Genomic DNA, 61,715 nt, shown 5'->3' with positions numbered 1-61,715 from the left:
TGAGACAAGAGCTTACTAATTATATAATTACATGGTGTAATGTAGTTGCTAACAGGACCAACAAACAAATTGAAAATCTGGTAACGAATTTAAAAGAAACAACCTTTGTATTGATTGACCCACATAAATAGGTGAATAGACATTGTGGACGTAGGAGCTGTCCGGTGTCTCGGGCTGAATTACGCCCTACTCCATCTCTCTCCCATCCTCAGCATCAGACTCGCCTTTCCCTACTCCGGCCCGGGAAAAACCTGCCACCTGTTGCACGAAAGTTTCCCATCTAAAGCAGATTTGATTTTTTATGATATTCGACGTAAATGAAGATAAACTACGTAAATAGGCCACTGAAAGTTAACGGTTGCACAAAACATTTAGGATTTGTTCTTGTTTTTTTTTAAACCAGCAACGGGTGAGGTAATATTTTTCTCGAGGGTCGAGCTATATGGCGGCAGACGGGCGAGAGAATTACGTTACATTTCAGAATCGCTCCTGTAAAGATGGAGTCTACTCTTAATTTGTCAATGACAGGAAACAATTTACTGTATTCTCACACTGACCGTTTTCTTCTTTGGGACACGTCCTGTATCGTTCAACCATAATTGTGTAAACATCAAAATATATCTTTACAATGACCACGTCGACGAAATGTTCTTAACAACCCGTTTAAAATATATTTATCTGCCTAACATGTGAAATAGAGAAAGTCTGACTTACCATCATGTAGCGTAGCCTATACAGATCAACAGGGTCTCCTTACCGTTTCTATTGGGCTGTGCGCGCGTCTTGTTGTCCATGTCTCTCTCCGGCTGCCATTGAAACACACGTCAATCTCAGCTGTAAACCCTCCCCATTTGAGGTCCACGTATTGGTTATTATGATGTTACTAGGTAGCTCAGAGAGAGAGATGAAATTCTGTCCGTTTATATGCTGTCCAAACACCAGAAAGGAGGTTGGATCATTGCAGATGACGACTACAGGAAGAGACCAATTGAGATTCGATTATTTTTTTCCAGCGCTGTAGTAGAAAATCAAGGGTGCGGCCCTAACCAATTGTGACATGAAATTGCAAATAAAAACCAATGGAGTTAAACATTAATGATGTAAAATGCAAATAGACCTACAAGCACATGCTATAATGTATAACATTTATTCATGATGATCATATAAGGCTGTTTGCAATTGGATTAAATCCCCTATCTTGAGAAAAGGTGAAATGCATGGGCCAATTATTCTGCACAGAGTATGGTCACTTTACAGACAGGTAACAAGCCTGGAAACCCCAAGATGAATGATCATATACATGTGTGCATACTGTCTTTTTCTACCTCATTGCAATTACCTGAACAAATAAATGAAATAGCATATAATATGCAAAGGATTTGAAAATGTATGCACTCACTAACTGTAAGTCGCTCTGGATAAGAGCGTCTGCTAAATTACTCAAATGTAAATGTAGAATGATTTCAAGGGTGCACTCTTCAAATAAATTGTCAAACCTTCAATAACCACCCAAGGCTACTTATGTGTGCCTTAATATTGGTGATAGTGCTAATCTCACTCCTCTCTCACATAAACATATTTGTAAAAGCAAAACCTATTTGGAAAATCCAAGTGGTTCTACTTTCCAATTCAATCCTAATTTTGACATAGTCCACACCTCAGTCCTGATACCGCACAATACCTATTCACTAAACATTTTTAAAGACGTTTTATAGCCAATGGATAAATGAATGAATGCAATTACGCAGGAGCATTGTCTGTAAAGGTCGCTTATAATTGTGAAGTCCCACTCGCGCCTCAAGAGGGCCCTGAGCAATGCAAACTCAAATAGATGTAAAAATGTGTGTTCTTCCACTGTATCACTTGGACTCCCTGTTTATCATAATGGCGCGTCTTGGGCGCAAGTCTGCGACGACTGAGGATGCTGTGTGCGAGGCTACAATCCAAGGACACAACCAATTAGTAGGGACGTCAAACGTTCAGCCTGCTGCACAGACCATATGGACGCTCTAGTCTAGGTGGTGGTTTTTCTGTGTTAGTTTTAACATGACGAGTAACCTCATCTCCCCCCTCTTGCGCAATTGATTTCAACTTGTTTATCGATAGGAGTGATTGACAAAACAGTGTTGCGTTTCTCTTTCAGTTGGTAGAGCATGGCGCTTACAACGCCAGGGTTGTGGGTTCGATTCCCACAGGGGGGGGCAGTATGAAAAAAGTATGAAAAATGTATGCACTCACTAACTGTAAGTCGCTCTTGATAAGAGCGTCTACTAAAATGTCAAATGTAGTGACCCCAGTGGCGACCTGTCATTGAGGGCATGTTTTGCATGTTATTTTGGGATTAATACATATCAGTTTGCAAACTCATTGAGTTAATAAAGCTGCATACAAACATGGTCTCTTTTTTGCTTTCTTGAGTAAGGCAGCTCCAAAATGCAGGTGTTTCAGCATAGCTCAGTGCTTTCTGTGGTGGTGGGTCAGCCAGCGGAAAATACGGAGGTAGGGGTTGGTAATGTTCTCTAGTTGAGCCGTGAATGGCTCAGTGTTCTGTCACTCATGGGGACACTACATCACTGCAAAATCTACGGGTAGAGTTACATTAGAAGTGCCCATCCAAGAAGGCTCAAGGTCATTGCCCACAGATAAAATGACATCAAATCAAGTTATATCTACAGTAGCTTTGATTGGACTGATCATGTCAACATCATACTTTCAAAATCAGTGGCTAACTGCAAGTATTGCAAAGCAATCACTAGCCTGCTATTCAGTGGAGTGGGTGTGTCGTCCAAGTCTGGGTTTAAGGGTCTATTTTCCAAGCTTAAAAGGATAAACAGTCAACACCATGGGCCATAAAAGGTTGAATACATTGGCCATGCTGTCAATCCAGCATGACTTCTGTCGTGTTCAAAACAACTGGAAACTCAGAACTGGGAAATCTCAGACATCAGGGAGTTCAAGTCAACTGGGAACTCAAAACGAGCTCAGACTGGGAAAAAAAGTTTTGAACGGTCATCCAACTCGGAAATCGGGCATCTTTCTAGAGCTCCGTCCTGAAGATCACTGACGTCATGATTCAACCTTGTTTTTTTTACGAGTTCCCAGTTGTCTTGAAAGCGCAATAAATTCAGAGAATGCAAGACTTTGATGACATAGTTAGATGACAAAATGTGACGACAAGAAGGACTGCCGCGCCACCTTCCTGTTCAAGTGAGCACAGCACAACAAGGTGAGTCCAAAAATGTCTTGTATGCTGGTGCATAAATTATGTAATATGCCAGGGAGATATGTACAGTGCCTAATTGGTGAAGTGAAATGAAAAAAAGAACTTGTTTCAAAAAATTCTAAAAAATAAATAACGGAAAAGTGGTGCGTGCATATGTATTCAACCCCTTTGCTATGAAGCCCCTAAATAAGATCTGGTGCAACCAATTACCTTCAGAAGTAACATAATTAGTTAAATAAAGTCCACCTGTGTTCAATCTAAGTGTCACATGATCTCAGTATACAGTATTTACACCTGTTCTGAAAGGCCCCAGAGTCTGCAACACCACTAAGCAAATGGCACCACCAAGAAAGCGGCACCATGAAGACCAAGGAGCTCTCCAAACAGGTCAGGGACAAAGTTGTGGAGAAGTACAGATCAGGGTTGGGTTATAAAAAAATATCAGAAACTTAGAACATCCCACGGAGCACCATTAAATCCATTATTAAAAAACTTGAAAGAATATGGCACCACAACAAACCTGCCAAGAGCCGCCCACCAAAACTCACGGACCAGGCAAGGATGGCATTAATCAGAGGCAACAAAGAGACCAAAGATAACCCTGAAGGAGCTGCAAAGCTCCACAGCAGAGATTGGAGTATCTGTCCATAGGACCACTTTAAGCAGTACACTCCACAGAGCTGGGATTTACGGAAGAGTGGCCAGAAAAAAGCCATTGCTTAAAGAAAAAAATAAGCAAACACGTTTGGTGTTCGCCAAAAGGCATGTGGGAGACTCCCCAAACATATGGAAGAAGGTACTCTGGTCAGATAAGACTCAAATTGAGCTTTTTGGCCATCAAGGAAAACGCTATGTCTGGCACAAACCCAACACCTCTCATCACCCCGAGAACACCATCCCCACAGTGAAGCATGGTGGTGGCAGTATCATGCTGTGGGGATGTTTTTCATCGGCAGGGACTGGGAAACTGGTCAGAATTGAAGGAATGATGGATGGTGCTAAATACAGGGAAATTCTTGAGGGAAACCTGTTTCAGTCTTCCAGAGATTTGAGACTGGGAAGGAGGTTCACCTTCCAGCAGGACAATGACCCTAAGCATACTGCTAAAGCAACACTCGAGTGGTTTAAAGGGAAACATTTAAATGTCTTGGAATGGCCTAGTCAAAGCCCAGACCTCAATTCAATTAAGAATCTGTGGTATGACTTAAAGATTGCTGTACACAAGCGGAACCCATCCAACTTGAAGGAGCTGGAGCAGTTTTGCCTTGAAGAATGGCCAAAAACTGCAGTGGCTAGATGTGCCAAGCTTATAGAGACATACCCCAAGAGACTTGTAGCTGTAATTGCTGCAAAAGGTGGCTCTACAAAGTGTTGACTTTGGGGGGGGTGAATAGTTATGCACGCTCAAGTTTTCTGTTTCTTTGTCTTATTTCTTGTTTGTTTCACCCAAAAATATATTTTGCATCTTCAAAGTGGTAGGCATGTTGTGTAAATCCAATGATACAACCCCCCCCCAAAATCAATTTTAATTCTAGGTTGTAAGGCAACAAAATAGGAAAAATGCCAAGGGGGTGAATACTTTCGCAAGCCACTGTATACTGTAGCTAAGAAAGTAATAATAAGTGTATGTTGTGTAGTAAGCTGTTAGTAGCCCATATGCCTTACCCTAATAATTTAGCCTACTGTTCTGACTTGGTGGTGCACATGTAGCCTATAACCTGTTTTAGAGAAATCTAATCATCGAATATTGTAAGAGCTTTCATTGTCTGCTTATATGCCCCCTTTATTTATCCTACGTTTCTGACTTGGTGTACAGGGAGACTACTGTAAGAACGGCCCATGTTCTGAATTCTGTTGCTGTACATTTCAAAAGTGCTGAACAAATAGTTATGTTGACTACATCCGTCCTAGCTCTCTCATTAATGTCATAATTGGAATTATGGATTGCCTCTTATCCGCTCGTCGTCCCCTTATGCCATAGTTTGTACATATCAATTGTCAGTAGAAACCACTTTTGTTTAAGCAAGTCAGCCATATCAGCTATTTTTTTTAAAGGCAGTAAATGAGGCTGAATGAACTGTTTCGCTGCCAGACAAGGCTCCGCTGATAGCCAGGTGTAGCAGTGTTAAGGATTCACTCCATGGTGCTGAAAAGAAAGCTCTGCTGTTGGGACAGCTTTATGTAGGCCCTAACAGTTTGTGGGCACCGTTTGTCACCATTATAGGGCAATTAATGTATTGTTTAGTGTTGTGTTGTGTTGTGTAGTGGCTTTGCTGGCATGCATTAAAAAAAAAACATTTGAGTATGCCCCACCAAGATTTACATGCTAAAATCGCCACTCGGTGACCCCCATATCGAAATGCAACATTCCAAAATGTAGCTGACTGTGTTTTGCAGGTTGTCCTCTGACCAGTGATGTAAAAACATATCCAGTTTCCATGTGGTTTTTGGTGCCTGTGCAGTTTACAAGGTGCTAAAAAAAAAGTTCCATGATTACTATTGTTGCACATGTACAGTGCCTTCAGAAAGTATTCACTCACACCCCTTGACTTTTTCCACATTTTGTTGTGTTACAGCCTGAATTTAAAATCGATAAAATGTAGATTTGTTTTGGCACTGGCCTACACACAATACCCCATAATGTCAAAGTGGAATTATGTTTGCAGAAATTTTTAGTTACAAATAAAAATATGAAATGTCTTGAGTCAATAAGTATTCCACCCCTTTGTCATGGCAAGCCTAAATACAGTTAAAGTCGGAAGGTTACATACACCTTAGCCAAATACATTTAAACTCAGTTTTTCACAATTCCTGACATTTAATCCTAGTAAAAAGTCCCTGTCTTAGGTCAGTTAGGATCACCACTTTATTTTAAGAATGTGAAATGTCAGAATAATAGTAGAGAGAATTATTTTATTTCTTTCATCACATTCCCAGTGGGTCAGAAGTTTACATACACTCAATTAGTATTTGGTAGCATTGCCTTTAAATTGTTTAACGTTTCGGGTAGCCTTCCACAAGCTTCCCACAATATGTTGGGTGAATTTTGGCCCATTCCTCCTGACAGAGCTGGTGTAACTGAGTCAGGTTTGTAGGCCTCCTTGCTCGCACACACTTTTTCAGTTCTGCCCACAAATATTCTACAGGATTGAGGTCAGGGCTTTGTGATGGCCACTCCAATACCTTGACTTTGTTGTCCTTAAGCCATTTTGCCACAACTTTGGACGTATGCTTGGGGTCATTGTCCATTTGGAAGACCCATTTGCGACCAAGCTTTAACTTCCTGACTGATGTCTTGAGATGTTGCTTCAATATATCCACATAATCTTCCTTCCTCATGATGCCATCTATTTTGTGAAGTGCACCAGTCCCTCCTGCAGCAAAGCACCCCCACAGCATGATTCTGCCACCCCCGTGCTTTACGGTTGGGATGGTGTTCTTCGGCTTGCAAGCATCCCCCTTTTTCCTCCAAACATAATGATGGTCATTATGGCCAAACAGTTCTATTTTTGTTTCATCAGACCAGAGGACATTTCTCCAAAAAGTACGATCTTTGTCCCCATGTGCAGTTGCAAACCGTAGTCTGGCTTTTTTATGGCGGTTTTGGAGCAGTAGCTCTGTGCGGCCTTTCAGGTTACGTCGATATAGGACTCATTTTACTTTGGATATAGATACTTTTGAACCTGTTTCCTCCGGCATCTTCACAAGGTCCTTTGCTGTTGTTCTGGGATTGATTTGCACTTTTCGCACCAAAGTACAGAACGTGTCTCCTTTCTGAGCGGTATGACGGCTGCGTGGTCCCATGGTGTTTATACTTGCGTACTATTGTTTGTACAGATGGACGTGGTACCTTCAGGCGTTTGGAAATTGCTCCCAAGGATGAACCAGACTTGTGGAGGTCTACAATTTTTCTTCTGAGGTCTTGGCTGATTTCTTTTGATTTTTCCATGATGTCAAGCAAAGAGGCACTGAGTTTGAAGGTAGGCCTTGAAATACATCCACAGGTACACCTCCAATTGACTCAAATTATGTCAATTAGCCTATCAGAAGCTTCTAAAGCCATGACATCATTTTCTGGAATTTTCCAAGCTGTTTAAACGCTCGGTCAACTTAGTGTATGTAAACTTCTGACCCACTGGAATTGTGATACAGTGAATTATAAGTGAAATAATCTGTCTGTAAACAATTGTTGGAAAAATGACTTGTGTCATGGACAAAGTAGACTTGCCAAAACTATAGTTTGTTAACAAGAAATGTGTGGAGTGGTCGAAAAACGAGTTTTAATGACTCCAACCTAAGTGTATGTAAACTTCCGACTTCAACTGTAAGTTCATGAGTAAAATGTTACTTAACAAGTCACAAAATAAGTTGCATGGACTCAGTCTGTGTGCAATAATAGTGTTTAACCTGACTACCTCAACTCTTTACCCAACACATCCAATTATCTGTAAGGTCCCTCAGTCGAGCAGTGAAATTATTATAATGTTATTATGATTTTTTTTACCCCCTTTTTTCTCCCCAATTTTATGTGATATCCAATTGCGATCCAATTACGATCTTGTCTCATCGCTGTAACTCCCCAATGGGCTGGGAGAGGCGAAGGTCGAGTCATGCGTCCTCCGAAACATGACCCGCCAAACCAAGCTTCTTAACACCTGTCCGCATAACCCGGAAGCCAGCTGCACCAATGTGTCGGAAGAAACACCGTTCAACTGACAACCGAAGTCAGCCTGCAGGCACCTGGCCCGCCACAAGGAGTCACTAGAGCGCGATGAGCCAAGTAAAGCCCCCCCGGCCAAACCCTCCCCTAACCCGGACATCGTAGGGCGCCATCATAGGGCGGCGCACAATTGACCCAGCATCGTCCTCTTGCTGCTCCGTAGGCAAGCACCATGGTCTTGTAGTGGATGCGAGCTTCGACTGAAAGCCAGTGGAGTGTGCAGAGGAGCAGGGTTACATGGGAGAACTTGGGAAGGTTGAAAATCAGGCGGGCTGCAGCGTTCTGGATAAGTTGCAGGGGTTTGATGGTACAAGCGGGTATCCCAGCCAACAGTGAGTTGCAATGGTGCAGACGGGAGATGACAAGTGCCTGGATTAGGACCTGCGCCGCTTCCTGTGTGAGGAGGGTCGTACTGTATGGATGTTGTAGAGCATGAACCTGCAGGAGCGATTCACTGCTTTGATGTTTGCAGAAAATGACAGGGTGTTGTCCAGAGTCATGCCAAGATTCTTTGCACTCTGGGAGGGCGACACTGTGGATTTGTCAACCGTGATGGAGAGGTCTTTGAGCGGGCAGGCCTTCCCCGGGAGGGAGAGCAGCTCCATCTTGTCGAGGTTGAGCTTGAGGTGGTGGGCTGACATCCAAACAGAGATATCTGCCAGGCATGCAGAGATGCGTGTCGCCACCTGGGTTCAGAAGAGGGGAAGGAGAAAAGTTGTTGAGTGTCATCCGCATAGCAATGATAGAAGAGACCATGTGAGGGTATGACAGAGCCGAGTGACTTGGTGTATAGAGATAAGAGGAGAGGGCCTAGAAGCGAGCCCTGGGGGACACCAATAGTGAGAGTATGTGGTGCAGACACAGATTCTCTCCACGTCACCTGGTAGGAGCGGCCTGCCAGGTAGAATGCAATCCAAGAGTGTGCAGAGCCTGAGACGCCCAGCCCTGAGAGGGTGGAGAGGAGGATCTGATGGTTCACAGTGTCGAAGGCTGCGGATAGATCTAGAAGGATGAGAACAGAGGAGTGAGTCAGCTTTGGCAGTGTGGAGAGCCTCCGTGACACAGAGAAGAGCAGTTTCGGTTGAGTGACCGGTCTTGAAGCCTGACTGGTTAGGGTCAAGAAGATCGTTCTGAAAGAGATAACGAGAGAGTTGATCAGAGACAGCATGCTCAAGTGTTTTGGAAAGAAAATGAAAAAGGGATACAAGTCTATAGTTTTTGACGTCAGATGAGTCAAGTGTTGGTTTCTTGAGGAGGGGAGCGACTCGGGACATTTTGAAGTAAGAGGGGACGTAGCCAGTTGTCAGGGATGAGTTGATGAGGGAAGTGAGAGATGGTCTGAAGAACGGAGGAGGGGATGGGGTCAAACGGGCAGGTTGTCAGGCGGCCAGACCTCACTAGTCGCATGATTTCATCTGGAGAGAGGGGAGAAAGAGGTCAAGGTGTAATGTAGTTCTGTGTGAGTGGGACCAGTGGATTCAATAGGCTGAGTAAATAAGGAGCGGATGTCGTCAACCTTCTTTTCAAAGTGGTTGACAAAGTCGTCCGCAGAGATGGAGGAGGGAGGGGGTGAAGGATTAAGGAGGGAGGAGAAGGTGGAAAAGAGTGTCCTAGAGTTAGAGGCAGAAGCTTGAAATTTAGAGTGATAGAAAGTGGATTTCGCAGCAGATACAGAGGAAGAGAAGGTAGAGCGGAGGGAGTGAAAGGATGATAAGTCCTCCGGAAGTTTAGTTTTACAAAATTTTTGTTCAGCTGCCCGCAGCCCTGTTCTTTAAGCTCGCAATGAGTCACTCAGCCACGGAGCAGGAGGGGAGGGCCGAGCCGGCCAGGAGGATAGGGGACAGTGCGAGTCATAGGATGCGGAAAGGGAGGAGAGTAGAGTCAAAGAGGCAGAATCAGGGGACAGGAGGGAGAAGGATTTAGCAGAAGGGAGAGATGATAGGATAGAAGAGGAGAGAGTAGTGGGAGAGAGAGAGCGAAGATTATGACGGCGCATGACCATCTGGGTAGGGGCTGAGTGGCTAGGGTTGGAGGAAAGGGAGACAGAAAAGGAAACAGTAGTGATCACCATGAAAAAAAGCACCATTCCCCAAGAGAGGATGCCTTTTACTTTAACAGTGATGAATTCATGAACTTCTTTGACGAAAAGATCATGATCATTAGAAAGCAAATTACGGACTCCTCTTTGAATCTGCGTATTTCTCCAAAGCTCAGCTGTCCTGAGTCTGCACAAAACTGCCAGGACCTAGGATCAATGGAGACACTCAAGTTTTTTAATCCTATATCTCTTGACACATTCATGAAAATAGTCATGGCCTCTAAACCTTCAAGCTGCATACTGGACCGTATTCCAACTAAACTACTGAAAGAGCTACTTCCTGTGCTTGGCCCTCCTATGTTGAACATAATAAATGGCTCCCTATCCACTGGATGTGTACCAAACTCACTAAAAGTGGCAGTAATAAAGCCTCTCTAGAAAAAGCCAAACCTTGACCCACAAAATGTAAAAAACTATCGGCCTATATCGAATCTCCCATTCCTCTCAAACATTTTAGAAAAAGCTGTTGTGCAGCAACTCACTGCCTTCCTGAAGACAAAACATTTATACGAAACGCTTCAGTCTGGTTTTAGACCCAATCATAGCACTGAGACCGCACTCGTGAAGGTGGTAAATTACCTTTTAATGGCGTCAGACCAAGGCTCTGCAACTGTCCTCATGCTCCTAGACATTTGTGCTGCTTTTGACACCATCGATCACCACATTCTTTTGGAGAGATTGGAAACCTTAATTGGTCTACACGGACAAGTTCTTGCCTGGTTTAGATCTTATCTGCCGGAAAGATATATTCGTCTCTGTGAATGGTTTGTTCTCTGACAAATCAATTGTACGTCGGTGTTCCTCAAGGTTCCGTTTTAGGACCACTATTGTTTTCACTATATATTTGACCTCTTGGTGATGTCATTCGGAAACACAATGTTAACTTTCATTGCTATGCGGACGACAAACAGCTCTACATTTCGATGAAACATAGTGAAGCCCCAAAATGATCTACCCTAGAAGCATGTGTTTCAGACATAAGGAAGTGGATGGCAGCAATTTTTTTTATTTTAAACTCGGACAAAACAGAGATGCTAGTTCTAGGTCCCAAGAAACAAAGATATCTTCTGTTAGAATCTGATAATTAATCTTGATGGTTGTACTGTCGTCTAAAAATAAACTGTGAAGGACCTCGGCGTTACTCTGGACCCTGATCTCTCTTTTGACGAACCTATCAAGAATATTTCAAGGACAGCTTTTTTCCATCTTCGTAACATTGCAAAAATCAGCAACTTTTTGTCCAAAAATTATGCAGAAAAGCTAAACCATGCTTTTGTCACTTATAGATTAGACTACTACAGTGCTCTACTCTCCGGCTACCCGGATAAAGCACTAAATAAACTTCAGTTAGTGCTAAACACGGCTGCTAGAATCTTGTCTAGAACCAAAACATTTTAACATATTACTCCAGTGCTAGCCTCTCTACACTGGCTTCCTGTTAAGGCTAGGGCTGATTTCAAGGTTTTACTGCTAACCTACAAAGCATTACATGGGCTTGCTCCTACCTATCTCTCCGATTTGGTCCTGCCGTACATACCTACACGTACGCTACGGTCACAAGACGCAGGCCTCCTTATTTTCCCTAGAATGTCTAAGCAAACAGCTGGAGGCAGGGCTTTCACCTATAGAGCTTCATTTTTATGGAATGGTCTGCCTATCCATGTGAGAGACGCAGACACGTTCTCAACCTTTAAGTCTTTACTGAAGACTCATCTCTTCAGTAGGTCCTATGATTTGAGTGTAGTCTGGCACAGGGGTGCGAAGGTGAACGGAAAGGCACTGGAGCGACAAACCGCCCTTGCTGTCTCTGCCTGGCCGGTTCCGTCTCTCCATTGGGATTCTCTGCCTCTGACTCTATTACGGGGGCTGAGTCACTGGCTTACAGGTGCTTTCCATGCCGTCCCTAGGAGGGGTGCATCACTTGAGTGGGTTGAGTCACTGACGTGATCTTCCTGTCCGGTTTGTCGCTCCCTCAGGCTCGTGCAGTGGAGGAGATCTTTGTAGGCTATACTCAGCCTTGTCTCAGGGTAGTAGGTTGGTGGTCTGTTGATATCCCTCTGGTGGTGTGGGGGCTGTGCTTTGGCAAAGTGGGTGGGGTTATATCCTGCCTGGTTGGCCCTGTCCGGGGGTATCGTCGGACGGGGCCACCTGTCTTAGCCTCCAGTATCTATGCTGCAATAGTTTATGTGCTGGGGGGCTAGGGTCTGTCTGTTATATCTGGTGTTATTCTCCTGTCTTATCCGGTGTCCTGTGTGAATTTAAGTATGCTCCCTCTAATTCTCCCTCTCTCCCTCTCTCCTTCCCATCCCGGAGGACCTGAGCCCTAGGACCATGCCTCAGGACTACCTGGCCTGATGACTCCTTGCTGTCCCCAGTCCACCTGTTCACCGGATGTGCTACCTTGTCCCAGATCTGCTGTTTTCAACTCTCTCTCTCTACTGCACCTGCTATTTCAAACTCAAAATGCCCGGCCATGAAAAGCCAAGTGACATTTACTCCTGATGTACTGACCTGTTGCAACCTCTACAAACACTGTGATTATTATTTGACCCTGCTGGTCATCTATGAACATTTGAACATCTTGGAGAAAAATCTGGCCTTAATGGCCATGTACTGTTTTAATCTACACTCGGCACAGCCAGAAGGGGACCCCTCAGAGCCTGGTTCCTCTCTAGGTTTCTTCCTAAGTTTCTGCCTTTCTAGGGAGTTTTTCCTAGCCACCCTGCTTCTACATCTGCATTGCTTGCTGTTTGGGGTTTTAGGCTGGGGTTCTGTATAGCACTTTGTGACATCTGCTGATGTAAAAAGGGCTTTATAAATACATTTGATTGATTGATAGATCAGACACCTGGAGGGGGGTTGCAGTGAGATTAGCTGGCGAACAGTCTCTAGTAAAGATGAGGTCAAGAGTATTGCCTGCATTGTGAGTTGGAGGGGATTGGGAAAGAGTGAGGTCAAAAGAGGCAAGGAGGGGAAAGAGAGAGTTGGAATGAAATGAATGGAAGGCAGACGTCGGGAGGTTGAACTCGCCAAGTACGAAGATCGGTGAGCCATCTTCAGGAAATGAGCTTATCAAGGTGTCAAGCTCATTGAGGAAGTCTCCAAGGGCACCTGGTGGGCATTAGATGACAACAATATTATGCTTGAGTGGACAAGTGACAGTGACAGCATGGAATTCAAATGAGTAGATGGACAGGTGAGAGAGGGAGAAAATATAAACTCTCCAGTTAGGAGTAGCTCTGTGCCACCACCGCGACGACCAGATGCTTTTGGACTATGAGAGAAAACGGAGTCAAATGACGAGACAGCAGCTGGAGTAGCAGTGTTCTCTGGGGTGATCCATGTCTCCGTTTCAGCATAGGCTTAAATGGGTAAAAATAAAATGAAATGGGTAGATGGGTTGGAAAAAAAGCAGACGTTGAATATCCCTTTGAGCATGCTGAGGTTATTAGTTACACTTTGGATGGTGTATCAATACACCCAGTCACTACAAAGATACAGGCGTCCTTCCTAACTCAGTTGACAGAGAGGAAGGGATTTCACCATGAGGCCATTGGTGACTTAAAACAGTTTCAGAGTTTAATGGCTGTGATAGGAGAAAACTGAGGATGGATCAACAACATTGCAGTTTCTCCACAACACTAACCTAATTGACAGAGTGAAAAGAAGGAAGCCTGTACAGAATAAAAAATATTCCAAAACATGCATCCGGTTTGCAACAAGGCACTAAAGTAATACTGCAAAAAATGTGACAAAGCAATTCATTTTTTGTCCTGAATTCAAAGTGTTATGTTTAGGGCAAATCCAATACAACACATCACTGAGTACCACTCAATATTTTAAAGCATAGTGGTGGCTGCATCATTTTATGGGTATGCTTGTAATCATAAAGGACTTGGGAGTTTTTCAGGATAAGAAAGAAAGAATGAAGCTAAGCACAGGCAAAATCCTAGAGGAAAACCTGCTTCAGTTTGCTTATCACCAGACACTGGGAGATTAATTCACCTTTCAGCAGGACAATAACCTAAAACACAAGGCCAAATCTACACTGGAGTTGCTTACCAAGAAGAAAGTGAATCTTCCTGAGTGGCAGGGTTACAGTTTTGACTTAAATCTACTTGAAAATGTATGGCAAGACCTGAAAATGGTTGTCTCGCAATGATCAACAACCAATTTGACAGAGCTTGATGAACACAGCCATGAATAAAGAATGGTACCAACACATCCTCTGAGAGCAACTTCTCCCAACCATCCAAGAACAGTTTGGTGACGACCAATGCCTTTTCCAGCATGATGGAGCACCTTGCCATAAGGCAAAAGTGATAACTAAGTGGCTCAGGGAACAAAACATCGAAATTTTGGGTCCATGGCCAGGAAACTCCCCAGACCTTAATCCCATTGAGAACTTGTGGTCGATCCTCAAGAGGCGGGAGGACAAACAAAAACACACAAATTCTGACAAACTCCAAGCATTGATTATGCAAGAATGGGCTGCCATCAGTCAGGATGTGGCCCAGAAGTTAATTGACAGCATGCCAGGGCGGATTGCAGAGGTCTTGAAAAAGAAGGAGCAACACTGCAAATATTGACTCTTTGCATAAACTTAATGTAATTGTCAATAAAAGCCTTTGACACTTATGGAATGCTTGTAATTATACTTCAGTATACCATAGTAACATCTGACAAAAATATATCATAATACTGAAGCAGCGAACTTTGTGAAGACCAATACTTGTGTCATTCTCAAAACTTTTGACCACGACTGTATATAATACATTTTAGGTTTAGGTTTTCAATAGCCTATATTACGAACTCTTTCTGCATATTGGCAGTGGTGGTAAAAGTACCAAATTATCACACTTGAGTTAAAGTAAAGATACCTTTATAGAAAATGACTCAAGTAAAAGTGAAAGTCACGCAGTAAAACGCTACTTGAGTAAGTCTAAAAGTATTTGGTTTAAAATATACTTAAGTATCAAAAGCAATTGTAATTGCTAAAATATACTTAAGTATCAAATGTAAAAGTAAAGCTATAAATCATTTCAAATTCCTTATATTAAGCAAACCAAACAACACCATTTTCTTGTTTTTTATATTTATGGATAGCCAGGGGCAAACTCCAACAATCAGACATAATTTACAAACTAAGCATGTGTGTTCAGTGAGTCCGCCAGATCAGAGGCAGTAGGGACATAAATAGTAAAGATACCCTAAAAAACTACTTAAGTAGTACTTGAAAGTATTTTTACTCAAGTACTTTACACCCCTGCATATTGGTTATTGATTTGGACACTTCAAACCAAAAATGGGACATGGGGCTATTTAGCAATAGGTACTGTATGTCTTGTCAACAGGAAACAGCGACAGCATCATTTTCAACTTAAGTTTTAGCAATGTAAATGTAACTTTCAACATTAATTTCCAATGTATTGTACTTAATCAGGTAAAAACTGCTGAATGAGTCCAAACATTTGCTGTTATTGATATATTTTGATGATATACCAGAAATCACCAAAATGGGTTTGGTTTTTTGATAACATTGAGTTTTATTGCATATTTCTGGTGGTTTTGACCAACAGATTTGCAGATAGACTGGCAGGTCAACTCTTTTTTGGCTTGGCTAGCTAGCTAATTGTTTTTATTATAATCTTTTCGAATGATGCATCTGGACACTGTACCAGCTTTCTTTTTTACCTGGCTGCTGGTTCCTGATCTTTTGAAAACATACATTGAAGAGTCACCTGAAGCTTGAGAGGAATTTGAGATGCAGTAGAGGAATGCAGTGCTGAGGTAGAGGGCTCATAGCAAGGAAGACTGGCTACTACTGTGAACTGTGTGTGGTGAGCTTTCTGGCACCCAGAGCTGCTGAGGCATCACCCAAGTGGGTGCCATACATTGTGAAGGAGGAGAAGTGCAGTGGCTACATGACTTACGATGGTCCCAGAGTAGCCCTCTACATGATCGTCACCAGACTCTTCATCAACCATCTCCCTGACCACCTTCCTCTGATCAAGCCATGAACTGTCTCTCTCCATCTTTGGAGGACGCATCATGCACTCAAAGACTTACTATTGGTTGACCTAGCTAACTTTATGGGCTACTCGTGATGATGTATTGCTTGTTTTGTTTATTTGCTTTTGAAGCGCTTTGAAATTATGAAAAGAGGTACAGAAATTGTATAATTTATTATTATTATTGAGTGCCCAACCTAATATTTACCAGTAAATAGGCTATGCGTAGTATTATATCCTGGCAATAGGATATGGCATCAAATCATGTATCCTTACAATGTTGTATTGCAAACCAACCTAAGATATAGGCCTATCCTGTCTTTCGGTCTGAAGAAATCCTTCCATTATGAGCCTACAGGTGGTTGGGGGGAGGGGCGGGATGAGAATCCATTTGCAAATGAGCCCTATGACCCACTCCTGCTCCATTCTGTTTAGGAAATGTCAGCAGGACAGGCCTGGGTAGCCAACACTAAGCCCCACTCCTTTGATAGTCCAGCAGTCTGGTGGTGACTAGCACTACAACTGGGTTTAATATGGATCCTACAGACCTCTCTCTGGGCTGTCTCCTGATAAGACTCATCGGGAGGCAGGATTATGCAGATGAAGACATCTACCTCTATTCTCCACCCAGCTCTCAAGGCTTAATGGTACAGGTTCTAAGCTGGAGCTGGGGCAGAGATGTAACGCTGTGCATGTCCTGGTGTATCCCTACATCTCAATACAATATCGGTGTAATTTGCATGGGATTATGATAGGTCTGGAGGAAAGGCTTCTACAAGTAGATAGAAGACATAATCCATTATCTGTCTGATGAACACACCGCTTTGATCCTTCATTGTTCTGTGGTCCAATAGTCTTCAGTAGTTTCCATTTGTCTATCTGGTTGAAAAACAAACTACTATCTGCTAACCTCTGTGTTTGCAGAACTGAAGGGACTGGATAGGTCAAAACAACAGATTTGTAAACAAACAACCAGGTTAGATGGGGGGACGGGCTTGGTAAGAGTTGTTTTTAGAATGGGCCTCCACCCCCTCTCCCTCACCATGACCAGTGAAGGGTAAAGAGACACCTTACTGGCCTCTCCTTTCACTTCAGTGGTCATGAAGAAAAGGAGACAAGAAAAGGAAGCAATTCAATACCATTAGGATGCAGCTATGATATGGGCCAAAATGGAACATTACCAGTTCCTGATCCTTTGGTTTTGGCAGGTCAAAACAATATTGTGGAAAATCTTAGCCTTTTGAAGGACTAGTTTGTAAGTCGCTCTGGATAAGAGCGTCTGCTAAATGACGTAAATGTAAATGTTTAAGCAGAAGCTCCATATTTCTCACAACTCCACAGTCCTTTCACACCTGTGAACACTGAAGGGGTGGGAGCTAGGGCACTAGCTCTAGAGGGCTCTGGAAGGCCACAGTGTGTGTGCAAGCACACTCACCCGATTCAAATAATCCACTTGTTCATTTTTTTATGCAACCATTAGTTGAATCAAATAGCACTGGGCTGGAATAAAAGTTTGCACATAATGCAGCCTTCCAGAACTGGAGTTGTCCACCGCTGGCCTGATCTTGGTGCAGAAATGGAACAGGGTGTGGAAGAGCTGCTGCTGGAGAAGAGGAGACTGGCGCCCTCTGGTGCTTCCTTTATATTAGGAAAGCTTTACAAGAGCCATCTCACACATGACTTCAGTTTATCGTACAATAATATCAGTTAACCCAGTGGTAAAATGTCACGTTATTTGGTCAGTTGCATGATTAACTTCTGTGTTCATACATTTTAGAAATTGAGAATTCTGACAAAAACAAAGTCTCCACCCTCGCAAAAGGAAACGCTCAGCCAAAGCCCACCCCCCCCCTTCCGATCTGTGTGGGCACACACTGGAAGCACTTGAGGCAAAGCAGTTTAAGCACCACCTTTGCCCAATTCCGATACTTCCAAATAACCAGTGATGAAAACCAAAAAAACTGAACCCCTGTTGCTCCATTTCACACATCCCTTTCAGTCCTGGCAGATTCTCTTGGTCTACATGCAGAATCTGCCCACGTGAGATTAATGGTATGATAGTCAACACATACTGCAAATAAAGCTCTTTAGCAATAATGCTGTGTGTATCGGGGGACTATTAACACTACACCAATCATACGTGCTGTGCATTTCCTCGTACACACACACACTTTATAATACAAACAGATAACATACACTTGAAAAAAGTGATGTGATCTCTTTTCTCAGAACATAAATATTTATTTATCTTCATAACATTCTTTAGGCATTTCAAGATGGCAGCATTCTTTGTTTTGATTCTGTGGCATAAAATGAGTAAAAATGCTTAGTTCGGACTGGAGCTATAGTATACTATATACTGTACAGGTCAGCTTTCCATCATTCAACTATCAGATAATAATCAACTCTCAGAATAACACACACATGCTATGGGTGTACTGGACAATTTTTACACAGCTCAAATAAATAGCACTCATTCAAAGATGGCACACAAGGTCACTCAAAACCCACATCCAAACTGAGAAAATGAAAAAGAGCTACTACAAGAGTCACAAAGAAATGCTGAGAAAAAAAATGAAGTGCCCTGGACTAAATATCTTTATACCACAGACACACATAGCACAATGCAACCAGTGATGCCTTTAAGAGACCATGAATGTTGTTCCTTTTTTTCTTTACGGTGCATTTCAGTTACTGCTACATCCAGGAAAAAGTTACGATTTTAATATTTTATCCTGTATCTGGTATAAGTATCAATTCCAAAGGTTATGACTAGTTATTTACCTGTTTCCAAATACTACTTGCTCGTTATCAGACTGAGTGCAATGACATTTTCTTGGAACTCAATAGACACCGAAAATTGGAAATGTGTCTCTGTTAATGTAGGTTAACCTACATATATCCATGCGATTGATTACTGAGTACTGATACTGGCACTTTCGTTAAAAATTTTAAAAAGAAAATTAACTGGCAAAACAACACGATTTACAGAGAAAAACGGTAAGTGATTCTATGTAGTTAGTTTGCGGCCACCGCTCAAATTACAACTGCAGATTTTTTTTCTAATTAAAAAAACGTAAGATTTCCGCCATTATTGACACGCATCACACAACTAACTTAAAATATTGTTGTTGTTTTTTTACCAGGTGAATAAATTAGAACAGTCTACAACATGTAAAAAAAAAAATCACTTCAGCTCACCCTGAAGTCAAAGCATGTCACATTTTCATACCTCGTAAAGGATATTTTTTTTTGGACATACTTTGATTTTAGATGTAAACTATCCCTTTAAGGCAGGCACAAACACAAAAGCTTCAGGCTCTTCACGAAGAGTCGGACACGCAACATTCACTCACACAGAAAACAAAACAAACAGTCTGCTGAAGCACCCTGGCGACATTACGTGATAAAACAATAAATAAAACATTCAAAAAAAGTACAAACTTCGTATTTGGCAGGTATGCACAGTCTAAACAAAACAGAATCACTTGGGGAAAAACGCGTCGCAGAATCCTCCTCTCCCAAGGAAATCACCAATGGAACTGTATGCCTTGTAATGTCACACTGGTTGTGATGGGCGTTGTGAGGAGTGGATTTATTCCACTGGAATATTGACTCCCATCTATCTGCTTGACGACCTGGCCTTGGGTATTTGAAAGGACCCTAGCCTACCAGAGGCGTAGGAGGACATAAGGGGGCAGAGAGAGGGGATTTATTTATCAGAATGGACTCCAGTGTTGTGTGTAGTACAGTACTCCCTCTGGGCTGGGTCACCCTCCCTCTGGCTACCGGATCCTGGTAAACAGGTTCAGAACAGATACAGACTCCTGCAGAGGAAGAGAGCAGGGGTCAGTTCTCTAAAGCACTAGAATCCTCTATACCAGTGTTTCTCAAATGAGACATTGGTTTTGCATATTGGGTTGGTATTGGTAACAAAATCATTTTTAAAAAGGTAGACTTTATATGGGGCACAGGCAGCACAAAATCAATGTCGCCAAACAATGAGGTGTGTGGTTACCTTGGTGGACCTCATCTTGCTGAAGACGTTCCAGAAGCGCAGTGTCTCGTCTCCGGCGCCTGTCACAATGGCCTCTCCGTCAGGGGACATGGCCAGGTAGAGTACTCTGTAGGAGTGGCCTGTGAGTTTGGCCACCTGTGTGAGGGAAGGGTACTTCCACACCAAGATCTGGTTCTGGGAGTAACCGTGTGTGCTCACCTGGAAGTAAAAACATTTTTAGTTACAAACGCTTAACCCAAAAGTAAAAATCATGAAACTCCTGTCAATTTGGTGAAAGCCTATGTTCTATCAGTGGGTAAATTATTTATTGTTTTACCCATGATTTAACTTCTAAGTGGTCTGTTTGAAATAAAGAAATCATGTAGGAACGCGCCATTGCTACATGGATCTCGTCACTGGAGATAGCGGTATCCCCCATCACATTTCATAATGCTTTTTAAAAATGTACCTGCACTCCAGATCGCCAAATCAGCCAATAGATGGTGTGGGCATACTAGTCTAGAACACATCCATCTGTTTATATCATCATGACAAAGTATATATTTAGCTTAGAATGTGCTCAATCTAAACAGTGCACCAAATTATTCAACTCAATTTCTCCATCAAGTACCATTTTGCAATGCGCCATGTGTGTCTGTGTGAAACTTGGAAAAGGGCAGCTGTTGCCATAGCAACACACTCTGCACTTTCTCTGGGCAGAGAGGAACTGCAAGCTGAACTCTGTGAGAGACTCCTAAATTGATAATGCAGTTTGTAAACGCAATTTTACAAACTATCTAGCTACTTCACATGCCGATATTGACTTTAGTATTAGTGTGTAGCTACATTTGCTAGCTAGCTACCTAAATAGCCAGCCAGCACAGAGCGAGCATTGCATTGTGGGTTTTATATTCTACTTCAGCTGCAACAGATTTCCACAACGATTTTCACGTTGATACGAACCTTGTTTTAACGACAAAATGAAAAATGTGTTCACAAAAAATATTGTTTTCAAATTTGAGTGTCATTTAACACTTAATCATAGGAATTAGTGGTTTGGAGTGTATTATCCCTTTAACCCACTAGCGTCTATGCGAGGCGGGGGGGGGGGTCTACTAAGCTAACATATGGAATTGTTTTAAGACTGTCATACCAACGATAATTTAGTAATTTGATTTTGAATTTAAGTATCCCCAAAAATATTTACAAAATATTTGATGAAACATTGTATTTGGCCTTACTGCTATAAGCCCATAGAAACACATTGAATAAAAATATTCATACATGGAAAAACAAATTGTCAAACAAAAAAGTTTCTTTGGAAGTGTCTGCCCTATATCTGAGAGATATAACAAAGATCAGGAAACTATGTTTTTTGACACATTTAATCCCTATGGAAGTAGTTTAGATACTAAACTACTTCCATACACAGAACCTTTGGAAAGTATTTGGACCCCTTGCCCTTTTCCACATTTTGTTAAAATTGATAAAATAATTTTTTCCTCAATCTACACACAATACCCCATAATGACGAAGCAAAAACAGGATTATAAACTTTTGCTAACTTATTACAAATACAAAACTGAAATATCACATTTACATAAGTATTTAGACCCTTTCCTCAGTACTTTGTTGAAGCACCTTTGGCAGCTCAAGTCTTCTTAGGTAGGACGCTACAAGCTTGGCACACCGGTATTTGGGGAGTTCCTCCCACTCTTCTCTGCAGATCCTCTTAAGGTCTGTCAGGTTGGATGGGGAGCGTTGCTGCACAGCTATTTTCAGGTCTCTCCAGAGATGTTAGATCGGGTTCAAGTCCGGGCTCTGGCTGACCCACTCAAGGACATTGAGACTTGTTCCGAAGCCACTCCTGCATTGTCTTGGCTGTGTGTTTAGGGTCGTTGTCCTGTTGGAAGGTGAACCTTCGCCCCAGTCTGAGGTCCTGAGCGCTCTGGAGCAGGTTTTCATTAAGGATCTCTCTGTACTTTGCTCCATTCATCTTTGCCTCGATCCTGACTAGTCTCCCAGGCCCTGCTGCTGAAAAACATCCCAACAGCATGATGCTTCCACCACCATGCTTCACCATAGGGATGGTGCCAGGTTTCCTCCAGACATGACGCTAGGCATTCAGGCCAAAGAGTTCAATCTTGGTTTAATCAGACCAGAGAATCTTGTTTCTCATGGTCTGAGAGTCTTTAGTTGCCTTTTGGCAAACTCCAAGCGGGCTGTCATGTGTCTTTTACTGAGGAGTGGCTTCCGTCTGGTCACTCTACCATAAAGGCCTGATTGGTGGAGTGCTGCAGAGATGGTTGTCCATCTGGAAGGTTCTCCCATCTACACAGAGGAACTCTGGACCTCTGTCAGAGTGACCATCGGGTTCTAGGTCACCTCCCTGACCAAGGCCCTTCTCCCCCGATTGCTCAGTTTGGCCAGGAGGCCAGCTCTAGGAAGAGTCTTGGTGGTTCTAAACTTCTTCTATTTAAGAATGATGGAGGCCACTGTGTTGTTGGGGACCTTCAATGCAGCAGAAATGTTTTGGTACCCTTTCCCAGATCTGTGCCTCGACACAATCCTGTCTCGGAGCTCTACGGACAATTCCTTCGATCTCATGGCTTGGATTTTGCTCTGACATGCACTGTCAACTGTGGGATCTTATATAGACAGGTGTGTGCCTTTCCAAATCAAGTCCAAACAATTACCACAGGTGGACTCCAAGTTGTAGAAACATCTCAAGGATGATCAATGGAAATAGGATGTACCTGAGCTCAATTTCAAGTCTCATAGCAAAGGGTCTGAATACTTATGAAAGTAAGGTATTTCAGTTTTAAATGTTTAATACATTTGCAAACATTTCTAAAAACCTGTTTTCACTTTGTCATTATGGGGTATTGTGTACAGATTAATGAGATAAAAAATACAATTTAATCCATTTTAGAATAAGGCTGTAACGTAACAAAATGTGGAAAAAGTCAAGGGGTCTGAATACTTTCCGAATGCACTATATATACGCAAAAGTATGTGGATACCCATTCAAATTAGTGGATTCGGCTATTTCAGCCACACCTGTTGCAGACAGGTGTATAAAATTGAGCACACAGCCATGTAATCTCCATAGACAAACACGGGCAGTAACATTTCCTTAAATGAAGTGCTCAGTGACATTCAACGTGGCACCGTCATAGGATGGCACCATTCCAACAAGTCAGTTGGTCAAATTTCTGCCCTGCTAGAGCTTCCCCGGTCAACTGTAAGTGCTGTTATTGTGAAGTGGAAACATCTAGGAGCAACAACGGCTCAGCCGTGAAGTGGTAGGCTACACAAGCTCAGAACTGGAACGCCGAGTGCTGAAAAATCGTCCTCGGTTGCAATACTCACTACCGAGTTCCAAACTGCCTCTGGAAGCAACGTCAACACAAGAACAGTTCGTTGGATTCTACATGAAATGAGTTTCCATGGCGGAGCAGCCGCACACAAACCTAAGATCACCATGCGCAATGCCAAGCGTCGGCTGGAGTGGTGTAAAGCTTGCCGCCATTGTACTCTGAAGCAGTGGAAACGCGTTCTCTGGAGTGATGAATCACACTTCACCATCTGGCAGGACGATGGACGAATCTGGGTTTGGCGGATGCCAGGAGAACGCAGCCTGCCCTAATGCATAGTGCCAACTGTAAAGTTTGGTGGAGGAGGAATAATGGTCTGGGGCTGTTTTTCATGGTTCGGGCTAGGCCCCTTAATTCCCATGAAGGGAAATCTTAACGCTACAGCATAAAATGACATTGTAGACGATTATGTGCTCCCAACTTTGTGGTAACAGTTTGGGGAAGGCTGTTATAGCAGCAAAGGGGGGACCAACTCTATATGAATGCACATGATTTTGGAATGAGATGTTCGATGAGTAGGTGTCCACATACTTTTGTTCATGTAGTGTATAATAATAATATGCCATTGAGCAGACGCTTTTATCCAAAGCGACTTACAGTCATGCGTGCATACATTTTTGTGTATGGGTGGTCCCGGGGATTGAACCCATTACCTTGGCGTTACAAGCGCCGTGCTCTACCAGCTGAGCTCCAGAGGACCACGAGTACTTCCATTCATTTTTGTAACTGGTAGCAGGCTGCCTTCAGGCGAGTCCTGTGAGGCTTGTGGGTGTTCATGCATATAAGTGTTCGTGAGTCTCATCTTTCCATAGAGAGGTCATATTAGTTTGTAACCCAAACCATTCGGACGACAGACGTTTTCGTGAGAAGACAGATTTGTGACGTCTCATGGTCTGAAACACCGTTGTAGCTTGGCCATCCACCGCAGATGCGGAATGCTGCCGAAATTGACTCAAGAGGGTTTTAATAGGAGTCCAAATTATTTATATTAAAGGGCATTTCTTTGTTCCAAAGTAAAAAAAAAAAATATATTAATATATATATATATATATATATATATATATATATATATATATATATATATATATATATATATATATATATATATATATATATATATATATATATAAATAAATAAAAATCAGTCATTTATGTTCAGGTTTCCCAAAGAATGAACCCAAAAAGCACCCACTAGCTACGTACCAGTTCATTGGTGTGTTTGGACCAGGCCAGGTTGCAGACCTGGGATCCGGTGTCGGTGCACTGCAGGGGCTGGCCCGTCAGGGTGTTCCAGAAGCGGATGCAGCGGTCGGCTGTACCCCCTCCAGATGCCAGCAGGCCGTGCTGATGGGGGGACCAAGCGATGGCCTTCACCGCAGCCAGGTGCTCTGTGTACTGCTGCACCGGGAGAACACTGGAGTGGTTCCATACCAGCAGCTATGGGGAGGGGTAAGGATTGTTAGTTTTCTTGGGAAATAATGCAGTAGCATAAGGATAAAAGCAGTAGTGTAGTTATTCAAGAGAGGGTGGGTTTTATATAATAATAATAATATAATATGCCATTTAGCAGACGCTTTTATCCAAAGCGACTTACAGTCATGCGTGCATACATTTTTGTGTATGGGTGGTCCCGGGGATCGAACCCACTACCTTGGCGTTACAAGCGCCGTGCTCTACCAGCTGAGCTATTGTAATCTGGGATAGGTCAGACTGCAGGTTTGTGTTTCTGTGTGTGTTTTGTGTCTTGTAATTACACTGATACCAGTAGTTGGTCTGTGCTGTGCAGGGGTCAATTCCATTTAAATTCCAGTCAATTCAGAAAGTAAACCAAATTCTAAATGTTTCTAATTGAAAAACATTGGAGAGAATTAGAATTTCAGTGTACTTCCTGAATTCAAATGGAATTGACCCCAACCCTGGTGCTGTGTCTGATGTGTGTGCGTGTACCTTGTTGTCGTTCCCCCCTGAGGCCAGCAGCTGGTGGTCTGTGCTCCACTTGAGGCCGCAGACTTCCTGTCTGTGTCCCTGAAGACGGCGTTCTGACTGGAGGGGTGGGGCTCGGATGTCCCTCTGCAGGATCACCCTATCACGACTGCCCGACGATAACTGGTCGGCATTCCACGCCAACGCACCTAGAGAGAAAGAGTTTGCAAATCAATTATATTCATATCATACATAACAGCTAAAGTTTTCATAGTTGTTTTGACTAAAGGCTAAATATTTAATGAAGCCATAGCAATACAATGAATAGATATTGTATTCCATGTCATTCTATTTCTATGGTTGCATCACTACTGTTCCTCTCTCTCTCTGAGGAGAAGCTGTCCTGTTCTCTCTGTAAGACAGTATCAGTCTACTCCCACTCACCCACTCTGGCTGTGTGTCCCTCCAGTACAGACAGCTTCTTCCCTGCTGCCGCGTCCCAGATCTGTACATAGCCCTTATGAGTCCCCACTGCTACCAGGTTCCCCTGAAGAAAACACCATACACACACACACACATTAATACAATAACCAGACATGGTATAAGGGCATATCCATCACACCACCTGAAATCTCTAGAAAGGGATATAGGGTCAACTAAGGGGCAGAGCCATATATTTAGCGAGTTGGGCCAACTTTCAGAATGCGTTATATTGTTCCAATTCTAAACATACAGTTACATAGCATTGTTTAGATATTCCTAATGTAATGTTAATAGGGCGCTAACAATGGCTGCCATAGACTGTTGTAGTGTCATGTACAGTGCATTCGGAAAGTATTCAGATCCCTTGACTTTTTCCAATTTGTTACGTTACAGCCCTATTCTAAAATGGATTAAACCATTTTCCCCCCACAATACGCCATAAATGACAAAGCGAAAACAGAAATACCTTATTTATACAAGTATTCAGACCCTTTGCAATGAGACTCGAAATTGAGCTCAGGTGGATCCTGTTTCCATTGATTATCCTTGAGATGTTTCTTCAACTTGATTGGCGTCCACCTGTGGTAAATTCAATTGATTGGACATGATTTGGAAAGGCACACCTGTCTATATAAGGTCCTACAGTTGACAGTGCATGTCAGAGCAAAAACCAAGCCATGAGGTCGAAGGAATTGTCCGTAGAGCTCCGAGACAGGATTATGTAGAGGGGAAGGGTATTAACACATTTCTGCAGCATTGAAGGTCCCCAAGAACACAGTGGCCTCCATCATTCTTAAATGGAAGAAGTTTGGAACCACCAAGACTCTTCCTAGAGCTGGCCACCCGGTCAAACTGAGCAAATCGGGGGAGAAGGGCCTTGGTCAGGGAGGTGACCAAGAACCTGATGGTCACCGACAGAGCTCCAGAGATCCTCTGTGGAGATGGGAGAACCTTCCAGAATGACAACCATCTCTGCAGCACTTCACCAATCAGGCCTTTATGGTACAGTGGCCAGACAGAAGCCACTCCTCAGTAAAATGCACATGACAGTCCGCTTGGAGTTTGCCAAAAGGCACCTAAAGGACTCTCAGAGCAGGAGAAACAACATTCTCTGGTCTGATGAAACCAAGATTGAACTCTTTGGCCTGAATGCCAAGCATCATGTCTGGAGGAAACCTGGCACCATCCCTACAGAGAAGCATGGTGGTGGCAGCATCATGCTGTGGGGATGTTTTTCAGCGGCAGGGCCTGGGAGACTAGTCAGGATTGAGGGAAACATGAACGGAGCAATGTACAGCGAGATCCTTGATGAAGACCTGCTCCAGAGTGCTCAGGACCTCAGACTGGGGTGAATCGCTGCCAAAGGTGCTTCAACAAAGTCCTGAGTAAAGGGTCTGAATACTTATGTAAAATGTAATATTTTTTATTTTTAATACATTAGCAAACATTTCTAACAACCTGTTTTTGCTTTGTCATTATGGGGTATTGTGTGTAGATTGGTGAGGGGAAAAAACAATTTAATCAATTTTAGAATAAGGCTGTAACGAAATAAAATGTGGAAAAAGTCCAGGGGTCTGAATACTTTCCGAATGCACTGTAAATGCAGAAGTCTTAATGTCCCAACTCTGTAAATACAGTACATGGCTCTGATAAGTGATATCCATGAGAACATATAGGAGGTAAAGCAGGAAGACACACCCTCTCTGACCAGCCCACTGACGTGACAGAGTCCCCCTCCACTGACAGGTCACACAGACGCGTCACCTGGAGACCAAAAGACAATTGTTATATTGTCAATTACCAACTCATATCACATGAAAGAGCTTACAAAATGCCTTCGAGATAATTGGAAACATCAAATAGTAGGCCGTTTCTCACAGTGAGGTGGTCACTGATTTCAGTGTATCAAAGAGTAACATGAAAAAACAATAGTGAAACATGTCAATTCTGGTCTTCATTTTGACAGTTTGTTGCAAAAGTGATACATTAAGGTCTTTTAATAGTAAATCTAGCTCTTTCTGCCCATAGCGGTTCAACTCTGCCATTGAAATCGTGATGTAGAGGCACCTTGAGAAGGTACCTTGAGAAGGTGCCTCTACGTCATCTCAAGGGAGGGGTTCGGTATGAAACAAACTCCCTTCTAAATGCATAGCCGCGGGAAGTAGTTTGGGGGTGGGGGTGTTGCGATTTTTTTCCGACAGGGGAGGGGGGACGCAGAAGAAGAAAAATTGGCAGAGCTGAAGACCTATACAGTATATCAGGTCCGATAATATAGGACTAGTAACGGCACAGTGCACTACTTTTGTGATTTTTGGAAAACTACATGTATTTGAGTGTTTACCAGCATTTGTAACTTGAGTCTGATAATTATCTGTACAAAACAGTTAATCTGATAATACTTGAGGAATAAAAATACTAGCTTGATATATCTTTTCCAGTTTTTTTAAATACTTTGCAAATGCAACATAAAATCTATGTGTTAACTTAAAATGGTCTATTCATTCCTTTTCCATTTTAGTAGACACTCTTATCCAGAGCAACTTACAGTAGAGAGTGCATATATTTTCATTTTTTGGGGGAATATTTTCATTTTTTCATGTGAATCGAACCCACAACCCTAGCATTGCAAGCGCCATGCTCTACCAACTGAGTCACATCACAAACCACTTGATGTCTCAATGTACTCAATTACTGTATTGTGCATTGTTATTCTTCATGGTGATGGAAAGTCTACAGGTACAAACCTAATGACCAGCCTATGTACAATACAGTAGAGTACATTAAGTGGTTTGTAAGGATGGTAAATTAACACTGCACAAAAAGTGATTGATTTCTATGCTATTTGATGAAGAAAAATATTTAATTGTTCTTATGATGGATGTTTTAATATTTTTTATATATACACACTACCAGTCAAAAGTTTGGACACACCTACTCATTCAAGGGTTTTCTTTATTTTTTACTATTTTCTACATTGTAGAATAATAGTGAAAACATCAAAACTAAATAACATGCTTTACAGTGGGAACTACACATGTTGAGATAATCCGTTCACCCACACCGCGTCTCACAAAGACACGGCGGTTGAAACCCAAAATCTCAAATTTGGACTCCAGACAAAAGCACAAATTTCCACCGGTCTAATGTCCATTGATCGTGTTTCTTGGCCCAAGCAGGTCTCTTCTTATTGGTGTCCTTTAGTAGTGGATTCTTTGCAGAAATTCGACCATGAAGGCCTGATTCACACAGTCCCCTCTGAACAGTTGATGTTGAGATGTGTCTGTGACTTGAACTCTGTGAAGCATTTATTTGGGCTGCAATTTCTGAGGCTGGTAACTCTAATGAACTTATCCTCTGCAGCAGAGGTAACTCTGGGTCTTCCATTCCTGTGGCGGTCCTCATGAGAGCCAGTTTCATCATAGCGCTTGATGGTTTTTGCGACTGCACTTGAAGAAACTATGAAAGTTATTGAAATGTTCCGTATAGACTGACCTTCATGTCTTAAAATAATGATGGACTGTCGTTTCTCTTTGCTTATTTGAGCTGTTCTTGCCATAATATGGACTTGGTCTTTTACCAAATAGGGCTCTCTTCTGTATACCCCCCCTACCTTGTCACAACACAACTGATTGGCTCAAACACATTAAGAAGGAAAGAAATTTCACAAATTAACTTAAGGCACACCTGTTAATTGAAATGCATTCCATGCTCATGAAGCTGGTTGAGAGAATGCCAAGAATGTGCAAAGCTGTCATTAAGGCAAAAGGTGGATATTTGAAGAATATATTTTGATTTGTTGAACACTTTTTTTGTTGATACATGATTCCATATGTGTTATTTAGTTTTGATGTCTTCACTATTATTTTACAATGTAGAGAATAATAAAAATAGAGAAAACCCTTGAATGAGTAGGTGTGTCCAAACTTTTGACTGGTAGTGTATATATACAAAATATTAAAACATCCATCATAAGTACAAATAGATGACAATAGTGGTCAAGTTCTTGTATTTTCCCCTAACGGCTATGACTGATTGGTGGGGCAGTCCACTATGACAGTTAGCTCATAGTACAATGGTTCTGAGTTCTAATCCCACGAGGCAGATATTATTTTTCTCCAAATTCTATATTTACTATATTCATACCATGCCCAGACACTTCTAATTCTGAAAAGTGAAAGCATACCTGCGAGAAGGGTCGCCCTGGTAGTAATTGTAGGTTTTTACACAGTACCCACAACCAATCCGTGAGTTAATTTGTCCATTGGAAAAATAGCTACTGCGTAATACTGCAATGCGGGTTGGATTGAATTGAGCCCCTCATGTTCATTTTCAAGGTGATGATCGCACTTTTCTTCCCAACACAATACCACAATAAATGTGAGTCCACATTTCAAAGATTATTTTTGCACCCCATGGGGATTTGAACTTACACCGCAAGTGGCAATAGATATCAGGAACTCACCACCTTACCACTGTGAGCCAACTGTCCAGAGCCCAATTTACTTGCAATGCACATTATTTTTATCAGAGCGTGCCAGTGGACTTGTAGTAAGTATGCTTTAGTGAGAAAGTGTTGGGATCAGGTACGTTTACCCACCCTCAAAATGAATATTTATTAACAATTCCCCACACCCACATCTTCTCACCTGAATGCATTTTTTGAACATTTGAAGGAGTTGGGCAAAGGCTGTAATTTGGGTTGAGAGTTACACTTTAACACACACAGAAACACACCTGGCTGGTGCAGGCGCTCCACAGGTAGACACAGGTGCCCAGGCCGACACTGAGGACGTTGAGGGAGGACCAGTCCACCAGGTTGAGGTAGAAGTCATCCTGCAGCTCCGGAGCATCCAGCACCTTGAAGGGGATCTTAGAGATCTTACGTGTGGGTTTCCTAGGTGACCGTAACAGCTTCTGACTATAAGGAGGGAGACAATTCAATGTGAAACAGAAGAGACTCTTCTTCACCAAGAGTAATATCATTAGAATGGAATGAGAGGGAGAAGAGAACTAAAACAATCACTGTTGGCCATATAATATCAAATTAAATGAGAAAGTGAAGGTGGTGGTTACCTGTTGCTGCTAACAGGAGACAGGGAGTATGGAGAGACTGTGTTGCCATCCTCAGGGAGAGACCGTTTGGCACTGACAGAATACTGTAAACACACACAAGTGGCATATTCAGCATCAAAAGTTAACATGTTGTAGTATGACTAACGAAAATTAAGTGGCTAACTCCAGCATACAGTACACTCGTCCTGGTAGTTTGGGAAAAGACACCATTCCCCCAGAAGGGCCTACTACGTACACTAAAGAGGCTCCTCTTGGCAGGGGTTGAGGGCTGGAGGCGGCGGTCCTCTGACTGGGGGTCCTGGACCTTCTCTATGCCTGCCCCCAGCAGCTCGTTCTTTAGCAGGGCAGAGTACGCCAGGCCGTCCGCTAGAGGAGAAATAGTGGGGAACAGATGGGGTGAGCAGACATGTATGCGCAACCCAGATGAAGTGCAATAGGAGACTTTAAAGGAGTCAAGAGGGTTACCTTTGCTAGTGTCTGTTGTGCCATCCTTTGCCTTCCTGTTCTGATTGTGGGACTTCTCATTCTCCTACACAACATCAACACAGTGATTATAGGTGCTGCAACCCAGAAAATGATACAATCAACACAACAGATGTAAAACTTAGGGCACAAGACAAAATCCCAGGGTGCATTGCGGGGGACTCACATTGATGCGGTGGAAGTTCACGCTCCAGTTGGCGCCAGCGCGGGAGGGGATGAAGCGGTCGCCATGTTTGCTTGGTGACGACAGAGGGGAGTTGGTGGGTGTCAGCGCTCGCGCTGCATCTATGGCTTTCTTTACAGGGGGAAAGAGCAAGGGATACAGTGTAAGAGGGGGAATCGTCATCAGAGAGGACACAATTTAACCACGAGAGTCAGGAGATGAGGAAACCACAATCATTGCACATTAATAGCTCATGAGATCCACAGAGCCCAAGAAAGGTAAACAATTAACTAAGGGGGTTATGTGAATCACAGATAAGGGTTTATTCTGATTCAAAAAGGGGCTTAGGTGGTGGGCGTGGCAATGGGCGTGGTCGGCCCATATGTATGGCTGAATTTTAGAGGCCCCCATGTTTAGGGGCCTCAAATGTTAGCATTTTAAAGCCAATTTCCTGCAATTCTACACATTTCTCCATGGAGCTGAGATAAACGTTTGCAGTTTTAAAACTAGGGCCCTATAAAAATATGTTATTTTGAGTAGATACCATAGATTTCCAAATCATCACGCTAACACTAGTTAGCATTGGCTCGCAAAACTACCTCCGCAACTGCCTTCATACTGGAAAATGGTATTCACGAGTTCATCTGACTCTGGGAAGTAGATTGCCAAAATCCCGAAGTATTCCTTTAAACCACATTAGGAGACCACTTTTGAGGCCTGGGAAAAATGAAGAAATTTAGAATTTTGTGTGTAGTTATCCTTTAATGCAAGTGCACACCATGCCAGAGACTGTTGTTTAGCTAGCTGTGTTTCTGTAGCGCTTATGTGATTGCAGAGTGTGCCAAACAAATGGCCACTGGATTATATTCTGCCAGGTAGGCATAGGCTACTTTGTGGTTGACATTTAAATCGAGAAGGTTTTTGGGAAACCTTTCCATCACCAGCATACGGTTATCATTAGCATTATCGCTAACGGCTACACGAAGTGCACGCTCTAGACATACACGCGCACACCCCACTACAGCCCAACCGATTTATTGGTTGACCTTTTATGGATGCATTTGTATCGGCATTTAATCCACCGAAAAAAGGACAGGTATAAGATTGAGAAAACGGATTTCATTATTCGTCCTGAATAGGGCACTCTTTACATGGCTATAAGCCCATCTTGCCTTGGCGAGCTACAGCAAGACTGGACACTATCACCCCACGAAACTACACCTGCTTCTACGTTGAGTGCTGAGTAGATAAAAGCTTGGCAGCTCAAAAAGTGTCAAAAATGCACACTGGCCATAAACTGTTACGTTAAGTGTCATGGTATGGTGTTTGGGTGTTGTAACAAACAATGGATGCTATGCCCAAATGTAAAGCCGTGCTAAGAAGTGCCGTGCTAAGAACATTCAACTCTGTGGTAACGTTAACGTTACAGCCCTTTATTGAAGCCGGCAAAATCTGGCGTTTTAGAATTTGCTCTTTGCAAAGGTTATTTCTCAAGCTCGGTCATTCATATGTTTTTAGAGACACAAAAAAAAAACCAGCAGGATACAAAGTAGCGCTTCATAGCTACTTTTTGATGTATGGGTTGTCACTTGTCAGGGACTGGTCCAAATTCCCATTTCGTCACCCCATCTAGCCAGCAAACTAGCTCTGTGAGAGTAGTGGACACCGTTCACTGAGGGTTAGTGCCACCCGGGATCCTTGGGATGTCCCTACGCTAAACCTTGGGATGTCCCTACGTTTTCCAGCTGGCTAGCATGAGCTTAGACTAATTATTTGCTGGAATCAGTGCAATGTATCCTCCTTTCACTAGAGTAACTGTTTTTCCTATTTAAAAAAAAAAATCAGTCTTTCTGGTGCTCCTAAATTTTATGTGGTGCTTATATTAATGTTTTTTCCTCAAATGTAAGTAATCAGCTTTCTGAGTATCTTTGTAGGGCTGTTTTAAGCACAAATCGCTAACGTTTTTTTTTGTCCAGCTATAATAAAAATAGCAGATACTGTATATCAGTGAATAGTTCCACTAAAATCGGATCCAACACGACACACACCCAGACTAGCATTCCTGTTCCATTTCAGAAAGTTGCATTATTGATGCATTTTGTTCATGCCTTATGATTAACTTTGGCGAATTAAGGAATTTTCTAATAAGTTCAATACATTTTTGAATTCCATTTCAAATGTCTGGATTCCGTGATTCTGTCCACGTTTTCTGCAACGCTGATTTTATAGTGCCCTATAGAGCAAATATCCTGCAATTCTACACATTTTGCCATGACTAATGCTGTTCTTTTGCTCAAAACATAAAATGAATACTGCTAAATTCATTGTTTTGGGAATTTCCAACTCTCCCTGACGCTAGCATTTATTTTGGTGATTGTTAGTTTTCAAAGATTATATATACATAGTACCAGTCAAAAGTTTGGACACACCTACTCATTCCAGGGTTTTTCTTTATTTTGACTATTTTCTACATTATAGAATAACAGTGAAGACATCAAAACCAGGAAATAACACATATGGAATCAAAAAAGTATTAAACAAATCAAAATATATTTCATATTTGAAATTCTTCAAATTAGCCACCCTTTGCATTGACATCTTTGCACACCTCTTGGCATTCTCTCAACCAGCTTCATGAGGTAGTCACCTGGAGCTGGATTTACAAAACACTACTTAAGAAGTTTAAGGGGGGGAAAAAATAAGTTAGTAAGTGTAATTCCTCAATGTTCTTAGGAATTCATAGTTTTCTTAGGAATATCTTTCCTAAGAACTTCGTAATTATCTTCTTATGTGGCATTAGTGACATGCTTGAAACCAATAAATAAGCCTATGTGACAGGGATGATATGATTTGGCTGACTATAATAAAGAGCTGATATTTCCATTTGATTACATTTATCTGCTTTATGTCTACAGATGTTTTGCTTTTGTTGGCTCGCGAACCCTTAATGTACAAAAACAAATGTTTTTTGACACATTATAGCCATCAGACTAGCTACATCAAAAACAAAAATGGATAACCAAGGAAAGCCTAATAAAAACTAGAGCTTGAAGTGATGGAGGAAATAGCAGCCAGGAAAAGTTTGCTGTTGGGGAGACTTGATAACTGCGGGGTCACTGCAGAGACCAAAAAGAGAGGATGGGCGAGAGTGGCCGAGTCTCTGCCGTCGGGGGTATGGCAAGGGACAGTGACGCCGGCGTAAAAAATAGTGGTCTGACATCAAGTCGGCTGCTAAGAAGGGAACTGAGAGACCATTCATGTGGACCAGCTGGAGGAGAAGGGGTCAACAGGACAATGACCCAAAACACATCTCCAGGCTTTGTACGGGCTATTTGACCAAGAAGGAGAGTGATGAGTGCTGCATCAGATGACCTGGCCTCCACAATCACCCGACCTCAACCCAATTGAGATAGTTTGGAATGAGTTGGACCTCAGAGTGAAGGAAAAGCAGCCAACAGCATATGTGGGAACTCCTTCAAGACTGTTGGAAAAGCATTCCAGGTGACTCCCTCATGAAGTTGGTTGAGAGAATGCCAAGAGTGTGCAAAGCTGTCATCAAGGCAAAGGATGGCTAGTTTGAAGAATCTCAAATATACTTTTATTTGTTTAACACTTTTTTGGTTACTACATGATTCCATAGTTTTGATGTCTTCACTATTATTCTACAATGTAGAAAATAGTACAAATAAAATAAAAACCCTTGAATGAGTAGGTGTTCTAAAACTTTTGACCAGTAGTGTGTTTTCATTTTTTATTCTTACGTTTAGCTCACATAATATAATTTAAGAAAGTATTCTCTAATAGAATAAAGATGGCACAAAATTTTTTACACATTCATTAAAAAAACAAAACATATATTCTTTTTTTACATACATGTAGGCCAGGCCTATTTTCTAATGGGTTTCCGCAGGGAGAGGGGTAAAACTTGGCATAAAGTAAAATAGAAGAGATCAATCATTGGTGGTTCTAATTCAGAGAAAACACCAGGGGACCTGACAGAGACACCATTTGAATAAAACCTTAGCTTTTAGACTTCACACATTGTTAAAAAGCGAAACCCTCGTGTCACACATGGATAGAAACTCCATTTAGTCTTCAAAAGGCAGTTTTGTTATTATACCTGTTAGGGAGGAGCCAGTATCAGACTATTGTCAGTCTAATCTGAGACAGTCTAGCCCTTGATCAGTAGCTTTCAACTTCAAACACTGACAGTATGTTTTGCTTAGCCTAACATTATGTCCCATTTGCAGTTTAACAAAACAAATAATACACAAACTGGTTCTCGTACATGTCGGGCTAGTATAGCATACTCCTACTACTGACCTAGTTTCAGGGGACTTGTATCTCTTGAGAGATGTACATTTCAGTCAATTTTGCTGCCGACTAACATGCCCTCGTTAACCAGGTTACATTATTTCAAAACACTCAAATGACGTGGCCAACAGAAAATACTATGCATGCGTACAAGGAACAGACACTTTCATTAACAGCTTGATGGAAATATGCAACAATAGCAAACCTATCGTCTTATAGTAAAAAGGCTATAGACTATTATTGAACGTGCAGCTCCTGTAATGAAGCAGCCAATAAAACGTTATTTTCAAACATTTGCCAAAATGTAATTCGCCATCACCTGATGCCGAGCAGTTCCCTATGTGACGCAGATGAAAATCTCTGTTAGAAACTTAGAAAGGGAGGGGGAATCTAACAGCAACTACTAGCATGGGTTGCTAATATGACTAGGATTGTGCCTTCGGCTTCTGGAGAACTAAATAAAGTTAATATGAAAACCAATAAAAGAGGAGAAAAATTCTGGTTAATGGCCTTTATAAAATATATTTCCTCCACATTTCTATGGTTGGATTTTGGCTAACCTTACAAAAAAAGATTGCAGTTACACACTGCACTATAACTGCAGTTACACACTGCACTATAACTGCAGTTACACACTGCACTATAACTGCAGTTACACACTGCACTATAACTGCAGTTACACACTGCACTATAACTGCAGTTACACACTGCACTATAACTGCAGTTACACACTGCACTATAACTGCAGTTACACACTGCACTATAAATGCAATATGTTTTTGTAAGTGTAGGCTACATTGAAGCAAGGTAAGATATGCCTTATTTGAAGTAAAGTAAAACATTCAGGTTTTTAAAAATTACACTGCCTCAAGCGCACATTGCAAATTGGTTGGTTACGCATAGAGAAAGCTATGTACGCATTAATGCATCAATTTTTAAAAATCAGACAATGAATTGGACTTTGTTTTTACCAATCTAACTACATAACATACTAGTCAAATGTATTTGAATGGTAAATCTCTTGATAAACTGGGTCAATTAAGATGAGATAGGCCTACCCACAATACAGGTGAATGCATATTCAGTAGGAGTGTGTGCATGCATTTAGTTATTGAGCTTGTTTTGGCTGATCAGTGGAGTCTATGGTGCTACAGATGACAAACAATCTGTTTGCCTTCCATTTGGGACTTTTATTAGCCTACTGATCAACATCTGCATTGAAGCATTAATCCAGCATGTCACACCTGTATGGAAGGACATCATATAGGCACTGCTGTTAGTTTGAGAATTTAAAATAACATTTTCAATGCAAATGGGTCCAACGTAACATCATGATTTGTGATCACGGATGCTTATAAAACTACTTCAGGTCATTTTCCGTGATCGAGAACGTATTTTTTTCAGCGGTCAGGACGGATCTTTAAACAACTCAGCTACCAGGAGGAAATTCTAAACAACTAAATTGGCTAGTTCAGCTGTCAAGAAATGGGCCGATCCTACGATTGGATAGTGAGGCTGTAACGCCGTTTCCTTTCACAGCTCACATCCATCGCCATATCACTTGGTGCTGTTTACTGCTACTATGAGAACTAGCTCAATGGTGATGACTTTTGCAACCAAGCCATAAATGTGCATAATATCTAACAGGGAGAGAGAGGGTAGGAAAAAATATTAAAACGACCATGCACATTCTGTCTGAATGACTCAAATCTGCCCATAGTTTGAGAAGTGCGCTGATCTACAGCTTTCTTGGTCCATAAACATGCAGGAAGATTCTTACGTAGCTAAACCTATTGCCAACCTTTACTTAGGCATTATAAAACACTTCCTTCTTTCCCTATTAAGACAATCATCTAATAAGACTATCAACTTTCAATTTACGGATGCAATTGCGGCTGGTCTGATCAGCACACCAGTAAATAGCAGCTAACGTTATACCGCAAGTCAGATGGCTCATTGCCGAAAATGGTGCATGTACAAACTGACGACCAGCTAACGTTAGCTAGCTCCATTGGCTATTAGCGCCTACCTGATATCTTAACACCATGTTTATCTAGCCAGCATAGTAGCTAATACAGTGCATTCGGAAAGTATTCAGACCCCTTCCCTTTACCACATTTCGTTACAGCCTTATTCTAAAATGGATTAAACTAAAACATTTCCCCTCAATCAATCTACACACAATACCCCATAATGACAAAGTGAAAACAGGTTGCTAGAAAAATTTGCAAATGCATAAATAAAAAACAGAAATACCTTATTTACGTAAGTATTTAGAACCTTTGCTATGAGACTCAAAATTAAGCTCAGGTGCATCCTGTTTCCATTGATCATCCTTGAGATGTTTCTACAGCTTGATTGGAGTCCACCTGTGGTAAATTCAACTGATTGGACATGATTTGGAAAGGCACACACCTGTCTATATAAGGTCCCACAGTTGACAGTGCATGTCAGAGAAAAAAACCAAGCCATGAGGTCAAAGGAATTTTCCGTAGCGCTCAGAGACAGGATTGTATTGAGGCCCAGATCTGGGGAAGGGTACAGAACATTTCTGCAGCATTGAAGGTCCCCAAGAGCACAGTGGCCTTCATCATTCTTAAATGGAAGAAGTTTGGAACCACCAAGATTCTTCCTAGAGCTGGCCGCCCGGTCAAACTGAGCAATCAGAGGAGAAGGGCCTTGGTCAGGGAGGTGACCAAGAACCTGATGGTCACTGACAGAGCTCCAGAGATCCTCTGTGGAGATGGGAGAACCTTCCAGAAGGACAACCATCTCTGCAGCACTTCACCAATCAGGCCTTTATGGTAGAGTGGCCAGACGGAAGCCACTCCTCAGTAAAAAGGCACATGACAGCCCGCTTAGTGTTCGCTAAAAGGCAAGTAAAGGAGTCTCAGACCATGATCAACAAGATTCTCTGGTCTGATTAAACCAAGATTGAACTCTTTGGCCTGAATGCCTAGCGTCACGTCTGGAGAAAACCTGGCACCATCCCTACGGTGAAGCATGGTGGTGGCAGCATCATGCTGTGGGGATGTTTTTCAGCAGCAGGGACTGGGAGACTAGTCAGGATCGAGGAAAAGATTAACGGAGCAGTACAGAGAGATCCTTGATGAAAACCTACTCCAGAGCACTCAGGACCTCAGACTGGGGCGGAGGTTCACCTTCCAACAGGACAATGAACCTAAGCACACAGCCAAGACAATGCAGGAGTGCCTTCGGGACAAGTCTCTGAATGTCCTTGAGTGGCCCAGCCAGAGCCCGTACTCAGAACCGAATCGAACATCTCTGGAGAGACCTGAAAATAGCTGTGCAGTGACGCTCCCCATCCAACCTGACAGAGCTTAAGAGGATCAGCAGAGAAGAACGGGAGAAACTCCCCAAATACAGGTGTGCCAAGCTTGTAACGTCATACCCAAGAAGACTTCATGCTGTAATCACTGCCAAAGGTGCTTCAACAAAAGTACTGAGTAAAGGGTCTGAATACTTATGTAAATGTAATATCAGTTTTGTATTTTTAATACATTTGCAAAAATTTCTAAAAACCTGTTTTGAGTGTTTGTGATGCAGTGTTCGTGGCTCAGGCGGTGAGTGGCGGCTGGCATAACAGCAACTTTGCTATGTAGAGGGACTATCGGCAAAACCGAAAGATAAGGGCCGATAGACTAGATCAATATATCGTCTCGGCCGATTATAGGTTGTTCTCTAGTTACGTGCTGATAGTCAACAGTAGGCAGGCTATAGCTTACGCACTGAAATGGGAGGCGCGATTTAATTACAAGTTGAGATAAAAAAAAAAAAGCTCTTAATCGTGGCCATCAAAATATTAGCATTTTGCATTTAGAATTTTGTTGCACAATAACTGGGCTTACAAAAGCACACCTCACTCCAGTACCACATTTTTGAGGAGCTGCTCTTGCGCTATCTGACAGGTGATAGGCTATTCTGCTCCACAAACTATGCTCTGTATACAAAGCGCGTGTGATGAGACACATGACGATTAACGAAAATACACACACAGCAATTTAATTCCACCAAAATATGCAAATTAACCTATAGACCGAAAAGCATGATGGCTAACCGATCAACTTTAACATCCCTGGTATCTCTGGATAGATGACCATTACCCCATGTCCCATCAATTGAACTAAAACTCACTCTCCAAATCCCTGAACATTCTGTGTTAAGCTGAGTGTGCCAAGCAATTCATACACGAATACATTTAGACACTATCTTTTAAGGTTTAAATTCTAAGACATTTGCAAGCTGTAAACAAGGGAACATCATATACAGTTGAAGTCGGAGGTTTACATACACTTAGGTTGGAGTCATTAAAACTTGTTTTTCAACCACTCCACAAATTTCTTGTTAACAAACTATAGTTTTGGCAAGTCGGTTAGGACAGCTACTTTGTGCATGACAACTAATTTTTCCAACAATTGTTTAGACAGATTATTTCACTTATAATTCAAAGTATTACAATTGCAGTGGGTCAGAAGTTTACATCCACTAAGTTGACTGCCTTTAAACAGCTTGGAAAACTCCAGAAAATGTTAGAAGCTTCTGATAGGCTAATTGACATCATTTGAGTCAATTGGAGGTGTACCTGTGGATGTATTTCAAGGCCTACCTTCACACTCAGTGCCTCTTTGCTTGACATCATGGGAAAATCAAAAGAAATCAGCCAAGACCTCCGAAAGAAAATTGTAGACCTCCACAAGTCTGGTTCATCATTGGGAGCAATTTCCAAACGCCTGAAGGTACCACGTTCATCTGTACAAACAATAGTACGCAAGTATAAACACCATGGGACCACGCAGCCATCATACCGCTCAGGAAGGAGACGCGTTCTGTCTCCTAGAGATGAACGTACTTTGTTGCGAAAAGTGCAAATCAATCCCAGAACAACAGCAAAGGACCTTGTGAAGATGCTGGAGGAAACAGGTACAGAAGTATCTATATCCACAGTAAAACAAGTCCTATATCGACATAACCTGCAAGGCTGCTCAGCAAAGAAGAAGCCACTGCTCCAAAACTGCCCTAAAAAAGCCAGACTACATGGGGTCAAAAATCGTAAATTTTGGAGAAATGTCCTATTTTTGTTTTATCAGACCAGAGAACTGTTTGGCCATAATGACCATCGTTATGTTTGGAGGAAAAAATGGGACGCTTGCAAGCCGAAGAACACCATCCCAACCGTGAAGCACGGGGGTAGCAGCATCATGCTGTGGGGGTGCTTTGCTGCAGGAGGGACTGGTGCACTTCACAAAATAGATGGCATCATGAGGAAGGAAAATTATGTGGATATATTGAAGCAACATCTCAAGACATCAGTCAGGAAGTTAAAGCTTGGTCGCAAATGGGTCTTTCAAATGAACAATGACCCCAACCATACTTCCAAAGTTGTGGCAAAATGGCTTAAGGACAACAAAGTCAATGTATTGGAGTGGCCATCACAAAGCCCTGACCTCAATCCTATAGAAAATGTGTGGGCAGAACTGAAAAAGCGTGTGCGAGCAAGGAGGCCTACAAACCTGACTCAGTTACACCAGCTCTGTCAGGAGGAATGGGCCAAAATTCACCCAACTTGTGGAAGGCTACCCGAAACGTTTGACCCAAGTTAAACAATTTAAAGCCAATGCTACCAAATACTAATTGAGTGTATGTAAACTTCTGACCCACTGGGAATGTGACGAAAGAAATAAAAGCTGAAATAAATCATTCTATCTACTATTATTCTGACCTTTCACATTCTTAAAATAAAGTGGTGATCCTAACTGACCTAAGACAGGGAATTTTTACTAGGATTAAATGTCAGGAATTGTGAAAAGCTGAGTTTACATGTACCATCTCAATACAGAACGATATTGGGAAACACAAGCCAATGCACAGTACAGACAATACCTTTTATAAAATCGAACCACTTACTATAGGGCTGGCGTTCTCGTTCTGGATGTTGATCTGCCTGAGTAGCCGACACTCATAGTCCTGGTCCATAGCTCTAAAGGAATAGGAAATTATATAGCATGGATTGACATTCACAAACATCCTAGCTACACTACATTACCAAAAGTATGTGGACACCTGATTGAACATCTCATTCCAAAATAATGGGCATTAATATGGAGTTGGCCCCCCCTTTGCTGTTATAACAGCCTCCACTTTTCTGGGAAGGCTTTCCACTAGATGTTGGAACATTGCTGCATGGACTTGCTTCCATTCAGCCACAAGCGCATTAGTGAGGTCGGGCACAGATGTTGGGCGATTAGGACTGGCTCGCAGTCGGCATTCCAATTAATCCCAAAGGTGTTCGATGAGGTTGAGGTCAGGGCTCTGTGCAGGCCTGTCAAGTTCTTCCACACCGATCTCGACAAACCATTTCTGTATGGACCTCGCTTTGTGCACGGGGGCATTGTCATGCTGAAACAGGAAAGGGCTTTCTCCAAACTGTTGCCACAAAGTTGGAAGCACAGCATCGTCTAGAATGTCATTGTATGCTGTAGTGTTAAGATTTCCCTTCACTGGAACTAAGGGGCCTAGCCCAAACCATGAAAAACAGCCCCAGACCATTATTCCTCCTCCTTTATAGTTGGCACTATGCATTGTGACAGGTAGCGTTCTCCTGGCATCTGCCAAACGCAGATTAATCCGTCGGACTGCCAGATGGTGAAGTGTGATTCATCACTCCAGAGTCCAATGGCAGCTAGCTTTACACCACTCCGGTGATCTTAGGCTTGTGTGCGGCTGCTCTGCCTTGGAAACCCACTTCATGAAGCTCCCAACGAACAATTATTGTGCTGACGTTGCTTCCAGAGGCAGTTTGGAACTCGGTAGTGAGTGTTACAACAGACTATATTTACGCGCTACAGCACTCGGCAGTCCCGTTCTGTGAGCTTGTGTGGCCTACCACTTCGCGGCTGAGCCGTCTTTGCTCCTAGACGTTTCCACTTCACAACAGCACTTACAGTTGACCGGAGCAGCTCTAGCAGGGCAGAAATTTGACGAACTGACTTGTTGGAAAGGTGGCATCCTATGACGGTGCCACGTTAAAAGGCACTGAGCTCTTCAGTAAGGCCATTCTACTGCCAATGTTTGTCTATGGAGAGTGCATGGCGGTGTGCTCGATTTTATACACCTGACAGCAACGAGTGTGGCTGAAACTGCCAAATCTTCTCATTTGAAGGAGTGTCCACATACTTCTGTATATTTACATTTTAGTCATTTAGCAGACGCTCCTCCAGTATATTTTTTTATACTGGCCCCCCGTGGGAATCAAACCCACAACCCTGGCGTTGCAAACGCCATGCTCTATCAACTGAGCTACATCCCTGCCGGCCATTCCCATGAGTCTCCCGGTCGCGGCCGGCTGCGACAGAGCCTGGATTCGAACCAGGATCTAGTGGCACAGTTAGCACTGCGATGCAGTGCCTTAGACCACTGCGCCACTCAGGAGTATATATAGTGTACTTGTCAGATGAACATTATGCATTTCCTATGTGATACTGGGCTTTGCCTGTTGATTTAAATTCAATACTTTAGATAGATAGCACTGTTTTGATTTCTGTAAATTGTACCTAGCTATTCGGGTTGTTTTGTGTGGAGACTTGACTAGCTGGCGCGCTAATCTCGAATCTTGTGTATCATCAGAAAGCAGTTGGCATTACTTACTGATGTTATCCGTAAACTAAGCCCAAGGGTCTATGTTACATAGTTACCTACAATTTAAATTGGCAGAAGGACTAGATATCTAGTTCCCAAGGATCCCTAATAGCACGGACCCAGAATTGAATTGTTTTAAAGGATCGACTGATTGTGACTCAATGTAGTTGCTAGCAAATCCCGCGAACATTCATCAAAACGCAACTCCAACTCGACATAAGAGAACGGAGTTGAGGGTTCCTCAACTATCAGTAATCCTATCTGTAGCCAGCTTGCTAGTTGCACTAACTTACTGGTAACTGACGTTAATCGACAAATCTGAGTGCTAGTTGCACTAACTTACTGGTAACTGACGTTAATCGACAAATCTGAGTGCTAGTTGCACTAACTTACTGGTAACTGACGTTAATCGACAAATCTGAGTGCTAGTTGCACTAACTTACTGGTAACTGACATTAATCGACAAATCTGAGTGCTAGTTGCACTAACTTACTGGTAACTGACGTTAATCGACAAATCTGAGTGCTAGTTGCACTAACTTACTGGTAACTGACGTTAATCGACAAATCTGAGTGCTAGTTGCACTAACTTACTGGTAACTGACGTTAATCGACAAATCTGAGTGCTAGTTGCACTAACTTACTGGTAACTGACGTTAATCGACAAATCTGAGTGCTAGTTGCACTAACTTACTGTTAGTAACAAAGCTAACGTTAACTAACTAGCCATATTATAGTTCACGACAAGAGCCAACATGAAAACCACTTTCAAACACTGTCCAAAAAATACAATTATTCGACGACACTAAAGCCACTGATAGTAGAAAGCTGACTACAATTAGCACGCTAAAGCCAGGCTAGTCATAAATCACGTTGCTGTTCCTTTCGCTGTACTAGTATTGAGCTAACATTAGCTAGCTAGCAATGCTCAAGCTAACTATTACATTGTTAATTTCCAAACGGTCGAATTTGTTTCTCACACCATTATTTTTCAGATTGACCTACTGTGCAGCGTCAAAGACTCTCAGTTATGCACTGAGTCGGAGATTATTGTTTGTCTGGCAAGATTTCTGTGGAGAACAAAAATATCTTCTTTATTCTCCAGCCCATACGGAGACAAATGTTTTGGCCAACACAACGCTCGACTGGGATTCGCAAAGGAACATGGGAAATACGCGGTGACGTCACTGTTTTTGAATCACACATTTTGCGTTGTCAAGGGAACAGACAGGCAGAGGGGGTACATGTGTCTGAAAGTGGGCGTGTCAACAGAAGTGGAAGGCTCAACAGAAGTGGGTGTATGGAAAGTGAATCAGCTAATTGGGCAGATGTGTTGCCACTCAAGACAGTTTTGCGCGTGGCTGATTGGGCTGCATGACTAGTAAATTGTTGACAACTGTAGCAGTTTAGTTAAGCCTAATCCAACCCTTTTCCTGACCTTAACCTTATTCTCCTAACCTGCTGCGAATTCTAGCTAAGCCTAACCCTAACCCTTTTCCTAATCTTAAACTCATTCTCCTAACCTGCCACTTTAATTATTCTAACCTGCCAAGTTAATTATCTTAACCGTCTATGTTAATTCTCTTAACCTGCTATGTAAACATTAAACTCACCTGCAGGGAACCTGGCTAGAGCCGGTCTAACCAATAATGGAGGGCTGATGTTACTTACACCCTTCGCTGTGGATCCACCGACTGATGTAACACCCATTGCTGTTGATCTACCCACTTATTTTGCAACGCCCACTTTCAGAGACACTCCAACTATACAGTTGCCAATACTTGCCTAGTTATTCATGCATGCAAACAAAAATACTGAATAGCAGTTTGGTTAAGAATACTGACACAACTGCGAATGCGAACGAATGCGAAAAGAACAAAACAGCGGTACCAAGTAGTAGGCCAAGTAACCAAAATGTCAGATCGATAAAGTCATGACACAATCTATATTTAGGCTAGTTACATTAACAGTAAAAAGGTGAACGGAGATCCAAATAACCAAAACATAACCAACACGGTGTCATTGTACGCTGATGATTCATGTTTTCTTTTAAATCCATAACTTGAATCCCTCCACAGCCTCATAGAGGATTTAGATACATTTCTAATCTCTCTGGATTACAACAAAATTATGATAAATGTACTATATTACTTATTGGATCACAAAAAAATAAAATTTTTACATTACCGTGTAGTTTACCAATACAATGGTCTGATGGTGATGTGGATATACTCGGAATACACATCCCAAAGGAAAGAAATGATCTCACTCCAATAAATTGTAATAGAAAGTTAGCAAAAATAGATCAGATCTTGCTACCATGGAAAGGTAAATACCTGTCTATTTGTGGAAAAATCACCCTGATGAACTCTTTAGTATTATCCCAGTTGATCTATTTGCTTCTGGTCTTGCCTACACCCAACGAACAGTTTTTTAAAAATGTTATTATATGAGAAAAAAATATTCAATTTTATTTGGAATGGCAAAAGGGCCTATTTATATAATGAACATGAATTTGGAGGACAGAAATTATTCAATATTAAAGCATTAGACCTATCACTAAAAGCTTCAGTCATACAAAAGTTATACTTAAATCCGAACTGGTTCTCTAGCAAATTAGTAAAATTGTCTCACCCATGTTCAAGAATGGCCTTTTTCCCTTTATTCAGATTACAACCTCTCACTTTCAGTTATTTGAAAAGGAAATAATCTCCCAAATATCACTATTTCTAAAACAAGCCATGGAAAGTTGGTTACAATTTCAATTTAATCCTCCAGAAACGACAGAACAAATAACGCAACAAATATTGTGGTTAAACTCAAATATACTAATTGATAATAAAAAAAAAACTTTATTTTTTGAAAAACTGTTTTAAAAAGGTATAATCTTTGTAAATGATATCATTGGTAGGCCTGGTGGAGTTATGTCGCACATGCAGCTAACAAAAACATACGAAAATGTCTGCTCTACCCAAAATTACAACCAAATAATTGCAGCATTACCGCAAAAATGGAAGCGGAAAGTGGAAGGGGGAAAAAGTAAGGAACTTGTCTGTCGGCCCTGCATTAAAGACCATAATTGGTTAAAGAAAATTGTGATAAATAAAAAAGTATACCAGTTTCATTTAAGGACCAAAGGATTGACAGCCGTCCCATATAGATTGCAAAACAGTTGGGAAGAGATTTTTGATGTACCGATTCCATGGCAAATTGTTTATGAACTGATACGCAAAACGACGGCGGATTCAAAACTTATAATTTTTCAATTTAAATTATTATACAAAATTCTTGCTACCAATAGAATGTTATTTATATGGGGGATACGTGGTCCTCTGTAGCTCAATTGGTAGAGCATGGCGCTTGTAACGCCAGGGTAGTGGGTTCGATCCCCGGGACCACCCATACATAAAAATGTATGCACACATGACTGTAAGTCACATTTGCTAAATGGCATAATATTATTATATACAATCTTCCCGGCTCTGCAGATTTTGCTGCGAAGAGACAGAATCATTAGATCGCTTGTTTTTGGTCACAGGTCCAGGAATGGCTGAAGGATTGCAATATTTACCTGGAGCTAACCCTACTGGGTGATCTGAAAAGTCATATTCAATCGATCAATAATATAATAATACTTTTAGCAAAAACGTTTATTTTCAATTCACAATCTATAGAAACAATGAGAATAAAAGGGTTCAGAACTTTTGTGAAACATCACTGTACAGTTGAAAAATATATGGTAAATAGAAATCCAATATGGATGGTGTTAAGAGAAGATAGGAGGGGTTGAATGGAGCTGAAGGTTGGGACTAATAACAACTAATAACAACAAAATAACTAATGTAAAACATACTGTGTCCATACTAAGTATATAGGTTATAGGTTGAGAACTTCTGTGAAAGAGCACAGTTTGAAAGATATGGCATATAGACTCTCTAGATCATTTTCTATCAATGGATGTCGATTTTACTTGTTTTGACTGCTATGATTAAACAATAAGGCCCGAGGAGGTGTGGTGGCCAATATACCATGGCTAAGGGCTGTTCATATAACCCTTAGCCATGGTATATTGGCTATGTACCACAAACCCCTGAGGTGCCTTATTGCTATTATAAACTAGTTAACAATGTAATTAGAATAGTAACAAGTATTTTTGTGTCATTCCCGTGGTACACAGTCTGATATACCATGGCTTTCAACCAATCAACATTCAGGGCTCAAACCACCCAGTTTATAATAGTAAATAAATATTGTTTGTGCATGTGCATAACTATAGGTAAATCCGACAGGAGAGTTTGATGAAAGTTGGACAGAGGATCCCGAAATCTCTGTGCAAGAAACACTTGGATGAACTTCAAAAAACTAATGATGGGCTATTTTCTGGCAATTGTGCTATTATTATGTGCCAGATGTTAAGACTACAAACCATTATAAATGGCCTATTTGCGAGATTGACTTGTTATTTCAATAGGCATAGGCTACTGACTAAAATCTGGGTTTATAATTGCAATTCAACTTTGCCATGGTTTGCTTAGCTAGATGCAGGTAGCCTATATCCCATGATAAGCTAACATTTCATTTCAGGGAAAAGTCTACAATGAAACTGACATTAAATCTCCAAGTTACAGGACTTTGATTTTTTATTTATGTATTTATTTATTTATTTTTATTTCATCTTTATTTAACCAGGTAAGCCAGTTGAGAACAAGTTCTCATTTACAACTGCGACCTGGCCAAGATAAAGCAAAGCAGTGCGATAAAAACAACAACACAGAGTTACATATGGGGTAAAACAAAACATAAAGTCAAAAATACAACAGAAAATATATATACAGTGTGTGCAAATGTAGCAAGTTATGGAGGTAAGGCAATAAATAGGCCATAGTGCAAAATAATTACAATTAGTATTAACACTGGAATGATAGATGCAAGAGATTATGTGCAAATAGAGATACTGGGGTGCAAATTAGCAAAATAAATAACAATATGGGGATGAGGTAGTTGGGTGGGTTAATTTCAGATGGGCTGTGTACAGGTGCATTGATCGGTAAGGTGCTCTGACAACTGATGCTTAAAGTTAGTGAGGGAGATAAGAGTCTCCAGCTTCAGAGATTTTTGCAATTCGATCCAGTCATTGGCAGCAGAGAACTGGAAGGAATGGCGGCCAAAGGAGGTGTTGGCTTTGGGGATGACCAGTGAGATATACCTGCTGGAGCGCATACTACGGGTGGGTGTTGCTATGGTGACCAATGAGCTAAAATAAGGCAGGGATTTGCCTAGCAGTGATTTACAGATGGCCTGGAGCCAGTGGGTTTGGCGACGAATATGTAGTGAGGACCAGCCAACAAGAGCGTACAGGTAACAATGGTGGGTAGTATATGGGGTTTGGTGACAAAACGGATGGCACTGTGATAGACTACATCCAATTTGCTGAGTAGAGTGTTGGAGGCTATTTTGTAAATGACATCGCCGAAGTCAAGGATCGGTAGGATAGTCAGTTTTACTAGGGCATGTTTGGCAGCATGAGTGAAGGAGGCTTTTTTGCGAAATAGGAAGCCGATTCTAAATGTAACTTTGGATTGGAGATGTTTAATGTGAGTCTGGAAGGAGAGTTTACAGTCTAATCAGACACCTAGGTATTTGTAGTTGTCCACATACTCTAGGTCAGACCCGTCGAGAGTAGTGATTCTAGTCGGGTGGGCGGGTGCCAGCAGCGTTCGATTGAAGAGCATGCATTTAGTTTTACTAGTGTTTAAGAGCAGTTGGAGGCTACTGAAGGAGTGTTGTATGGCATTGAAGCTCATTTGGAGGTTTGTTAACACAGTGTCCAATGAAAGGCCAGATGTGTAGAAAATGGTGTCGTCTGTGTAGAGGTGAATCTGAGAGTCACCAGCAGCAAGAGCAACATCATTGATATACACGGAGATAAGAGTCGGCCCAAGAATTGAACCCTGTGGCACCCCCATAGAGACTGCCATAGGTCCAGACAACAGGCCCTCCGATTTGACACATTGAACTCTATCTGAGAAGGCTTTCAAAAACGTTTGAAAGGCAGGGCAGGATGGATATAGGTCTGATGTTAAATCCATATGGTTTGCCTTGGCTAAATGGATGGCGAAAATAATGTTTGGATTTTAAATAATTTCACCTGCTGGTTGGAAGGTGGAGACTGCGGTGTCAGCTGATGTGTGGTTGATTTTCTGGCGCTTTACTGCAGCCGAAGCGTCACCCAGGTGGGTGCTACACTGTTGGCAATAGAGGATCAGCTACCTATGGAGGAACTGGGAATGTCGGAGAAAGCGAGGGGCCCTGATGAAGAGCTCCTGGCCTGTCTGACTGACTTTCTCGATATGTTCATGTGTTTCTCGATATGTTCAGGAAAGCGTGCAGTATTTTAGGCTACAGATGAAACGGGCCTAAATTATGATGAACTTCACAGGGTGGTGAAAGTGCACAGTGATGAGCTTGACGATCCTTTCCAATAAATATTGAGGGTCTTATTCTGGTGACATGATGATCGATGCTTGGCTGCAGTTTGACAAATAAAAATAATCTTGCTCTTTGTCGATAATAGGCTAGCCTACCCGCACTGTATATCTGCGAGCTGTTGGCTAGAAAGCACGTACCAGGACCAGAGTGGGCACATTCGCTATATAACACCTTTTTTTTGTGACAAAACCATCAGTAAAGTTGAAAATGCAATGGAAACCGTTTTCACTTGTATTTTTTTATTCGGTACATGGGCATTTAACCACGTTATTTAATGTGCACTACGTCATCGTGCACATCCTTCTATCCGCAGCAAGTACATTTGATGGAAACACATCTCTGGTCGGAAAATGCGCATATCGTTTTTATGCAGATTTTAGAATATTCCCATGAAAATTGGTCGCTGATTGGATGGAAACCGAGCTAGTTTTGAATTTGGTCAACATAAAATGTAATTGTCGGAACGGATCCAATTAACAACCCAAATAGCACTGTAACAGTTATTCAAATACAATCTATACGCATCTACAACGGATGAATTTACACAAGATATACTAGGAATGATATGTACAGCAGTAGATACAGTACGTTCATGCCACGTACCTGATGCGCGTGCACCCGTGTACATATTTGTAGAATATTCTAAGGGAAAGGGTATGTGTCAACATGCTGACATGTCTAAGCCCTTATACCACATATTTTCAGACATGTATCCTATCTGTAGTCAATACCTGATCATTTGTGTATACAGTGGGGAAAAAAAGTATTTAGTCAGCCACCAATTGTGCAAGTTCTCCCACTTAAAAAGATGAGAGAGGCCTGTAATTTTCATCACAGGTACACGTCAACTATGACAGACAAAATGAGGAAAAAAAATCCAGAAAATCACATTGTAGGATTTTTAATGAATTTATTTGCAAATTATGGTGGAAAATAAGTATTTGGTCAATAACAAAAGTTTCTCAATACTTTGTTATATACCCTTTGTTGGCAATGACACAGGTTAAACGTTTTCTGTAAGTCTTCACAAGGTTTTCACACACTGTTGCTGGTATTTTGGACCATTCCTCCATGCAGATCTCCTCTAGAGCAGTGATGTTTTGGGGCTGTCGCTGGGCAACACGGACTTTCAACTCCCTCCAAAGATTTTCTATGGGGTTGAGATCTGGAGACTAGCTAGGCCACTCCAGGACCTTGAAATGCTTCTTACGAAGCCACTCCTTCGTTGCCTGGGCGGTGTGTTTGGGATCATTGTCATGCTGAAAGACCCAGCCACGTTTCATCTTCAATGCCCTTGCTGATGGAAGGAGGTTTTCACTCAAAATCTCACGATACATGGCCCCATTCATTCTTTCCTTTACACGGATCAGTCGTCCTGGTCCCTTTGCAGAAAAACAGCCCCAAAGCATGATGTTTCCACCCCCATGCTTCACAGTAGGTATGGCGTTCTTTGGATGCAACTCAGCATTCTTTGTCCTCCAAACACGACGGAGTTGAGTTTTTACCAAAAAGTTCTATTTTGGTTTCATCTGAACATATGACATTCTCCCCAATCCTCTTCTGGATCATCCAAATGCACACTAGCAAACTTCAGACGGGCCTGGACATGTACTGGCTTAAGCAGGGGGACACGTCTGGCACTGCAGGATTTGAGTCCCTGGCGGCGTAGTGTGTTACTGATGGTAGGCTTTGTTACTTTGGTCCCAGCTCTCTGCAGGTCATTCACTAGGTCCCCCCGTGTGGTTCTGGGATTTTTGCTCACCGTTCTTGTGTTCATTTTGACCCCACGGGGTGAGATCTTGCGTGGAGCCCCAGATCGAGGGAGATTATCAGTGGTCTTGTATGTCTTCCATTTCCTAATAATTGCTCCCACAGTTGATTTCTTCAAACCAAGCTGCTTACCTATTGCAGATTCAGTCTTCCCAGACTGGTGCAGGTCTACAATTTTGTTTCTGGTGTCCTTTGACAGCTCTTTGGTCTTGGCCATAGTGGAGTTTGGAGTGTGACTGTTTGAGGTTGTGGACAGTTGTCTTTTATGCTGATAACAAGTTCAAACAGGTGCCATTAATACAGGTAACAAGTGGAGGACAGAGGAGCCTCTTAAAGAAAAAAGTTACACGTCTGTGAGAGCCAGAAATCTTGCTTGTTTGTAGGTGACCAAATACTTATTTTCCACCATAATTTGCAAATAAATTCATTAAAAATCCTACAATGTGATTTTCTGGATTTTTTTTCTCAATTTGTCTGTCATAGTTGACGTGTACCTATGATGAAAATTACAGGCCTCTCTCATCTTTTTAAGTGGGAGAACTTGCACAATTGAACTTGCACAGTCTCCCGAGTGGCGCAGTGGTCTAAGGCACTGCATCGCAGTGCTAGCTGTGCCACTAGAGATCCTGGTTTGAATCCAGGCTCTGTCGTATCCGGCCGCGACCGGGAGACCCATGGGGCGGCGCACAATTGGCCCAGCGTCGTCCAGGGTAGGGGAGGGAATGGCCGGCAGGGATGTAGCTCAGTTGGTAGAGCATGGCGTTTGCAACGCCAGGGTTGTGGGTTCGATTCCCACGGGGGGCCAGTAAGAATAAAATAAAATGTAATGTACTCACTAACTGTAAGTCGCTCTGGATAAGAGCGTCTGCTAAATGACGTAAATGAAAATAAATGAATTGGTGGCTGACTAAATACTTTTTTTCCCCACTGTACGTATTTATAAAAAAAAATCAGCATTTCAATAGATAACCTTACATGATATGTAATATTCATCCTGGTATGTCTGATCGAAAATGTACTAAATTCGACTCATGAAATGTCCAGCGCCCAAATGATTTTACCTGTTCAGGCGCCGAAATCATTGTGATTCTTTACATGAAGGTGACATATCTGAGCATATTTGCACCATATTCAGTAGTAGGCTATACAAGGCAAACATCGTCATGTTTTATGCAAGTTGCTATTTCCAAAGGACATCTGCTATTTGTTTAAAAATTGCAGCATAGCAAATCCAGAGCTCCAATCACAACACGTTTTCTGTAAAAATGCAAACGTAGGCCTATCTTCGCTAAAAATATATTGTATTTATTTAACAGATAATACAAGTTGCACACCCTCAATATCCCTGCCAGAATGATTGGGTCGTCAGTGGCGATCCCTTGCAGTCCAGACGCAACGTGGTGGTCTGGTTGGTCTGTGATCCACTCCAAACTATCAATGCATAAATCATTAATCAGAATTGTGTTGATATTGCAAAAAAATATTTTATTTTCAGATAACCATACTCTACTGTACCTGCTTCACAGTGGAGGCTGGTGACTTGAAAAATTAAGGAGGATGGGAGACCCACGGTCTAGGCGTGGAAGCATGGAGACGACAAAGTGTCTTTCAAAAATTGGCAAAGACTAATTATTTTAACCAAAATAATTTAATAAAGACATATATAGTACAATATTATGGGGAATAGGAATGAGAGGGCTACTTACACAGTGTTGGAAAGTGATCACAGCAGTGATTGAATGAGGGTATGAGGCATGAGTTGAGGTGTTCAGAGGCTTGACCAGTGCAGGACAGGATTTGACTGGGAAGAGAAAAAACAATAACACAACACACTACACAGTAAAACAAAAGAGCTAAGAATGAGTTAGTCCAAGCAAGTAGTAAAATCATTGATGTTTAATAATGTGATTGTTTTTGTGTATGTGATTGACTCTACAGTAATGAGAGAAAATTGATAGGGTGCACAGTGCTTGGAGAGGAAACATTCAATGTGCCAGTGGATGAGCAGGCACATGAGACGTGGCTTCAGTTCATGTCAGGAGAGAGTTGACAATGGTAGTGGAGTGGAGTGGTCATCACCTCTTAATCAGGGAACAGGAGGGGACTTAGCTGTAAATACAAATAGCAGATACATTCCATTATAGCGGCGCCATCGTAGGTTTGGACAACGAGTTTTTCTCTATAAAGTTAAACTCAGACATCTCAAAATTCATAAAGTCAAACACAGACTGCGCATCTCGCCCACTTGACACATCAAAGTAGCCCAAGAAACGTTCCTGAATAAAGCCCTGATCATCTACATACCTGATGATAACTGACAACTGCAAGCAGACTGGTGGCACCATAGGTCCCAGAGCGTTGGGGCAATTTTTACCCCCTGGGGCCTGGAGTTTTTCCTTATATGTTAACCTAACTAGGAAAACTCTGGACCCTATAAGGTATGACAGTGATTAATCAGTTGTAAAAAGGTTTTATATGGGCTATGATGGGACCAGTTTTTCCTAATCACGTCACATGGTTTTAAAACACTCCTGAAAAAACTTCCTGGCCCTGGGGGGGATGAAACCCCTGTCAAACTGCAGCTACCTTATATTTGTTCATATAAATTATATTTAGACTAGATTAGGAGGGGGATTTCCTCTACCAAGACACATAGACAACAACTGATAGACAATAGAACTCACAGGGCTGAGCATGCTTTATGCATGTTTGCATCATGCAGGCCTATGCAACTGTAGGCCTTATAAAACATTTACTCACATCTGTAATCACTATTATGTTGAATGATTAATTCCAGTCCCCATTTTGAATATAAACTAAATTTGATCACATTCACATTTTCTCCTGTCACACAAATTGACTCTAAATACATAACGTTACCAATGAGTTTAACCTGACCAGATGGACAGGGCGCATAGGATCTAACGTTATGCAGCTGCTCTTATTAGTAGCCTACAGTTGATCAGACTGAAAAATAGTGTAGTTTTCATCCCATACATCATGTCAGATTTCTAATGTTTAGGTGTAGCCTAGGCTGCTGCAAAATGTATGTCATTAGTTTTTGTTTGTGTCTGTCCGGAGTGATTATGTGTTATCATCTTTGCTAAATAAATACTGGAGGAAAGTGGAAAGCCTACTTGAGCGTACGCAAAAAAATGCGCTGCGTCAACCTCTCTCTTTAATCTAAATTGTAATGGTGATGATGCGATGGAAGCTATCAAATCATTCGGAATTGTTTTCGACATCCTAGATTAAAAGACAGTGTGGGGGATTTATTATTCTCATAATTGATGGGATGACTAACTTAGAAAGAATGCATTCTTGACTGTGCTGATGTGGGTTGTGTCACCTGGCAAGCTGTGATTGATGTGAAGAGCTGTTTTAGGGGGTAAAATGAGATAAGAATTTGTGTCTCCAAATACTAGACTATACTGGTCCTTTGTGATCTGTGAACCTTCCTTGGACGTTGGAATGGTGTCTAGGGGAGCTGGCTCTTCTCACCATGACAGGTTGTTATGATAAGAACTTATGCCTGGCACAGGGATGCGCTAAGGGGCTGGGACCAGCCCGTGCGTCAACGGATAGGCTGAGTAAGTCTAAACCACGCTCAGCCTCTACTCTGATTGGCCAGCAGAGAGCGGGAACTGAGAACTGTCAAGAGTATTTGAAGAACAATCTGAAACAATGGATTAGTTCTCTGTCTGCCCTGCGAGGTATTTCAGGGAGCCCGTATATACGAACATCATATTTACCATTGAAGGTTTTGCATTAATTAAAATACTAGTCTATTTAGAAGACGTGTATTGACCTCTTCTGTTCCTAATACCAGATTTGAATTGACGCAACTTTGACAATTGGTGACTTCCGACGTGATCTGGTAAAGGGACTTCGCTGGGTATTGTCCGGCCCATTTGGTCATCTCTGTCATTGGATGGTGTTTTTCACAAAGAGTCCGGACTACTAAAAAAGGTAAGCAGAAACCTATTGTTATATAACTAAAGTTCTGCACATTGGCTTTATCCAAATTAATTTTGTGAAACACCTGTCTGATGTAAGTGAACTAAATTATGAAACTATTATGAGTAGATAAGCACAATATTGTGACATGCAAACCTTTGGTGAATGTGATGTTAAACCATGGTACCAGAGAGTATTTGTGCTACCGGCAAGGTCCTGTGGAATATGGCTAGGTTCAGGAGACAATACTGACATCTATCGGCAAGGTCCGTAATTGCGAGAATACGGCTAGGTTCGGAGATACAGGGAATAATTGACTTAAGTAATTGCTATCGGCAAGGTTCGTAATTACGTCAGTACGGCTAGGTTCGAAGAATTACACCGGCAAGGTCCATAACTTCAAGGATATGGCTGGGTTCGGTAAATTTTAGATAATACTGGTGACTGGCAAGGTCCGTAACTTAGGGGTGCGGCTAGGTTCAGCAGAGTATTTTGAAGAAAATAGAAGCGGCTGTGTGCCCAAATAGATTGTGTGTGGATTGTAAGTGTGTCATTTATGACTGTGTGACATATTTGACTGTGTGATAGGATTATGACTGTGTATTGTGAGTGAGTGCGATAACTGTGTACTATTTTTGCTGTGTGATAACTGTATACTACGTTTAACTGTGTACCATTTTTGGCTGTGAATACAAATAATATTTTAAAACAGTAAATAATGAGAATTACAATTAGGAAATAAAGTTTAAAGTGTGCAAACGTTAACAAAAGACACCCATAGGAGGTACTATAAAAAGTTAGACAGTGCGAGTGTTGTCGTATGCATGAGAGTGTGAATGATAAACCTGTATACCTTGATAGAAAACTAATTGGGAATTAAAACGTCTGTGGCTGTCCAAACTGTATAATTTGGGGATAACTGTTGGGTTTGTGGTTGCTTAAACCATATAACCCGTTAATAACAATTAGGAACATAAAGCTAAAGTGATGAATTGTGTGACTGAACTGAAACGTTTGAGCTGATATGATTGAACTGTGGCGTTTGGTGTTAGACATAGCATAATACTGGTTTTAGGTGCTTGGTTTGAGGCTTTTTGGTTGATTATTTGATGTAACGTTTGATGTTTGACCCTGCAAAATACTGGTTAAACAATTAGACTGAAATAATTCGGTTTATCGTTGAAATATAAACATGCACCAACTTTAACTAATTAGGTGGGAATCATTTGATTTAAATAAATAGATTAAAGTACTTTGAATAACGGCAGAATATTGGAAACGCGCTAAAACAAGAAACACAGCTCCTCAGAGGACACGGAAGGTAGAGTTGCGAGGGGAGGGGCTGGAGACAGCGAAAGTGTGGCTTTTGGAGCCATAGACTGGGAGTTGGCTGGGAACGCCACACGGGGTGATTATTTGAGAGGTGCATGTGGGTTTCTGACGAGGGATGTTCTAAACTTGCTCACCGGAACGTAGACGTACGTTGTGGGTGAGAAAGTAGAGAATATTTACATTTGCATTTTTGGTAATTTGGCAGACGCTCTTGTCCAGAGCGATTTATGGAAGCAATTGGGGTTGAGTGACTTGCTCGAGGGCACATCGGCAGATTTTTCGCCTGGTCGGCTCGGGGATTGGAACCGGCGACCTCTCGGTTGTTGGCGCGGCGCTATTGGTCACTAAGCTGCCTGCCGCCCCATATGAATTTAAGGTTGTGGCGTTGTTTGATCATGTGATAAGGTTTAATGGGTAATCGGACCATAACTAATGTGGTTATGGAAGTAATGTTTCAATAGTGGTGAGCCAATAGGGGGCTCCACTGAACTATTATGGTTTATTTGGCATTTCGGAGGCGAAGTCTGTGTGTATGAGTGTGGGTGGTGACCGGATGCTACTGAGTATTTAGTTTGGTAATGTTGAATGGACTATTTGTAGCGTGTTTTGGGGTTAAATAGAAATACTCACTTATTCAATAGGGAATGGGTGAGGGGAGAGAGAGTTCAAATGATAGGAACGTCATTAAGTGTATGCTTATCAACGATATCAAGTATTTGTTGTATTGATTGGGGCTGAATCAGAGAGAACGGTTAAAGAGATTGAATAGTGAACTGAAATGGGTTAGCGGGAAAAAAACTAAATAGTTGGAAAACTTTAGAACGATAATTTATTTTCGTTACGGGGAAGCAAGTGGCATTGGCTGTTGTGCTGGAGAAATAGCGCCAGCCTGTGGTGGGTTCTGGATTTGTTATAAATACATTTATATTTTAAACTAAAGTGATGGAATAGACTACAATTATAACATCAGAAAAAGGGCACAATATAATTCGTAATAGTTATTATAATTATTATTGATAGTTATTGCAGTTATTATCATTGATTCAGTAATGATAAAAGGATAGAGAGAAAGAGGCAGGAAGAGCTAGAGAAAGTAAACACAGAGAGTTTAAACACAGGGAGTTGAAGAGATTAGAAGACTATAATAAGCCAGGGAAGAGAGAGTGGTTAGATGATGAGGAAGGGGATGACTAGTACACAGGGGCATGTCGAACAGCAATCTGTGTAGCCGACATACCCAAAATAATTAGAATTAATGGGGAAAAAATCATGGTACGCTCGGCCTCGGGCCATCAATTTATGGAGCGATTATCAGCCCCTGTGACTTTACAACATGAAGATTCAGGGGGAGAGGTATGCATACCTGTACTGGTATCAAGCCTGTGCCCAGTAAATTTACTAGGAAGGGATGCCATGACTCGGTTGAACGTAGCTGTGAAGCCTACGCTGAGGGGTATGAAGGCATATGTCGTAAGGGATAATATGGTATTGAGCGGGGAGGGAAAACCATGCTATTGGTATAGCCAGGATCTGCTAAGAGGGGGACTTACAGACATACCGAAAGCACTAATAGATCTAGGAAATTAGTTAGTGATTGGATCAACTAAGATGACAGTAGATGACTTACACTGTACATTATGGTGTAATGAGCACCCAGGCCCTAACCCAGATTATGAGGAAGAATTGGTAAAACCCACAGAAAAAACAATTGGGTTAAAATGGGTTCACTATGATAAAAAACGTGCAGCTGTAGAGGTGGAGTTGGGACCACAGAGCCAGAGGCTGTACAGTGGAAGGTGGAGCCCCCATGTTGCCCTAGTGAAAGAACATTCAGAGGAATGGTTATCACTAGGTAAATGGATAAAACAGGGGAAAAACATTACTGACTGGCAGAATACACCAAATGGGGATCAGTATAGCCACTCCACTGGGAGATATAGAAGAAAGTTGAATTGGAGAGCAAAAACCCAGCCCGGGGTCCACCTGGAGACAAGTTTTAACGGATGACAGGAAGAGATTTTCTTAACTCAGGAACAGGAGGCTGAATTAGCAGCAATTCCGTTCAAATTATGGTCACAATGACCAGCCGATGTAGGACTAATTAAGGGGGTAGCTCCAGTACAAGTGATTCCTCGATCCGATCATAGACCATACCAAAAGCAATATCCTATGAAACCAGAAGCAATAAAAGGGATAACACCTACATTTCAGCATTTACTTAAGGGAGGGGTGATAATTCCTGGAGATGAGGCACAATGCAACTCTCCAGTATTTCCTGTTAAAAAGGCGGCACCTAGCGCCGACTGGAGGATGGTCATGGACTTGCAGGGGGTTAATAGAAATATAATTCCCAGAACTCCATGTGTACCAGATCCACATACATTGCTGAACCAATTGAAACCAGATAACTCCTATTTTACAGTGATAGATTTAGCTAATGCTTTCTTTAGTATCCCAGTTCATCCGGATAGTCAGGGGTGGTTTGGCTTTACTTTTCAGGGAAGGAAATGGACTTATGCTAGGATGCCTCAAGGCTACTCGGAAAGTCTTACAATCTTTGCCCAGGCTATAACTAGGAATTTGGGAAAGTTTGAACCTAGGGAAGGAAGCCAAATGTTAGTTTATGTAGATGATATTCTATTGGCTAATCCCACTCAGGAGGGATGTAAGAGGGATACAATCCAATTGTTAACCTTCCTGGCAGAACAGGGTCACAAAGTGAGCAAAAAGAAACTTCAACTTTGGCAGAGCGAGGTCATTTACCTAGGACACACTATAACTCAGGAGGGGCGAATGTTAAACTCATCCAGGAAAACTGCTGTACTTGAAGCGCCAAAACCGTTAAACAAAAAACAAATGATGAGCTTTTTGGTAATGATAAACTGCTATAAAGCTTGGGTACTCCATTATGTACTGCATACGGGTAAATTAAGTGATCTTATCTATGGGAAGGCAATGGCAGCCCATGGTAAAATCATTTGGAACTCTAAGGAGGCATACATACATCAGGGATGTTATCCAAATGGTAGAGAGTAAAGAGGGATATGACATTGGTCGTGATTTAAAGATGATGAGGTTTTTTTGGTGGGCTATTAGATATAACTGGGTTAATCATGAACATAGAGGTTTTTATTCTTTGTTGCTAGGCAGAAGACTTAGGTGACCTAAATATGGACTTGTCATGTCCAACAATCAGTCTTCAGGTCAAGCCCGGGAGAGCCTGGGTAGAACAGAGTTTGAACTAAACATAAGTGTTTTTACAAGATAAGAGATTGATGATTGGATTACTAATTGATTCTGAACTGGATGAAAGTCGAATTTAGCTGCCATAAAAGACAAAGGAAGTGGGAGGAGCAATAAAGAAGCAAAAGACAATCTCAAAAATGAAAGGCATGGCAATTGGATGATAAATTACCTAAGGGATTGTTTAGGTAGGTGGTAATATTGACACATGGGCAAATCATGTGTCAAAAAGGGGGAGTGATAGGATTAAATAATAAATATATACGAAGGAGAGGACAAAATACTTTAAAAAACAACAACAACAAGATTAGAAATTGAGAGCTGAACATGTATGTGTGAAGATAATTTATTAACCACACCCGTATGTCAGAGGTTTTTGTGCCCCACAGGTGAACTAAAAGAGAAGGTGAGCATCCAGTCCCTAAAAGAAGAAAAACTGGAAGCAGGCCTGTTGGGAAGGGCCCTACCAAGTCCTATTAGATCCACCTGGGTGCATGTCACACACTGCAAAAAGGTAAACCCAGTTACACCTGACGAACAAACACAGAGTTAGGAGAAAGAACCGATCACCACTAGGGCTCGGGGGTTGGCTCCTTAACGAAGATTCCCTTACCCTGTCTGATCATCCCTGTGTGAGTTCGATAGAAGGTAAAGCAATGGGTTGGCGTCTGACATGTTCTCAGGGCGAGGGTGGGGATTCACAGGTCTCCTGACGGTAGGTAGCTGTCTGATTGTGGGGGCCATATTCCTAGCACACTCAAACCCTCCTGATCAGCCAGAAGTAGTAGTTAACCTAACACAAGTTGATAAAATAATACCTGAGCACAGTCTACGAAGGCATAGGAGACAGCTAGACGTAGGGAAAGGGGAAGTACTAGGGACTTTAGGGAAGGACATCACCATATGTATGTCACCATGTACATCCTGGGACTATGTAGTTGCTCATACCGAGCGGGGGGGATATGTTAATCTCTATACACAGTTTAGGGACAGGTGTAGTATTGTGAAAGTAGGGAATTACCAGAAATGGCAGTGCGACCCATATAAGGGTAGGTGCTGTCTGAAAGACTGAAGTACGCTAAAACAGGTTAAGATAGGATACAGGGTAGGGCATCTTAGCTCCTGCTCCCACACAGAGAATATCACAACTAAAGAGACCATGACTAATCTCTCCTCTTTGTTGCAGCCAGAGGATTTTAGGAACCAAAACCAGGCCCGTGCTGACATCTGATGGTTGTGTGGTGATAACTGATTGTGAACTCACCTACATACGCAAACAATCAAACGTGTCAGAGACTGGTGAGTTGTCACGTAGAAAGTGGGACCTCCTCCCGGGATCCTTTGATGAAAGGATATATATAGATGGGATAGGAGTACCTCGAGGGGTTCCAGAACAATTCAAAG

At 41.9% G+C, this 61,715-nt stretch overlaps 1 protein-coding gene across 3 annotated transcripts; it reads right to left on the bottom strand.

Annotated features, from left to right (window-relative positions):
• Positions 1-18,255: 18,255 nt before the first annotated feature.
• LOC121581203 (fizzy-related protein homolog) lies at positions 18,256-45,152 on the bottom strand. Of its 3 annotated transcripts, none has more exons than XM_041896655.2 (13): positions 45,134-45,152; positions 41,791-41,863; positions 31,555-31,683; positions 31,371-31,434; positions 31,141-31,271; positions 30,906-30,988; positions 30,567-30,750; positions 27,531-27,596; positions 25,794-25,896; positions 25,374-25,558; positions 24,630-24,863; positions 20,071-20,268; positions 18,256-19,879 (listed from the first exon to the last, which is right to left on the bottom strand). In XM_041896655.2, the coding sequence occupies exons 2-13, from the start codon at positions 41,857-41,859 to the stop codon at positions 19,838-19,840; spliced, it is 1,488 nt and encodes a 495-aa protein (XP_041752589.1). In that variant the 5' UTR covers positions 41,860-41,863; positions 45,134-45,152; the 3' UTR covers positions 18,256-19,837. The 3 variants fall into 3 exon arrangements, with proteins under 3 accessions (XP_041752589.1, XP_041752588.1, XP_041752587.1); XM_041896654.2 differs by lacking the exon at positions 45,134-45,152 and adding an exon at positions 44,503-44,665; XM_041896653.2 differs by lacking the exon at positions 45,134-45,152 and adding an exon at positions 44,526-44,665.
• Positions 45,153-61,715: the final 16,563 nt, after the last annotated feature.

This window comes from Coregonus clupeaformis, chromosome 14, assembly GCF_020615455.1.
Source record: "Coregonus clupeaformis isolate EN_2021a chromosome 14, ASM2061545v1, whole genome shotgun sequence".
NCBI lineage: Eukaryota > Metazoa > Chordata > Actinopteri > Salmoniformes > Salmonidae > Coregonus > Coregonus clupeaformis.
The sequence above is the reverse complement of the archived record's forward strand: the minus strand, read 5'-3'. Positions and strand labels throughout refer to the sequence as shown.

Excerpts from the sequence above, each read along its gene's own strand:
- LOC121581203 (XM_041896655.2), bottom strand. The coding sequence starts at position 41,859 with ATGGACCAGGACTATGAGTGTCGGCTACTCAGGCAGATCAACATCCAG. Across the intron at positions 31,684-41,790 it reads ACGAGAACGCCAGCCCTATA|AAAGCCATAGATGCAGCGCG; the intron begins GTAAGTGGTTCG and ends CCCCCTGTAAAG. Across the intron at positions 20,269-24,629 it reads CCAAACACACCAATGAACTG|GTGAGCACACACGGTTACTC; the intron begins GTACGTAGCTAG and ends TTTTACTTCCAG.